At 41.8% G+C, this 70,367-nt stretch overlaps 2 protein-coding genes, 1 long non-coding RNA gene and 2 pseudogenes across 8 annotated transcripts; 1 reads left to right on the plus strand and 4 right to left on the minus strand.

The window, feature by feature from the left end:
* Positions 1-8,407: 8,407 nt before the first annotated feature.
* On the minus strand, positions 8,408-18,045 carry LOC144284497 (eukaryotic initiation factor 4A-I-like; annotated as a pseudogene).
* Positions 9,858-17,036, minus strand: LOC144295934 (uncharacterized). The gene is made up of 3 exons (XM_077868648.1): positions 16,983-17,036; positions 15,627-16,702; positions 9,858-14,642 (listed from the first exon to the last, which is right to left on the minus strand). Exons 1-2 carry the CDS (start codon positions 17,034-17,036, stop codon positions 15,785-15,787), a joined length of 972 nt encoding a protein of 323 aa, XP_077724774.1. The 3' UTR covers positions 9,858-14,642; positions 15,627-15,784.
* On the plus strand, positions 17,114-27,513 carry LOC144284498 (uncharacterized). The gene is made up of 3 exons (XR_013352923.1): positions 17,114-17,361; positions 20,591-20,690; positions 27,309-27,513. It is a non-coding gene; the product is annotated as an uncharacterized LOC144284498 (long non-coding RNA).
* A 5,475-nt stretch (positions 27,514-32,988) lies between these two features.
* Positions 32,989-34,759, minus strand: LOC144284597 (uncharacterized; annotated as a pseudogene).
* A 4,392-nt stretch (positions 34,760-39,151) lies between these two features.
* ZNF227 (zinc finger protein 227) lies at positions 39,152-52,904 on the minus strand. Of its 6 annotated transcripts, XM_077849122.1 has the most exons (8): positions 52,664-52,835; positions 51,897-52,014; positions 50,621-50,693; positions 50,117-50,178; positions 49,004-49,091; positions 48,106-48,232; positions 46,976-47,098; positions 39,152-41,716 (listed from the first exon to the last, which is right to left on the minus strand). In XM_077849122.1, exons 6-8 carry the CDS (start codon positions 48,137-48,139, stop codon positions 39,588-39,590), a joined length of 2,286 nt encoding a protein of 761 aa, XP_077705248.1. In that variant the 5' UTR covers positions 48,140-48,232; positions 49,004-49,091; positions 50,117-50,178; positions 50,621-50,693; positions 51,897-52,014; positions 52,664-52,835; the 3' UTR covers positions 39,152-39,587. The 6 variants fall into 6 exon arrangements, with proteins under 6 accessions (XP_077705248.1, XP_077705235.1, XP_077705228.1 ...); XM_077849109.1 differs by lacking the exons at positions 49,004-49,091; positions 52,664-52,835 and adding an exon at positions 52,844-52,904; XM_077849102.1 differs by lacking the exon at positions 49,004-49,091.
* Positions 52,905-70,367: the final 17,463 nt, after the last annotated feature.

The raw sequence follows: 70,367 nt of genomic DNA on the forward strand, positions 1-70,367 counted from the left end.
AAATAAATCTTTAAAAAAATATATTTTAAATGATGGCTGAAAAATTTTTAAACAGAAAGGAAATGATAAAAGAAGGAATCTTGGAATATAAGAATGAACAAGAGGAACAGAAATATGGCTACATACAATAGCCAGTATTCCTTGTGAGTTTTATAAAACATATTAGATGATTGAAACAGATACCATATCGCCACCTGATACTCAAGACAGTGATATTTAAAAGTAGGGATGATGGGCAGCCCCAGTGGCCCAGCGATTTGGCGCCGCCTTCGGCCGGGGAGTAATCCTGGACACCTGGGATCGAGTCCCACATCAGGCTCCCTGCGTGGAGCCTGCTTCTCTCCCTCTCCCTGTGTCTCTGCCTCTCTCTCTTTCTCTCTCTGTCATGAATAAATAAATAAAAGCTTTTTAAAAAAGTAGGGTTGGTAAATGAACCTAGATTGAAGTAGGCTTCAATACCTCAAAGTGGTAAAATGTTTATATTCATAGCCTATTAAGTCACATATGTATATTGTGATAGCCAGAGCAACCATTAAAAAAAAAAAAAAACAGACTCAAAAGCACTATAAGTAAACCAAGATGCAATCCTAAAGCCTCTAATATCTACTTGGGATTCTGCACATTAGATAGCTAAATGTATGTGAAAGTATAGTCATTTAGGGAAAAGTCCTGGACTGGGTGCCACCTCATTCCAGGTGGATCAATACCTGATTGTAACTGGGAATGTAGATCACCAGAACTTAATGGGCCTCAGTTTCCACATCTTTGAAATACAAGTGGCAGGAGAGTGGTCTGTAAGACCAACTGGGCCATTTTAATGCTAAAATTTGATTATTCTATAAATGATGAATCTCCCTTCTCATCCACCCTGTGTTATTCCTGCTGATTCAGAGTTCTCTGAAAGTGACCAAAGAAAACTATGAGAAAGTCTCTAAACAAAAAAGGTATTTGTATGACACATTCAAGGCTCTCACAGATTCCTGAAATAGGAGAAGTGAGAAGAGCCGGAGACTTCAAATGTCACATATTCTATTGGAACAACATGGACAGTTTCCACTTAGAAGAATTGTTCATTGTTTTCCCACCACTGGTAGGGAACAGAGGCCCGCAAGGCAGAGTCAATCATTTATTGCTGTTCATTTAGCATTCTTCTGGGATAGACCTATATCAAATTTCTGAAACTAAATAAATTATGTGAAAACTGGCCAATACCTATCACAGTACACCAACTCAACATACTTTCACTTCTTCCTCAGCTCATCATGCTACCCTATTCTATTTGCATAAAGGTAATTTACCTTTTGGAAGTTCTAAGTTATCTATGAATGGGTTTGGCATGTTAGACAAAGAAATGCATTTAAATAAAAAATATATCCTCACTGTGTTTTATTGGTAAGTATAAACATCTTAATTTTATCCTATGTGTAATATGTAAGAATTAAAAAGACTATAAATTTCCTTCAATCTCTTATGTTCTGTGACCAGAAATTTTTCCCCAAACAGAATCAGGCACAATCCTTAAACAAGACAATGTAAGCTTACTGGTTAAGAGTTTGGGCTTTGATGTTATATATACCTGGACTAAAATGCTTTGGTTTGTGTACTTGCTACCCGAGTGGTCTAGTTTAACACCCTGGGCCTCAGTATCTTCATTTGTAAAAAAAAAAAAAAAAAAAAAGGATATGGAAATACCTACTTTACAGGATTGCTAAAAGAACCAATGCCTCAAAAGACTGGCATATAAGCATTCTATAGTAGAAACTTTGTTGTCAGAAGTAAACATAATTATGGAAACAAGGTGAAGCATTTCAAGAAGTCACATTAGTTAGGGTTATGACATAAAAATACACCAAATTCTACAGTCAGTAGAGGTTACACAACCATAATTCTCCTGTGTTATTTGGGACTTTAAGATCACTTCTCACAGAACTACAATCATCCTCTGAGTCATCCTGTTTCCTACATTAGGATGTGGTAACCCCACCCACATTTGTTGCAATGTGTTCCATAAAATAGGGTTAAATCCTACTTCATTTGTATAGTATAAATGTTGTACTGATTATTTCTTTTTTAAGATTTTATGTATTTATTCATGAGAGACACAGAGAAAGAGGCAGAGACACAGGCAGAGGGAGAAGCAGGCACCCCGGAGGGAGCCCTATGCAGGTCTCCATCACAGGACCCCGGGATCACAACTTGAGCCACCCAGGTGCCACGCTGATGATTTCTTTAAAGCTTATTTCAAGCTAGGAGTTATTGTCTTTGAAGTAAAACTTTTAAATAAAGACAAGTAATCATTTTAAGAATATCATCTCCATGAGTTTGGCCTGTACTAGAAATGCAAGCTTAACTTTTCTGTTTTTAATACCAACCCAGTATATGCTAAAATGGTCACCTCAAAAAAATTATCTAATAAAATCACACATTCCAAAAAAATGAGATATTACCTTATACCTGTCAGAATAGCTATTATAAAAAGAAATAAGTATTGGCAAAGATATGGGGGGGAAAATGGTATCTTGTGCACGGTTCACGGGAATGTAAATTGGTGCAACCACTGTAGGAAGTGGTATGGAGGTTCCTCAAAAAATTAAAAAATAGGAATACCATATGATCCAGCAACTACTGGGTATTCCCCCAAACAAAATGAAAATACTAATTCAAAAAGATAGATGCACCCTTATGTTTATTGCAGCTTTACAACAGCCAAGAGATAGAAACAACCCAAGTGCTTATCAATAGATGGATTAGGAAGATGTGGTATGTATGTGTGTGTATATATATATATAATGGAATATTGCTGCACATAAAAATAATGAGATGGGGCATCTGGGTGGCTCAGCTGGTTGAGCATCTGCCTTCAGCTCAAGTCATGGTCTCAGGGTCCTGGGACTCAGCAGGGAGTCTGCTTCTCCCTCTCCCTCTGCTCTTCCCTCTCCCCACTCTTGCTCTCTTTCAAATAAATAAAATCTTTTTTAAAAAGAATGAGATATTGCCATTTGCAATAGCATGGATGGACCTAGGGGTATTATGCTAAGTGAAATAAACCAGAGAAAGACAAATGCCATAGGATTCCATGTATATGGGAGATTTAAAAAAAAGAAAAACAGAAACAGACTCAAATACAGAGAACAAACTGATAGCTGCTAGAGTGAGTGGGAGATGGGCAAAAAGGGGAAAGGGGATTGAGGAGGACAGGGTTCCAGATGGAATAAACAAGTCACAGGGAAGAACAGGTACTGCATGGGGTAGGAGAGAGAAAAGCAAACTATAGATGGATATATCATGAATATACATGAAAACTATATCAAAATATTAGGAAATCACGTCTAGCAACATTTACAAAGGATATATTCATAACCAAGGAGGGATCATTCAGGGAATGCAATGTTAGTTTGACATTTAAAATTATATCAATATAGGGATCCCTGGGTGGCGCAGTGGTTTAGCGCCTGCCTTTGGCCCAGGGCACAATCCTGAAGACCAGGGATGGAGTCCCGCATCGGGCTCCCTGCATGGAGCCTGCTTGTGTCTCTGCCTCTCAGTCTCTCTCTCTCTCTATCATGAATAAATAAATAAAATATTTTAAAAAATAAAAATAAAATAAAATTATATCAATATAGGGCAGCCCAGGTGGCTCAGCGGTTTAGTGCCACCTTCAGCCCAGGGTGTGATCCTGGAGACCGGGGATCGAGTCCCACATCAGGTTCCCTTCATGGAACCTGCTTCTCTCTTTGTGCCTCTGCCACCGCCCCCGCTGTGTGTCTCTCATGAATAAATAAATAAAATCTTTTTAAAAATAAAATTATATCAATTCACCATGTTCATAAGAAACTAAGAAGAATGGCCACATGGCCATTTTAATAGCTATAGAATTCAACACCCATTAATGATTAACACTCTCAATTAACTGTGAATAGAAAGAAATGTCCTCTGATAAAAGGTATCTATAAAAACTCTACAGCTGGTATACAATGGAATATTACTCAGCCATTAGAAACGACAAATACCCACCATTTGCTTCGAAGTGGATGGAACTGGAAGGTATTATGCTGAGTGAAATAAGTCAATCGGAGAAGGACAAACATTATATGGTCTCATTCATTTGGGGAATATAAATAATAGTGAAAGGGAATAGAGGGGAAGGGAGAAGAAATGTGTGGGAAATATCAGAAAGGGAGACAGAACATAAAGACTCCTAACTCTGGGAAACTAACTAGGGGTGGTGGAAGGGGAGGAGGATGGGGGGTGGGGGTGAATGGGTGACGGGCACTGAGGGGGGCACTTGACAGGATGAGCACTGGGTATTATTCTGTATGTTGGCAAATTGAACACCAATAAAAAATAAATTTATTAAAAAACAAAACAAAACAATACTCTACAGCTGGGGAGCCTGGCTCAGTCTGTTAAGTGGCTGTCTTCCACTCAGGTCATGATCCTGGAGTCCTGGGATTGAGACCCATGTTGGCCTCCCTGCTCAGTGGGGAGTCTCCTTCTCCCTCTGCTCCTCTCTGCCCCTCACGCTCATGCTCGCACTCTCTCTCTTATTCATGCTCTCTCAAATAAAATCTTTTTAAAAAGCTCTATACCTAATGTCATACCAAATATTGAAAGAATGCTTTCTTGCTAAGATTGAAAACAAGGCAAAGATGTCCAGTTTCACTACTTCTATTCAATATTGACTGGAGGTCCAAGTTAGTGTAAAAATTAATAGGTGTACAGACTAGAAAGAAATAAAACTATTTACAGATGACATAGACACCTATTTTAAAGTACAGTGTACTAATGATGGAGTAATTGAAGTATGTTAAAGTCAATGGATCAGGAAACAATTGCCATCAAAAAGACAACAGACCATAACATCTTTCTTGGGTCAAGGTGGCAGGTCTAGCTGCTATGTTCTGGGAGGGTATGAACAGTTTGATAAAGTATATGTAAAAATTAGCGGTATTTGTGTGCAACAAAGGAGCACAAGGAGCAAGGAAGGAGTCCTGCTGCATGCAAATATATTCTAAATCATATAACCTGATTTGAGTGTATGTTCCTCGCCAATTGAACTATCCATCATTAGCCCATAGGCAAGCCTTCTAATTTGGCCAATTACTCAGGGTTCTTTACCTCAACTGTTGGATTGGTTAGTTATAGGTAAGGTCTTTAGATTGTAGGGCTTGTATTAGACAAACTTGATGGCATGCAAGCTCCAGCATTTACTATGTCTGGTTAAAACTGGTTAACTTGGAGGATTTGAGTCTCCTGGTTACAAACCAATGGACACATCCAAATCAGTAGTAACCAGACCAACACTAAACAGAATGGTGTGCAGCTGCATCTGATAGGCTTTGTTGTAGGATGTTGAGATTCCTTGGCCTGTATTATGATTTATTGCCATGTCTGGTTTCATTGTTATGGGATATGGCATTGCTATGGGCTGAATTGTGTCCATCCACTCGTACAGCCATACAAACAAATTCATATTTTGAAGTCCTAACACCCAGTATTTCAGAATTTGACTATATTTTCAAATAAAGGAGGTGATGAAGCTAAAATGAAGTCTTTGGGGATGGATGTCCTTATAAGATGGGAAAACTTGGATACTCAAAGGGACACCAGGCATGCTCAGCACGAAGAGAAGACAATGTGAGGACAGAGTAAGAAGGCATCATCTCCAAGTCCAGGAGAGAAGCCTCAAAAGAAGCAAACTTGCCTACACCTTGCTCTTGGACTTCCAGCCTCTAGAGAAAATAAATCTGTTTTTTGAACCACTCAGTCTGTGATATTTTGCTAATGTTAGCCACAGCAAACTAATACAGTGTTGGTTTTATGATGTCCAAGAGTAATTATTTACTAAGTAAAGTTTTGTCTCCCTTTCTGGCAGTCCACACGGTCTGTGAGGATGGTCCTGGAACACTAATTTCCCAAAGAGGATCAGAGGGAGAACAGAGATTATCCATCCCTGAATATTCAGGAAAGGTTTTGGGGATGGTGAAAGTTTAGGCTCAAATGGGTCCCAGGAGAGGACTTTCCATCTGGTTTTTAGTCCTTATGGTATGAGGGCAAGATAAAAAATTTATAAAGACAGGAACAGGCCTTACTAAAGGACCTCACACATAAAAACGTTTTATATACATAGAAGACCTAACATTAGGGGTACCTGGGTGGCTCAGTGGTTGAACATCTGTCTTTGGCTCAGGTCATGATGCCAGGGTCCTGGGATTGAGTCACAGTTCAGGCTCCCCACAGGGTGCCTGCTTCTCCCTCTGCTTATGTCTCTGCATCTCTATCTTTCATAAATACATAAAATCTTTTTTAAAAAAATAGACAACCTAACATTAAATATAGGAAAAGCTGATGAAAATATTTTTAATGTTGGTGTAATAGTAATAGATAGTTGCCAAATTGCTGACAGTTACACATTTCACAAATCTGAAATTTCACATTTCACTTATCTGTGGTAGGAGATTTCCAAAGTCCTTCATCCTAGAAAGGATAATTTTTAAGCAATGGTCCAATAGTTGGTGATAAACATAAAGATGGGCCACTTGCTGGCCAGGGCATCAGTGCTAAGATGACCACCTCAGGTTCGGCCAATTTTGTTTATCAGGGATATTCTGGCTAAGGGATAGAAAGCAGCCACATTCTACTGAGCTCCAAACAGTTGCTCTTTTGAGAAAGAATGAGGTTAGAAAATTCATACGACCTAATTCCAGGACTTATTCTAATGCTACGACCATCAAGACAGGTTGCTATTAGCATGGAAATAGATATATAGCTCATTGCAACAGAGAGCCCATAACTAGTACCACACATAACTGTCAGTTAAGTTTTGATAAAGGTACCAAAGTAATTCAATGGAGAAAGGGCAGTCTTTGAGCAAATTGTACTTAAGTAATCAAACCCTATGTTAAAATATATGAACCTTCATCCTTCACACCATATTTATGAAATTACTAAGAAGCATCATAGACTTACATGTAAGACTGGAGGTATGAAACTTTTACAAGGAAACATAGAAACTTTATAAACAAGGATTATCCAAAGGTTTATACTGGACACACAAAGGATGAAACAGAAGAAAAACTTGATTAATTCAATTTCATTAAATTAAAAACTTCTCACAACACTGTTATAGAATTTAAATGTTAAGCTACCTAGTGAGAGAAGATGTATGATGAGCTGATAAAGAACTTACATCCAGAATTTACCAAGAGGTCTTAGAAGACAAAGGATTTATTTTTTAAATGGAAAAAAAATATGTTCAAACACTTTCAAAAGATGCAGAAATGGTCAGTAATCCCATGGACATGCTCAATATCTTTAGTCCTAGAAAAATGCAAATTAAAACTACAATGAGATACTACTACAGATCTATTAGAATGGATCAAATTAAAAACCAAATTTGAAAATAAGTTCTATTGAGAACTGCAACTGTTGCACAAAATATAATAGCACTTGGAAAATAATTTGATGGTTTGTAATAAAACTAACTAAAGCTTACCTTAAGATCTAGCAATCTCATTCCTAGGTAGTTACCCAAAACAGACACACATCCAAAAACTACATGCAAGCATTTATGGCAGCTTTATTCCTAAGTGACAAAGGCTGGAAATAAACTAAAAGGATGTGGAGAAACTGTAAATAGCATACACTCCTGGTGGCAGTGTGAGATAGTATGGCCACTTTGGAAAACAGTCCAGCAGTTCCTCAAATGGTTCAACACAGAGTTACCCTATGACCAGCAATTCCATCTCTACCCAAGAGAAATACCCCGGAGAAATGAAAACAGATGTCCATGTAAAAAAGCATGTGCACAGATGCTTACAACAGTATTATAAATAATATAGCCAGAAGGTTGAAACCATCCAAATGATGGACAAAATGTGCTACATCCATACCATGGAATATTGCTCGGTCATGAAAAGGAAGCAGTGATACATACCATTATACCAAATCAAAGAAGCCAGTCATAAAGGGCTACATACTAGAGGATTCTATTTTTATGAGGGGGTGAGGAGATAGCTGAATGGTACAGGGTTGCTTTTAGAGGTGATGACAAGGTTCTAAAATCGTGGGGATAGTTGCACATACCTGAATATACCAAGAACCACTGAATTTTACACTTTAAATGGGTGAATTACATGGTATGAATTACATGGAATTACGTTTCAAAGTGGATATAAGAGGGCAGCACCAGTGGCCCAGCAGTTTAGCACCGCCTTCAGCCCAGGGCGTGATCCTGGGGACCCAGGATTGAGTCCCACATCGGGCTCCCTGCTAGGAGCCTGCTTCTCCCTCTGCCTGTGTCTCTGCCTCTCTCTCTGTCTCTCTCATGAATAAATAAATAAAATCTTTTTTAAAAAATAACAAAGTGGATATAATAAATAGGCAAAGAAAGCACCAGTCAAAATCATACATTGTCTATAACTGCAACTGCAGTTATAAAGTTTTTTTTTTGCCTCAAAAAGTGACATTTATTCAAAGAAAAGGAAAAATGACAAAATGTCCATCCCTTGGCTCCCTTCCCTCCCCACTCCTGCTCCTCTTCTGCCCCCCAGACCAAGGCCCGTGTCAGGCTAGGTGGCAAGACCGTGCCTCAAATGAGGTCAGCAACATTGAAGGGCATCTCCTCAATGGAGGTGTTGTAGAAGGTCTCAAGGTCTCAAAGAGTCCTCTTGTCTTCTTTTGTCATCATGTTAATAGCCACACCCTTACGGCCCAATCATCCACCATGACAGATTCTGTGAATATAGTTTTCCCTGTTGGTGGAAAGGTCACAGTCAATGCTTCTGGCCAGCAGGTGATTGGTAATCAATACTCTGCTAGAGCCTGAGTGGAACTCCCTCATGATAACATCTTGTTCCTTCTGGTCCATGTCTCGGTGCATGGCGGACACAGTGAAGTCTCAGGTGTTCATCTTCTAGGTGAGCCAATCCACCTTGCTTCGGGTGTTGATGAGTATGACCACCTGCATGATGGTCAGGGTCTCATAGAAGTCGCAGTGTTCAGTTTCCACTCCTCTCACTCCACGTTGAAGTGGATACCTTCCAGGGTCAACTCCTCCTTCTTGACCAAAATCTGAATGGGGTCCCTCATGAACATCTTGGTCACCTCAAGCACGTCGGAAGGCATCATGGCAGACACCAAACCACCTGGATGTTGCTGTTGAGCATCTGGAATATGTCATAGATCTGGTCCTTGAATCCATGGCTTAACATTTCATCAGCTTTGTCCAGTACAAAAACTCTTGATGTATTTGGGAGACAGGTATCTGTGGTTCAGCATGTCAAACACATGACCTGGGGTGCCCATGACATGGGGAGCCTCCATCTGAAGCTTCTGCACCTCAGCACATACATTGGTCCCCCCGATGCAGGCATGGCAGGAGGCACCCATGTAATCTCCCAATGCCATAACTGCCTTCTTTATCCGCTGAGCCAACTTTCTAGTGGGTGCCAGGACCAAGGCCTGTGTAGCCTTTAGATCCAATTCAATTTGCTGCAGAATCAATATGGCAAGAGTGGCTGTTTTCCCAGTCCCAGATTGGGCTTGAGCGATCACATCATAACCCTTAATACAAGGAAGCATGGCTTGCTCCTGTGATGTGTCCAAGATTGCGAATCCGAGAAACCAAGGAGCCAACACCGATGTAAGCACACAAGAGTTTATTAGCAAGCTCGAGCTTGCGTCCAAGTATACCCGACACAGTGGAGCAGGGACTTGGACCCTGAGGTGGATTACAGCTGGGTTTTTATGAGCTGGTCTAGAGGTAAGGTGGGGTTTTTCAGTAAGGGTGAGGGTGGGAGAATATCCAGTAAAGAGGTCTTACAAGTTTTTGCTTCCTTATTCCAATAAGGGCGTGCTTTGTGTTTTTTTTTTTTTTTTTTTTCTGTAGCCGGGGTAAGGTAGAGGTCAGTACCTGGTCACAGTGGCCTGAGATGGCTGCCGAAGCTACAATGGCTGTACTTGCGCCAATGTTAAACTTGAATGGCCCCAGTGCTCTCAGCCTCCACATTTCCCCCTCTCAGGGGAACCTAAAGAAGGATCCAATCATGGGTCCAGGTTGGTCTCAGTAACAAGGTCTAGTGGTTGGTATTGTTATCTAAGTACCATAAGCTGGACTGTACTCATTGTCTTTGACAAAAGTAACTAATCTATTGATAATGCAGGGCCCAAAGGTGAGGAGGAGGATTATGAGGGGCCCGGCTATGGTGGACAACAAGGTAGTGAGCCAGGAGGAACGATTGAACCAGGATTTGAACCAGCCTTGTTGCTGTTCTCATTCTCGCTTAGCCAAACTTTCCCTGACATTTGCGATAGATTCACAGACTATCCCTGGGTGGTCAGTGTAGAAACAGCACTCTTCATTTAGGGCAGCACATAACCCTCCCTGTTGTAAGAAGACTAAGTCTAATCTTCTTCTGTTTTGAAGGACAACCTCGAACAAGGATGTTAGGGAATCTTGGAGGCGGGAGATAGAGGTTTCTATCCGTTCTATGTCTAGATCAATTGCTGCTTTAAGACTGTCGTAGTGGGAGTTCTGTGCGGCTAGTGAGGTGATACCTGTCCCTGCACCTGCTAACCCAAGTCCTAACAGTGCAGCAATGGTGACAGCTGAGATGGGCTCTCTTCTATCTCGTTTGTGGGTACCTGCATTGAACCATTGAAGCACCTGCTCATCTGAGTGATAAATAATTTTAGGAAGTAGTTGAACTAATACACAGAAGCCCTTTGTCTGATTGTCTAGCCATGAAAACAGGGGGTTAGGCCTGTAGAACATTCCCACCAACCATTTTGAGGAGGTAGGTGGTAGTCCTGGCTGGATATAGATTTGATATCATTACATAGGGACTGGTATTGGGGTGAGGGGGTCCTATACAGAGCCCCTGACCTGATATTGATTGTAAAGTGAGTCCTTGAGTCTTTTGCTGCCATCTAGTCATTGGGACTGAAGGTTGTTTTATATTGACCTGTTATTGCAATTCCTTCATAGAAGAGGGGGCAGATGTCATAGCACAGCCAGCAGGATTGGGTAAGAGTGGGCTTAGTTGCATTGAGGAATTTGTAAGCCCGGGACATTAGGGTCAAAAGAGGGTGCTGAGAGGGGTCGAAGGGAAGGCAAGTCAGAACTGGGGTATCCCAACTGGAGGGGTTACAGGAGGATTTTAAAGAGGGTACTGCAGTTTTGACCACTGGTGGCCTTGTTTTTGCCTGAGATTGGGTTGGCACTAGCACAGGGTTGGGGCCTACCCCTTGAGTTTGACTTAGAGGCTTTTCAAGTTGCCTGATCATGAATTGGGCTCCATAATTGTGCCTGTGTAGATAAAGCCGGAGTCCCCATAGGAGTCCTATTCCCCAGTTTGTATTGTTTCCCAACCTCCATAAAGGAAATGGTGACCGAGTTACAGAGGAGATGGGAGTTTGCTCCCGTGCTGCCCGAGCATGAGGGGCCCGTGGATTTCATTGGATTTTTATAAGGCCATCTGGATCCTGTGACAGCCAATAACATGTCCCAGTTTGTTCGCAACCCCATGTTTTACAGAAGTAATCCTCGGGGCCTCCACATTTGGAGACCTTATTATGGTCAGACAGAGAGGGGGCCGGGCATGCGTAAAAGCAGGTGGCAGAGAGGGAAATTAAGCTCCACACGCTGACACATCCGGGTACTTGGCCAAGTAGAGCCGAGGGGCCGTGGTGGGCCCTGAAACGTCTGGGTTGCATAAGTCAAAGGTTAGATTGGGCCACCAGGTTCCCCTATGGTGTATTCCTGACAGCTGGGTTATTATTTCCATAGAACTCGGTGTGAGGATTTACCAGGTTAGATTTAGTGGTTGATGAGAGTTGGTTTTAGCCATGAGGGGATACAGTGCAAGTAACATTAGCAGGGTACATGAGAACAATGCAGTCTTAGCTTTAGGGGATTGTCCTTGTCGGGTTGACTCTGCCATTCTGGAACAAAGTCTTTGAGGATGGCATGTGGATCAGCTGGCCAGATGTGAGTGTAGTGGGCCCAGGGAGTTATCCCGTCGACCTTGAGAGCCGTGGGTGTAGTCAGGATCACAATGTAGGGTCCTTTCCAGCGAGGTTGGAGTTTCTGTTGCTGATGTCCCTGCATGTACACCTAATCGCCTGGTCGATATCGATGGGGTCAGGGGTTGGCCCAGTTTCATAGAGGGCCTTCAGCTTAGGCCATACCTGTTCATGGGCTCTTTGTAACATTTGGAGCAAGAAAAGAAGTTGTTGATCATCAAATTCAACAAGCACCTCAGGTTTTAAATTGGGGATAATAGGTGGAGGAAAACAGAACATGATCTCGTAGGGGGTAAGTCCCATCTTATATGGGGAGTTTTGTACCTTATATAGGGCGAAGGGGAGGAGAGTCACCCAGTCCCCACCAGTCTCCAGGGCTAATTTAGTTAAGGTCTCTTTTAATGTTCTGTTCATCCTCTCTACCTGTCCTGAGCTTTGCGGCCTATATGCACAATGTAATTCCCAATCTGCCCCAAGTACTAGTGCCACTCCCTGTGTTACCTTAGAGACGAATCCTGGTCCGTTGTCTGATCCAATCTTAACAGGAAAACCATACCTCGGTAAGATGCCTTCCAGCAGTTTCTTGGTCACGGTCTGTGCTATTTCATGTTTGGTGGGAAATGCCTCTGGCCACCCTGAAAAAGTATCTACAAACACTAGTAAATACCTGTATCCGTATCTTCCAGGTTTTACCTCAGTGAAGTCCACTTCCCAGTAGGCTCCTGGGTGGTCCCCCCGGAGCCAGATGCCCGGGTTAGATCCATGGGCAGTGGCATTGATTAATTGGCATGTGTGGCAGCTTGCCACAATCTGCTCGATCTTTGCTCAAGAGTCCTTAATAGTGATCTTTGCACGTCGTATGAGGTCTTCCATCTTCCTTGTTCCCATGTGAGTGCTCCGATGCGTTTTGGATAGGACTCATCATCCTAGTTCCTCTGGCAGGATTGATGCTGGAGTCCGCGGCCCTCCACCAGCCACGCAAATACTGGGTCATAAGCAAGCGTTTGATCCAGTGTAAGTCAGCATCAGTATAGTTGGGGGTGTCGGGCAGGGTCGCTGCCCCCGGATTGGGTAGTGTGGTTGTTAAGACCTGGGTCACTGAAAGGGCCGCCTCCTTTGCTTTTGGGTCAGCTAGCCGGCTTCCCCTGGCTACTGGTGTGTCTGCCTTTTGGTGTCCCGGACAATGGATGATGGTTAGGGCCTTGGGCAGCCAGAGGGCCCCCAGGAGTTCAAGGATCTGTTTTGTTTTTAACAGTCTTTCCTTCTGCTGTCAGAAGCCCTCTCTATATATGAAGGGCTCCGTGGATGTGAGCGGTGGTGAAGACGTACCTGCTGTCGGTGTAGATGTTTATTCGTTTACCTTCTCCCATGGTCAGCGCCTTGGCCAGTGCGGCCAGTTCTGCCCGTTGAGCTGACGTTCCGGCTGCCAGTGGTTCTGCCCAGATGGTCTCTGTTTCCGTGGTTACGGCTGCCCCCGCATATCTGATTCCTTCTCGGACAAAACTGCTGCCGTCTGTATACCACGTGGATCCGTGTTCGGCAGTGGCTGGTCCTGGAGATCGGCCAGGTGACTCCGTGCACCTGTGCCAAAATTTCTTGACAATCATGCGGGGGGGAGGGGTCCCCAGTCTGGGTTAGGGAGTGGCATTGCTGGATTCAGGGTTGTCGGTGGCTTGAATAAAATCCTGGTGGGGTTTAGCAGTAGGCTCTGATAATGGGTCAGACGGGCATTGCTGATCCAGTGTCTGGGGGCTGTTTGAGTACCCCTTCAATAGCATGTGGGGTGGGAACATGCAGTTCTTGCCCCATGGCCAGCTTGTCTGTGTCTTTGACCATAGTGGCCACCACGGCAATAATTTTTAAGCATGGGGGCCATCCAGCAGCTACCGTGTCCAGCTTTTTGGAGAGATAAGCTATGGGTCTCTTCCAGGGACCTATGTACTGGACAAGGACCCCTTCTGCCACCTTGTCTTTCTCGCCCACGTACAGGTAGAAGGGCTTGGTTAGTCGGGCAACCCGAGAGCCGGGGCAGACAGCAAGGCCTGTTTAAGGTCATTAAGGGCTTTGTTCATGGCCTCTGTCCATTCAAAATTTTGCTGGTGCCTGGTGGCCTCATAGAGGGGTCTGGCCATCTTGGCAAAACCTGGAATCCACAATCGACAGAATCCTGCTGACCCCAGGAATTCACGTACCTGGCGGACTGTTTCGGCTGTGGGATCCTCAGGATGGTTTCCTTCTGTGCATCCGTCAACCATCTTTGTCCATCCTTTAATTTGTACCCAAGGTAGCTCACCTCTGTTCTGCAGATCTGGGCTTTTTTAGCGGAGGCCCGGTATCCTAGGGCCGCTACGGTCTGGAGCAAGTCCTTGGTGCCTCGCAGGCACGTGTCCCGGTCCTCTGCCGCCAACAGGATATCATCTACATGTTGCAATAAGGTCAAATGAGGGTGTTCGGAACACAACTCACCCAAGTCTTCGTGTAAGGCCTCATCGAAGATGGTCGGTGAATTTTTGAACCCTTGTGGTAGTCGAGTCCAGGTGAGCTGGCCATTGATGCCTTTCTCGGGGTGCGTCCATTAAAAGGCGAAAAGGTCTTGGCTCTTGGGTGCTAAAGGCAGGCTGAAAAAGGGATCTTTTAAACCTAATGCTGTATACCAAGTTTTGTCTGGAGGCAGGGTGGAGAGGAGGGTATATGGGTTTGGGACCGTGGGGTGCATATCCTTTACTCGCCGGTTGACTTCCCTTAAGTCCTGGACTGGCCTGTAATCGTTAGAGTGTGGTTTCTGCACCGGCAGCAGGGAGTGTTCCATGCCGACTGGCAAGGCCTCAATATGCCCGAGGCCAGTAGTCGCCGTATATGGGGTGTGATTCCCACATGGCTACGAGAGGCATGGGGTATTGGCGGACCCTGACAGGGTCGGCCCCCGGCTTTAGTTCTATGTATATGGCCGGTCGGTGCCAGGCCAACCCAGTTCCCCCAGTTTCTGCCCAAGCTTGGGGAATTCCTGTAGCCAATGATCAATGTCAGTCATTGGGGCTGAGGGCATTTGATGGAGACGGTATTTGTCCTCTAAACTCAGGACAAGCACCTGAATTGGGTGCCCCTCCTCGTTTAGGATTTTTGCCCCTTTGAGGTAGAAGGGGATTTGTGCCCCCATCTTGGTGAGCAAGTCCCAACCTGGCAATGGGTAGGGACACTCAGAAATGACTATGAAGGAGTGGGATACCCGGCCCATGCCGAGACCCACAGTTCTTTGGGTAGTTCATGAGTATTGTCTGGTGCCCATGGCCCCTTGCACCCATGAAGTCTTGCTTGCCAATTTCCCTTGGGGTTGTAATAAAACTGAGTGTTGTGCCCCAGTGTGCACTAGGAATTCCATGGGTTGCCCCTCCACTCTGAGGGTTACCCTAGGCTCGGGGAGGGGTGCCAAACTCCGACTCCCCTAGTCATCCAGGTCCTCCATCTCCAAGATCTTGGCGGGGGGCCTTAGGTCTCTTATTAGGGCAGTCTTTCAACCCTGTGGCCCGCTTCCTTACAATAAGCACATTGGTTTTTGTTCAGTTTAGGGCATTCCCGACGGGGACCAGGGCCATCCTCCTTACCTGTCCCTAAAGCCAGATTTTTGAGGTGCCTCTGTCTTTCCTGTGGGTCTTCCATGGCTGTGGCCAGCAGGATCTTGACCAGGTTTCGAGCCTGCCAGTCACTTAGTTTAATTTGTTGCTCTTCCAGACTTTATTATTATAAACTCTTTCTGCTACTATTAAGTCCTGCAAGCTCTTCTCTTCTCGTCTATTCTTTGCAATTTTCTTTTGATGTCTGGAGCGGCCTGATTAACAAAAGCCATGATAATTGCGGCCTTTGTTTCTGGGGCTTCTGGGTTCATAGGAGTGTACTGCCTAAAAGCCTCTATGACTTTCTCTAAGAAGGTGGCTGGACTCTCATCCTTACCCTGCCTCACATCATACACCTTGGCCAGATCGGCAGGCTTGTGTGCGGCAGCCTGGAGACCTGCCAGGAGAGTCTGGCGGTAGACCCGGAGTCTCTCCTTACCTTCAGCCAAGTTGTGGTCCCAGGTGGGGTGGGATAAGGGGAAGGCAGCGTTTATGAGGTCTGGGTTTTGAGTCGGCTGTCTGTCCTCTCCCAGGACAGACTTCTGGGCTTCCACCTGAATTTGTTCTCTCTCTTTGGTGAAGAGAACCTGCAAGAGCTGTCGGCAGTCATCCCAAGTAGGCAGGTGGGTAAAGAGAACAGGATCTAAAAGCCTGATTAGATCTTTTGGATTATCAGAGAATTTTGCATTCTGGGTTCTACCAATTATATAAATCAGTGGTGGAGAACAGCCAGGATAACATTGGCTGTCCGCCAGTCTCGTGGGGGCGGGGGGTTCCCATGGCGCAGAGGGGAAGGGTGGTGGAGTCAGCCGGCCCTGTATTAGGAGGGGGGGCCTCCCGGTGGGTCCGGCCGTGTGTCCCCGCTGCCGGCCTGTGCACAGGAACTCCCTCGTCAGGGAGGGGTGGCGCCCCTTCTGCAGCCCCCGGTGCCTCTGATGTGAGGGCAAGGGGGCATCGGGGAGGGTAGGGCAGTGGGAGAACCAGGTCCCCCGGGGAGGAATCCTGCAAGACCAGATGAAGGGGCTTTTTGGTCCTAGAGTCAGTGTCCTTCTCGGCCTTTCGCATGGCTAGAATCTTGGTAGGTCCTGCCTTGGGGGGTGAAAATGGTTTTAGCCAAGGAGGGGGATTCTTGATCATGTCCTGCCAGGCCAGGATGTAGGGCACCTGGTCAGGGTGGCCATCAGATTTATCCCTGAAGATCAGGGACTTAACCTGTAAGATAACAGGTAGGTGGAAAGTTCCTTGTAGGGGCCGCCCCACCTCAAAGGTTGGCCATTCTGACATGCAGTAAGCTTGAAAGTTTTCTCTCCGTATGTCTGTGCTCAGATTGTGAGCTCTTTCCCTAACATGCGAGAAGTGGGAGAGCATAAGGGACAGGGGGGTGGTTTGTGTCTGCCCCATTATGTCCTCAGTCCACACCAAGGCGCAGACAGTTATGACAGTTAACAAAGACACGGTAAGACAGACAAGCGCACACACAGTTAACCAGGACACAGTAACGAACGTTCCAGGGCGGCCGCGGAGACAGAAAGTAAACCGAAGGGCTGGCAGCCGGCCCTCCTCACAGATGGGGACTTCGTCCCCCTGGCGGGGGCAAGGGACGTCTCCCAAGACCCCCGGGCCACGGCCTGCCAGCGCGTCCGCCTAAGCTGATGTCAACCTCATACACATTGGAACTCCGACCCGTAGAAATAGTCTAGAGCTCGCAGAGAATATGCGCCAAAAGGTAGAAAGGTTGAGTGTGCTCACCACGCGTGGGACCCTCCGGATGGGGTCTTGGGGGTTTCTCAGATCCAGATGAGCCCCCAAATGTTGCACCCAAGATTGCGAATCCCAGAAATCACCAAGGGGCCGACACCGATGCAAGCACACGAAGGTTTATTAGCAAGCTCGAGCCTGGGTCCTAGTGTACCCGACACAGAGGAGCAGGGACTTGGGCCCCGAGGGGGGTTCCAGCTAGATTTTATGGGCTGGTCTAGGGGTAAGGTGGGGTTTTTCAGTAAGGGTGGGGATGTGAGAATCTCCAGTAAAGAGGTCACACAAGCTCTTGCTTCCTTATTCTGATAAGAGCGTGCTTTGTGTTTTTTCTGTAGCCGGGGTAAGGTAGAGGTCAGTACCTGGTCACAGTGGCCTGGTCACGGTGGCCTGAGATGGCTGCCGAAGCTACAATGGCTGTACCTGTGCCACTGTTAAACTTAAATGGCTCTAATTCTCTCGGCCTCCACACCTGGATGGCAGAAGGCTTCTGAAACCATAGGCGTAGATGCCATGGAGAAGAGACTCAAAGAGGTTCATGTCATCAAAGCTGTCAACAATCTCATTCCAGTTACTCTCAATGACACCTTCGGGCTCCATCCCATTGGGGCCATTGTCTTTGGATTGGGAATCCTGCCTCGCAGACATGATCCTTAGAAACGCAGTTATGAAGGTTTTTAAAAGAGCATTGAAAACAATTAATTTGTAAACCAAGTAACGTAGGAATTATTAATTTTACACTATTTGTGAATCAAAAGTGAGAATGAGAACCATGAATGAAATCAAAAGTAAATATCTGATATATTAAAGATACTAAATATCTGGCGTTATCCTTCACTCTTCAGGATATTGAGAAAAGAGGTGTCCACTCATTACAAAAGGTGATAAAAGAACTCACCTGAAATGTGGTCATTGTCTCCTCCTTTTCTAGGGGAAGGCCAGAGTCATGAGAAGACAGAACTACAGAAAGGAAAAGTCATGAGACAAAGGCCAGAAATTCTCTAGCCAACGTGGCATCTTTGTGAAAATTTTTTAAAAGCGCCCCTTATATGAAACAGACACAGCTCCATATGGATTGGTGAGGGGGGTGTGCATTCCAGCTACCGCTAATTTCACCTGGGAGGAGAACAGCAGAGTCTGATGGTGCCAACGACTGTTCTCAGAGCTCCCAGACTGGCCATGCTGGTCCTGGGCAGTGTGGGCAGGGGAGCCACTAACATGTACTTTGGCCCTGGTACCAAAATGTGCCAGTTCAAATCATAACCATTGCTGCTACCTGGTCAAATAACTTTGCGTTAACTCGGTCATCAGCAAGGGGAGGATAAACATGTGCCTACCTTGTAGGATAGTTGCAAAGATTAAACATGTGGGGAGAGGGGGCACCTGGGTGACTCAGTGGTTGAGCGTATGTCTTTAGCTCAGGTTGTGATCCTGGGGTCCTGGGGTCTAGCCTCCTACCGAGTTCCCTGCGGAGAGCCTGCTTCTCCCTCTGCCAAGTCTCTGCTTCTCTCTGTGTGTCTGTCATGAATAAATAAAATCTTTAGGGCAGCTCAGGTGGCTCAGTGGTTTAGCGCTGCCTTCAACTCAGGGTGTTATCCTGGAGATCCAGGATCAAGTCCCATGTCAGGCTCCCTGCATGGAGCCTGCTTCTCCCTCTGCCTGTGTCTCTGCCTGTCTCTCGTGAATAAATATTTTTAAAAAATAAAATCTTTAAAAATAAATGTGTGGGGAGAAGGAAAGCGGTTATAATTCTGCTTGCAAGAGGGTGCAGGGGAGCTGGGGAGTCCCCTCACCCCATCTCCTGGCAGGTGCAGAAAAGCAGAGGCTCTTCCCCTCATGAAGTTATCTTTGCCAATGGGCTTGTAAGACACCTGAACACCAGGGAACTTTGCCTTTGAAAGCTATGAAATCCTGATTGGTGGCTTTAATTGTTGCATGGTAGGTTTTTTTTTTTAATGTTTGTTTTATAAAAAGGAATAATTGCTGGTGGATTTTCTTCTGGAAGCCAGAAGAGGCTCCAAGGTACATTCCTCCTTGTTCATGGACTAATGAAAACTTTGACTTTCATTTGTCATGTCAAACAAAAACTCGAGTCCCTGTTTAACAATATTTGGGGGAAGCAGCCCAGGTGGCTCAGCGGTTCGGCACCGCCTTCAGCCCAGGGCGTGATCCTGGAAACCTGGGATCAAGTCCCATGTCGGGCTCCCTGCATGGAGCCTGCTTCCCCCTCTGCCTGTGTCTCTGCCTCTCTCTCTCTCTCTCTCTGTCTCTTATGAATAAAATCTTTTTTAAAAAAACAATATTTGGGTAGTGATAACAAAACCCAACCCAGAGAGTGGTTTGGGGGTTTTTGTGAGCTTATTTATGTAAAATCTGGCACAGTAGATCAGTTCTCCCTAAAGAATGAGGATTCTGATGACTGTCATTCCCATATAACAAACAAGAAGACTGAGAGTCAGTGAGACGAAGTTATCCAGGTCATAAAGCTTGGAAGTGGCATGGCTGGACTTGAATCTGGCTCTGAGTCTAGAACCTCTGCTATTTGTCACTGGGCTGCTCTAAAGACAAATACAGAGAAGAGGGGATGCTCACCAAATCCGTGAAAGGACAGGCCAGGAGGCAATTCATTTCTGATGGCAGTTGAAATTAACTTTGTGCTAACTGAAACCAACGGAAATGTATTTTCTTACAGTTCTAGAAATCCAAATCCCAAAAGGATTCTTACACAGTTAAAATCAAGTGTTGAGCAGATCAGATTCCTTTCTGAAGTTCCATGGGGAGAAGCGTTTCTTACCTTCCCCCAGCTTTTAGAAGCTACTGTCATCGCCCCCTTCCTCCATCTTCAAGGCCAGTTGCATAACACTTCTCCTTCCCTCCACCTGCCTTCCTCTTATAAGACCCTTTTGATTTCACTGGGTCCACCTGGATACCCATGCTACTCTCCTCAAGACCTTCAAGTTAATCACACCTGCAAAGTCCTTTTTGCCATTTAAAGGAACATACACACTCTGGGGATTAGGGTACAGACATCTGGGCAGCCCGGGTGGCTCAGTGGTTTAGCACTGGCTTCAGCCCAGGGCCTGATCCTGGAGACCCGAGATCGAGTCCCACGTTCGGGCTCCCTGCATGGAGCCTGCTTCTCCCTCTGCCTGTGTCTCTGCCTCTCTCTCTCTAATAAATAAAATCTTTTTTTAAAAAAGGACATGGACATCTTTGGGTCCACAGTGCAGCTCACCACAAGAAGTCGAGGACAAAGGCAGAAAAGAGGAAGCTTCTGCTGACAAATGCCCTGTTTGCCAGGTAATAAAACATAGGGAAGGGGGTGGTTTCTAGAGCCACATCTTTGAGGTTCTGCCACTGGCCTGCTCTCTCTCTCTGCTTTGGTGCCTTGTCCATGTAAAAGGAAGATAATCGTAATGTCCACATAGGGTTGTTGTGAAGCATAATGCAGGGCACATCAGAAGCACCTGAGATGTATCACCTGCATGGTTCAGTTCCCTTCCTACTTGGAGAGGCATTACCTCCCAACTAACTTCCCCTCTCTGGCTCCAGGACCATCAGATAGATGCCTTCTGCTCAGCAACTGGGAGTCACCCAGAAAAACCCACTGGATGGAATAAAGGTCTGGTGCCCCTAGACTCAGTTTTGCCCATGACATCCAGCAGGGTTTCCTTTTCTATACCCAACTTTCTAGAAAAGGTCTTTCTTGAGTCAGGTTCTCTCACTACTTTGCTCAGACCAGTGTCTACACCTGAGAGGCGCTGTCTCCCTTCATTTCTGAAGGGCAGGTATGAGAATTTTCACATGCCCCTCAAAACCCTACCCAGGTGTTGACTTTATGAAGTCTTCCATCACCCTCCAGGGATATTTTATTAATTAACCTCCTGCAATGCCTGAGAGGTGACCAGCTCTTCCTCAGCTTCCTATCAACAGTCCCTCAAACACATGAAGGGTGGACTGTAAAATGAATGGGGGGATGTGTGAGCCCAAAACTGGGCAGGGCTGGTGGTGTGGGCTAGGTGATTGTTGAGGTTCCCTGGTCAGGGGATTTGGAGAGCAGTGGAGTCATTTTCTGGGTGCTACTTCTGGATTTCTTACCTTGCCCACCATTCTCTAGCATCTCAAGGAGATCTTGAGATGTCTTTGAAGACATAAAATGTTTCTGTGAAGCCCTGCTTTGGCCACCTGCTCCTCCCCTACTTAGTGCCTGCTTACCCTGCCTTGGAAAATAAATACTGTTCTTCTGTCTCAATTTGAGACACTTTCAGATTTCTGAAATTGGAGGCTTCTCCCTACTGCAGGTCCCCTTGAATGAAGTCTCTCCTTTTTTTTTTTTTTTTTTAAGATTTTATTTATTCATGATAGTCACAGAGAGAGAGAGAGAGAGAGTCAGAGACACAGGCAGAGGGAGAAGCAGGCTCCATGCAGGGAGCCCGATGTGGGATTCGATCCCGGGTCTCCAGGATCGCGCCCTGGGCCAAAGGCAGGCGCCAAACCGCTGCGCCACCCAGGGATCCCCGAATGAAGTCTCTCCTTACAGAAGTCCAGATGTGTTTCTATTTGACACATGGGTCTCACGAGCTAGGAATGCAATCAGTCTCTGTATCATCATCTAGTGTGGATCAGCAGCTCAGTGTCAGATGACCCCATCAGGCAATAAGCCCTTTGCTGGAGGTGTTTCCATGCAATCCAGAGGGTCCAGCAGCGTCCACATTTTTTTGATTGAGACATACTTGACATATAACATTGTGTAAATTCAAGATGTACAACATATTGATTTGATACATTTATACAGCAATCGGATTGCCACTGCAGCATTAATTAACATGTTGTCACATAATTATCATTTCTTCTAGTGTTGAGAACATTTAACACCTAGTCTTTTAGCAAGCTCAATGTTTATAATACAGTTATGTTGTTTATAATCCCTGCACTGTGTAATAGGACTCCAGATGTAGCCTTCACCAACTCCCATTCCCCTACAGCTAGCCCCTGGGAACTGATATTTTACTCTGCTTTTATGACTTGTCTGTTTTTTTAGATTCTGCATACAAAAAATATATGGTGGGGCACCTGGGTGGCTCAGTCAGTTAAGTGGCTGACTCCTGGCTTCAGCTCAGGTCATGACCTCAGAGCCCTGGGATCCAGCCCTGTATCAGGCTCTGTGCTCAGCAGGGAGTCAGCTTGAGGATGAGGACTCATGCTCTCTCTATATTTCAAATAAATATTTAAATATATATTTTATATACATATATACATGTGTATACAAAAATATACATATATTTTATATGTATATATACATACACATACATACATATGGTATTTGTCTTTCTCTGACTTATCTCACTTAGTATAATGTCCCCAGGTTTATCCATGCTGTTCCAAATGACAGAACTTCCTTTTTTTTCTCATGGCTGAATTTCATTGCATTATATACACCATGTCTTTTTTATCCATTCATCGGCTGGTGGACACATAGGTTGTTTCCATAGCTTGACTATTGTGAATAATGCTGCGATAAACATGAGGGTGCAGCATCTCTTCGGTAGACAGCTTTCATTTCCTTTGGCTATACACCCAGAAGCAGGAGCATCCATAAGGTTTTGTCACAGCTTAGGGTTCCCCAGAGGAGTGCAAGCGTCACATGGTCTGAGCCAGTTTCCTGAGTGGAGCAATTCCATCCCACTTCAATTCAGCACAGTACATCCTGGGGCTGAAACAACTCAGGCAGACAGTATCAGGTTTCAGCCGAGAGACAGGTCCAGGCAGTGAGGATCTGTGATTTTCAGCATTCCAGAAAAGCCAGCTGCTTTTCTCTGGCAGCAGCAAGGCTAAGACTAAAGGGTCAGACAGCTGTGCCCAAGCCCAAGTAAAGCTGTCCTAAGCCCTTTCTGCCTTGTCATTCTTAGAGTCCAAACTGACCTCTTAAAACTATGCACATCAGGGATCCCTGGGTGGCGCAGCGGTTTGGCGCCTGCCTTTGGCCCAGGGCGCGATCCTGGAGATCCGGGATCGAATCCCACGTCGGGCTCCCGGTGCATGGAGCCTGCTTCTCCCTCTGCCTGTGTCTCTGCCTCTCTCTCTCACTGTGTGCCTATCATGAATAAATTAAAAAAAAATTAAAAAAAAAAAACTATGCACATCAGATTGGAGAAATATCTGCCTCTCAGGGTCAGACATCTGATTTTCTGAGAGCTCATTAGCAACTAAAATCTCCTTTTGAAAGCTCCAAAACTGTATCTCCACATGGAGATGGACATTCTTTTCATGTTGCTTCCCTTTCCCCAGAGGCTCCAATAGGCAAGACACATAGCAGAAATCATCAGTTACAGAGACTCCTTCTGTTACCAACATTCAGTTTAAATTTCAACCTGCTCACAGGCAGCAGGAAACAAGTGAGTGTGGTCCATGACACATTCTCTGCAGCTTTCCCAATTGGAATGATCCCTCTAGTGTTTAGGTTATAAGCATATAAACTTGCATCAATTTTTATCATACATCCAGGTACAATAGCCACAAAATACAAAGCTATGTCTTTCAAAGTCCCTCTTTGGTGGTCCCTGGGTGGTCAGTTGGTTAAGCTTCTGACTCTTGGCTCTGGCTCAGGTCATGATCTCTGCGTCATGAGATCAAGCCCCATATCAGGTTCCACACTCAGCACAGAGTCTGCTTGAGTTTCTCTCTCCCTCTCTCTGCTCTTCCCTCCTCCTACTCTTTCTTTCTCTCTCTCTCTCAAATAAATAAATATTTTTAAAAGCCCCCTGTTTACCCTTTTGTTGTAAGCTTACTCAAGCCCTGATCAGCAGGTCTAACATTTACAAGATCAACAACAGCTGGGGAGGGAGGTTGTGACAATGCTGCCAAGTGTTCTCTATCAAGGAAGCTCAGTGTTTCCCTCCTTCACCCTCTTTTTTTTGGTCTAGTTTATCTGAAACTTTATTTCATGGGGTGAAGTCTAGGAAAAAAACAATCCAAGCTTCCAAGAGTCCTCTCTATATGGAGTCATACAGAACACACTTAATTCCCCAGCAAGGGAAATTGTGACAACACATGTGAAGTGTGTCTATGAGGGAAGCCCATTAGACACACTCAATACCCAAGATTTCTATTACAGGCTGGTCACATCAGCACGCTCTGCCTAGCAATGAGCTCAAATTCCTGACCCAGAGGGAAAGCAAGTGTCTGGCATAAACCGCATTATTTGTACAGTCCTGGCATAGTGAATAGCCTTTACCACTGAGGGAATGGAGAAAACCTTACAGAAATCCAAGTTCCCAGAATGTCAGTGGTCATGAGTATCTTTTACAACATCTGTCCTCTCTTTGTTTCTTTATATTTGACACAGAGAAATTGACAATGTCAACTCTTTGGTAATAGGATAGGGAAGTACATTTCTCATGAACCTTTTGTGAGAGTATGTTCATAGAGACTTTCTGGAAGGCTCTCAGACAATGTGGATCAAAATGTAAAATGTGAAAACACTATGCTAGTGAGGATGTAAAGAAACTGAATTACTCATACGTTGCTGGTGGGAATACAAGGCATCATGGATACTCTAGAGGAGTATTTGGTAATTTCATTTAAAACAAGATATGCACTTATATTGCACACTTGAGCCCTTATGAATAAATGAAGTGAAATGAAAACTTATGTTGATGCAAAAACCTGTATGTGACTCTTTACAGCAGCTCTATTCGTAACATCAAAAACTGGAAACAGTGGAAGGGGGATGGGTAACTGAGAGATGGGCACTTAAGGAGGGCATTTGATGGGATGAGCACTGGGTGTTATACGTTGGCAAATTGAATTTAAATAAAAACTGGAAACAACCCAAGTGTCTTCTAACAGGTGCATGGTTTTTAAAAATATTTTATTTATTTACGCATGAAAGAGAGAGAGAGAGAGAGGCAGAGACACAGGCAGAGGGAGAAGCAGGCTCCATGCAGGGAGCCTGATGTGGGACTCGATCCCGGGTCTCCAGGATCACGCCCTGGGATGAAGGCGCGCTAAGCCGCTGAGCCACCCAGGCTGCCCTAACAGGTGCATGGTTAAACAAACTGTAGTACATCTATCCCATGGAATACGAATCTGCATTAATAAATTAATGTATTAATTAATTAATAAAAAGAAACTTCACTAAAATAGAGCCAGAAGGCCAGAAGGGGGCGCTCTCATACCATCCCACTCCTCATCAAGAAATGTACGGATTTGTATCTCCTCATCCGTAATTGTACGGATCCCAACAGGGAAAGATTGCTTTGCATCTTGTAGCATCCACTGCATCTCCTACAAGACACGGACCAGTTAAGGAAAGATTGTCCTCACCTCGGACTCTTCCATTTGTCCAATGGACTTTCCTTTGAAATAATCTCTTCCAACTTCCTCCTTCTCCATAAAATAACATTCCTCTCCTTTATTTGTTGGACTAGCCTATGGTTTTTGCTGCAACTTGCCTGCCCCAAATTGCAATTCTCTGCTATTCCTGAATAAACCCATTTTTGCTGGTAAAATAACAGTTTTACTTTTAAGGTCAACAGAAAAAAATATTGATACAAGCAACAATTGGGTTGGATTTCCAGGTCACTATACTGAATGATAAAAGCCAATCTCAAAAGCTTCCACACTGTATGATTCTATTTATGTAACATTTTTGAAATAAAATTGTAGTGACGGAGAACAGATTATTGATTGCCAGGGGTGAGGGATGGTGAGAGTGGGTGTGTCTATAAAGGCACCAGGGAGCCTGTGGTGATGGGACAGCTCTGTATCTTGATTGCAGTAATAGTTACATAAAACTACATAAAATTATATAAATATATACACACAAAAAAAGTACTTGTAAAACTGGTAAAATTGGGGATCCCTGGGTGGCTCAGTGGTTCAGCGCCTGCCTTTGACCCAGGGCGTGATCCTGGAGACCCAGGATCAAGTCCCACGTTGGCCCGGCAAGGAGCCTGCTTCTCCCTCTGCCTGTGTCTCTGCCTCTCTCTTTCTCTGCATCTATCATGAATAAATAAATAAAATCTTTAGAAAAAAACTGGTAAAATTGGTGGATTATACAGTGTCAATTTCTGCTTTTTTTTTTTTTTTTTTACATACTATGGAGTTAAGATCAGGGGCAGAGGGAGAGGAAAAGAGAATCTCAGGTCGACTCCCAGTGAAAAGCAAAGCCAGAACACAAAGCTTGATCTCACAACCCCGAGATCATGACCTGAGCTGAAATCAGGAGTCCACCACTTAAGCAACTGAGCCACGCAGGCATCCCATTAGTAACTGTATTTTTATCAAAGGTTTGGTATTTGTAACCATAACCCCTCTAGTTGTTCTAGATTGTCTTCACAGTTCTTGGCCCTTTAAATATCTATGCACATTTTAGAATCAATTTGTCATTTTAAACACACACATCCTGCTTGGTATTGAGATTGTACTGAATCTATAGATCAACTTGGAGAGATTTGATTATCTGTCTGTCATTTATTTGGGTCTGCAATTTCTTTCAGTAATGTTTTGTTTTCTGTGTTGGTCTCACTTTTTTTTTAAGATTTTATTTATTTATTAATGAGAGAGAGAGCGCGCACGAGAGGCAGAGACACAGACACAGGCAGAGGGAGAAGCAGGCTCCATGCAGGGAGCCAGACCTGGGACTCGATTCCGGGACTCCAGGATCACGTCCTGGGCTGAAGGCGGCGCTAGACCGCTGAGCCACCCAGGCTGCCTTGGTCTCCCATTTCTTGCATTAGATTTAGTTCTGCCTATTTGATACTTCCAACTTTTCACAAATTCTTTTACTTCTAACATTGTGATTGTTGCTAGTATATAAGAATATCATTGAATTTTTAATTTTATGGTATGTTGTGACTTAAATTTACCTAATAATTCTAATATTTAAAATCTTTTAAATTTATTTTTATTTTTTAGACAGAGCATGGAATGGTGGAGGAGCAAACAGAGAAGTAGAGGGAGAAACTTAAGCAGATGCCATGTTCAGTGTGGAGCCCCAGTTGGGTCGTGATCATGACTGAGCTAAAATCAAGACTCCATCTGAGTTGCCCATGTGCCCCTCTAATATTTTATTTATATTATATTTTATTATAATATCTGCAAATAATTAGTTTCCTTTCTACTCCTTGTTTAATTATTGTTTCCTTGCACTGGCTAAAATCCATAATTATAGATAATATGTGATAGTAGACATTCTTTTTTTAAAAAAGATTCTATTTATTTACTCATGAGAGGCAGAGACATAGGCAGAGGGAGAAGCAGACTCCTCATGGGGAGCCAGGTGTGGGACTCGATGCCAGGACCCTGGGACCACACCCTAAGCCGAAGGTGACCACTGAGCCACCCAAGCGTCCTGATTGTAGACATTCCTGTGTTATTCTTGATCTCAGGGGATTGATTTTGGTGTGTAACTATTAAGAATTATGTTTCTCACGGTTTTGTGAGTGTGTGTACCATCTATTAGACTAGTGAGACAAAGATCCATGAGTTGTTACTGTGAGCAGGGTACAGTTTCCACTGCTTGACATGTATTAAGTCTTTCATTCATAACATTCCAAATATTAGCCTCACTTAACAATGAAAAAATAGAGGCAGAGAGATTCATCTATGTGTATAAGGTCACACAATTTTTAAGTAGTCACACCAGTACCTAAACTTAACAGTCTGAGTCCACATTTGTACCCTTGGACACAACACCCAAGGCCAGATGGTTTCATTGGAGAATTCTACCAAACATGTAAAGATTAATCAGAACTAATTCTACACAATCTCTCCCAGAAAATAGGAGAGGGCAATAAAATCTCAATACTAAAATTAGACAAAAACAGTATGAAGGAAGATAAAATAAAAAATAAGAAATGAAAAAACATGTAGATTAAACTGTAAAATAAGCATTTGAAGCAATCACAGAAATTTGATTATTTTATTGGGTTTCATAATGGCTTTGTGGTTTTGTAAAAAACCAAAAAAGCCAATATTTAAGAAATGCCTATTGAAATAGGTATAAAATATCAGAGTTGCTTTAAATTATTTCAGCATTTAAAATAAAAAGTAAAAGGGAATAGATTAAGCAAATGTAGTAAAATCCTGGTAATTTGAATGTGAGAGATCAGTATGTGGGGAACCATTATATTTTCTCTTTATGAAATTTTTCATAATTAAGAATTAAAATCTTGTAATGCCTGTATAGCTCAGTGGTTGAGCGTCTGCCTTTGGCTCAGGTCACGATCTTGGGGTCCTGGGATCGAGTCCCACTTCAGGTTCCCTACAGGGAGCCTCCTTCTCCCTCTGCCTATGTCTTTGCCTCTCTCTCTGTGTCTCTCATGAATAAATAAATAAAATATTTTTTTTAAAGAATTAAAATCTTGAAAATTGACAACCTGTGGAAATCCTGCTACTTGTGTGACTAAGGCAATGTTTTTAATTTTCCCAAGCCTATTTTCTTATGTTGCAATGAGGATTACTATCACTCACTTTACTGAGGCTCCAATACATAAGAATGGTGACCCTGCAGTACTCCTCACCCCCACGGATGTTAAGCTTCCTTCATTGGACATACATATCCATCTCTGAGATTAGACAAGATATGTAAAGACATCTCACTTCCCTGGAATTTGCTGAACTGTCTTCCATTGGAACAGGAGAAGGCAAATGACAGAAAAGAATCCATAAAACCAGGTCTGCTTGGCCCTCCTAACTACTTAGCCTGGGCATTACCTGGTAGGAAGTTTAACATTTACCAGCTATGACAACTGGCTCCTCCTAGCCTGAAATATTTCCTCATCTACCCTTTTCCTTGAAGATATCTTCACTTGGCTTCTTACCTGCAAAGATTGCCCCCCTGCCCCCGCCAACCCTTGTCATTCTCACTTCTCTTCTTGTGCTTCTAAATCAAATCCTCCATGTTCTTTTTTCTTTTCTAAGTCTCCCAAATGCAGCCACACTACCTAGGCCTTAATTACCAAGGATGGGAAGTTCCAGAATTACTGATTTGGAAAGAAATCTCAGGAAAGATTTTTATTGACAAAGTTGTCTGATTTGGGCAACCTGGGTGGTTCAGCGGTTTAGTGCTGCCTTCAGCCCTGGGGCATGATCCTGGAGACCCGGGATGGAGTCCCATGTAGGACTCCCTACATGGAGCCTGCTTCTCCTTCTGCCTGTACCTCTCTCTGCCTTTCTTTCTTTCTCTCTCTCTCTCTCTGTGTGTCTCTCATGAATAAATAAATAAAACCTTAAAAAAAAACCACAGAGTTGTCTGATTTAACTTTCAAAAGCAAGACTTGTTCATGTGTGCCTGGGACGTGTTGCCCAAAGGGCTCCCAAAACTCATTCTCTCCAGCAAGGATCCTATCCTCTGAAGCCTCATCACTTCTACAAACATTCACTGCATAGATATTACACAATAAAACATGGTGTCTGCCCTGGAGTTGCTCAGTCTACTGAGCAAAATACTTGAGAATAAACAGCATTAGCCATATCTAATTTAAGTCCATCTTCTAAGTTCTTTTTTTTTAAGATTTTATTTTATTTATTCATAGAGACAGAGAGAGAGAGAGTGAGGCAGAGACACAGACAGAGGGAGAAGCAGGCACCCCACAGAGAGCCTGACGTGGGACTCGATCCCGGGTCTCCAGGATCACGCCCTGGGCTGAAGGCGGCGCCAAACCGCTGAGCCATCGGGGCTGCCCCCATCTACTAAATTCTTAATGAGTTACTGTATTTATCAAATCCAGAACTGTTTGATGGTATTTTAAAAATAGATTTCAGTTCTCTGGTGAAATTGTCCACATCTTCATGAACATAATAAAAGATATTTAAAAATCCATATTTGGTAAATCCAATTTCTAGATCACTATGGGTCAGTTACAACCATCTTTTTCTTTGGGTATTTAATCATTATTTTTCCTCATAAGAATTTATATTTTAATGCCAGACATTGCTCATAAAAATATGTGGAGGCTCTGTCTAGTGTCTTTTTCCACAGAGGATTTCTTTTCTTCTGGTAAGCAAGATGAATACCAGGAGGTCATATTTATCCCATCAAGATTGTGTGTCTTTACTCATAAGGGTTGAGAGAAATGAACAGTCTTGTGTATTTTGGGAATATAGCAGCCCAGTATACACCAAATCTAAAAGTTACTATTTTCGGATACAGCACTAGTTCTAGAAACTTCTTCCAAGGAAATAACAGTACAAGAACTTGAAGATAGATATCACTGTTCTAATTATTTGCTGAACCATTTAGAAGATACAAACTGAACGTTCATCAGTAGGAAATTGGTTAAAATATGATATGTCTGCATTACTGGAATATTACACAATTAAAATGTTATAAATCAATATTGATGGAAAATGTTCCCAATGTATTAATGAGTGAAGAAAATCTAGTTACAACATAGAATGCATATTATTCTAGTTTTGTAAACCTGAATAGATCTGTATTCATACACACAGATATCCTAAAAATGTTCAGTATTGTTTATGTATGTCCGCAGTATTGCATTAGTGCCTTTTCTGAATTATTTTGCTTTAAAAAAATTTCAGGCATTATTTTTTAGAAAAAAAAAACCCTAATTTACACAGGAGAAAAGAAAAAGATACTCCAGAACACAGATGCATGATAAAAATAGCAAATCATAATTCACAGTAACCTTACAGATATTATCATTTAGATATGGAATATTTAGGAAAATGCCAAACCTCTGGTAACTAACGAACAACAAGAGATTCAGAAAACAACTACTTTAGAAGTATACAGACAGGGGAGTATGCTAGAAGAGTTAATAGAGTGTCAATTCTTTAAATAAATTTCCTAAAAGTAGGTTGGGAAAAAAAATGAATGTGAGAACTAATTCAACCAGAAGGGCAGAGGTTAGAAAATGACAGAAGACTTGATCCAGAGCCAATTTCAACTGGGCCTATATCTGATCCTACCCATATTTTTTTTAATTATGCACACCAATAAATTCTCCTTTTGTCTCCGTTTGAACTGGGCTTTCTATGTCTTACAACTGAAAACATCCTGATAAACAGCCATGAGATCCAGTATCCCACCCTGGGATCTTGAAATGACAAAGCACAGCATTACTCACCTTGAACTTTTGATAGTAACATGGAACTTAACTATTCAGTGTCCTGGAAGGTAAGGGCCAAAAAAAAAAAAAAATTGTGAGAAACTGTTCTCTCTCTCCCTCTCTCCAGTAAATATACACCGAAGTAAACTGTTCAGCCAAGCACACTTGAAACTACTGAAGCAGCTGGGAAGTGTGGGGTGGTATCCAAAATGCTCTGTGCCTTAATAGCTTTCTTCATTGTCCAAAATGCATGCTATAATGTTCCCACTCTTTCCACACCCCTTTCTCATGATCTTATGGAGTTAAAAACAAACATCTTTTTTCATTCAGTCTGTTCCTGGTACAAAAGACACAAAAGATATAATGAGATTTACACTATACATAACTGATGATGTACAAAGTCTTAAATGGTAATATAAAAACTCAGCTTATTACTGCTGGAAAAGTGAAGACGTGCAGAGGATAGGAGCCAACTGCAAAAAAAATCTTACACTCAAATTGCAGATTGCATGATTTTATGTATTTTTTTATTATTATTCATAGAGATGCAGAGAGAGAGAGAAGCAGAGACACAGGCAGAGGGAGAAGCAGGCTCCATGCAGAGAGCCTGACGTGGGACTGGATCCAGGGTCTCCAGATCACGCCCCAGGCTGCAGGCGGCGCTAAACCGCTGTGCCACCGGGGCTGCCAGATTTTATGTATTTTTATTAAGTGGTCACTTCCTTGAATTGTTTTAAAGCTTCTTACAAGATTTTTTCCCTCAGGCATCTGGTAGCTCAGTCTGTTAAGCATCTGTCTTCAGCTCAGGTCATGATCTCAGGGCCCTGGGATCGAGCCCCTTGTCAGGCTCGCTGCTCTGTAGGCGGTCTGCTTCTCCTTCTGCCCCTGCTCCCACCTACCCCCCACTCATCCTCTCTCAAATAAAATAATTAATAATGAATCCATTTCCTGGTACAACTGATTATGACTAGGGTTGAGCTCCTTAAAATTTTTAAGTATTTGTCTTATTTATTGTAGGTTTTCCTAGCCACCAAATTAGGCATTTCCGGAGCATCTACTGTTTGTTAAGAACTGGTTTGAGGTCATGGTCATTCAGCAGTAAACAAACTTCCTGCCCCCATGGAGCTTCTCTTCTAGTGGACATGGGGTTTGTCATGTCCGCAAGTATACTTTTGCTAACATCTTGACATTAGTTATCACTTTTAAGGCCTCTCTCTTGTGTAAATTTGATTGGATGTGAAGGTTCTGACTGAAACTTACTGTACCATTTTCATGGGGCTTCTATGTCTTGAGGACTGTGAAATTTTGACTCCTGCTTGAAACACTGGCTACATTCACACAACAAATAGGTTTCCTCCAATGGAACTGAGATGACTGTAAAAAAGTTCAGCTCACTCTTGAACTATTAAGACATAATATTTTATAAATATTCTCTGCTGTGTGGATTTTTGGAAGAAAATGTGAAGTCTACAAATTGAAGAACACTTTTATTACACTCATCACATGAACTGGATTTATCACTATTATGGACTCTCTGATGAACTCGAAGACATGAACTTTTACTAAAGCCCTTAGTACAGTCAAAACATTTGTAGGGTTTATCTCCCATGTGGACTCTCCAATGGGCTTGAAGATGTGAGGTCTGATTGAAGCTCTTACCACACATGCCACATTTATGTGGTTTCTCTCCCGTGTGGATCCTTGATGAACATGAAGATAGGAGTTCCTGATGAAGCCTTTCCCACATTCTTCACATTTGTTGAGCTTCTCCCCTGTATGGACTCTCTGATGGGCTTGAAGATGTGAGCTCCAACTGAAGCCCTTCCCACACACATCACATTTGTAGGGTTTCTCTCCAGTATGGACTCTCTGATGGTCCTGAAGATTTGAACTCTGACAAAAGCCCTTACCACATGTCTCACATTTGTATGGCTTTTCTCCTGTGTGGACTCTCTGATGGGCCTGAAGATGTGAAATCTGAGTGAAGCCCTTACCACATATGTCACATTTGAATGGCTTTTCTCCTGTGTGGACTCTGATGGGCCTAAAGATGGGAATTCGGCTAAAGTTCTTATCACACACATCACATTTATATGGCTCCTCTCCAGTGTGGATTTTCTGATGGGCTTGAAGATTTGAGCCTTGCTGAAGTCCTTCCCACCTATTTCACATTTATGTGTTTTCTCTCCAGAGTGAACTCTCTGATGAGGACCAGGATTCTGATGAACTAGCCTGTTGCATGCCTCCCATCTGTTTGTTTTATCTCCAGGGTGGGATCTCTGATGGGCTTGAAGTGGTGGTGTCTAATTGAAGGCTTTATCATACATCTCATGTTTAGAGGATTTCTCTCCAGTGTTGTCTACACAGTGAATGTTAAGATCTAGGCTATGACTGGAGCCCTTCCCACACGTCACACCTGTACAGATTCCCTCTTGGGCGGAGGGGCTCGCGAGTGGGACTACAGAAGTCCTGGATGAAGCTCTTAGCACATACTTGACATTTGTAGGGCTTTTCTCCTGTGCTGACCCCTGATGATTTTGCAGGTGTGAGCTCTGACTGAAGCCCCCATCACACTTATCATTCTCACCACCTTTGTCCCCTTCATGAATGTTCTGGCAAATGCAAAACACTGAGCTGTCACCGATGTCCTCCCCACACTCACTACATACATAGTGCATCTCTTCTGAGTGGGTTATAGTATGTTGGCATGATTTCCTCATGAAGTCTTTTCCACAATTATTGTGGCTATAAGACTTCTTGCTTTTGTGAACTTCCTGATCATCATGACGATGAGAGATCTTTGTCATAACATAATGGTCACACTTATATGGTTTATTTTTTACATCAACTTGATGACACCTACTCTGATAGTTGTGTGGCTCTCTCAGATAGATTTTCTTGCAGAAATCCCAGGTGGTCTTATTTGGAAACTCTTGGCTTTTGATATTGGAACTCTCCCCGTGAAGCTTTATTACATAGTTTCGTCTTCAGAAACCTGAGCAGATTCTCCTGCCTGCATCTGACAGGAGGAATCACCTTGTTTTGGCAACTTGGACTTCTTTCTTTGCAGATTTGTTACTGAGTCTTGATTTCTGGTTAATTTACTTGTGAATTGTTCCCATATCTGTCAGCATCTAACATCTTCATGTAAAAGGTATCTTAATCCCAGTTTTTGAAAAGTCTGTATTCTGTTTTGATTCCTGAGTCCTGGAAGGATAAAGAAGATTCAGAGGTGAAAATGCACACAAGTGAATGTTTGTTCAGAGACAGAAATATTTCACAGGTCAATCACTCCAAGAGACCCTATTCGAACCAGTGAAGAGTTCAGCTTGACTTTATCACTGGTTTTTTCATGTCTATAGAAACAAAGAGGCAATGATTAGGCTCCTTCCCATTCAGGGCCAAGGAGACTCATTTACAGTTATACCAAAACTAATGTATGAGGTCAAAATAGAAATACAAGGCTACAGAGCAATAAAAAGATGTCCCAGAAAGATTTTGCAGAGGAAAACTTTACTTTCTTGTTCATAAAAATAATCACCTAAATAATGATTGCCTCTTTCTGCAGCAGGTGTATAAGAGCTACAAAGTCATAGTTAAAACATTATATCACCTGCATATTTGTAGAAGACAAACTAAAAATGGCTAGAAAAGGCTGAATCTGTCCTTTGTTGTTTACAGATGAATTATCCTGTGATGCCAAGAGTTTCCACAGAAAAAAAAGAGAGGACATCCTCAGAAAAGTGAAAAGAAAGGGACACCTGTGTGGCTCAGCAGTTGAGCATCTGCCTTCAGCTCAGGGCATGATCCCCAGGTCCCGGGATTGAGTCCCACATTGGGCTCCTTGCGTGGGGATTGCTTTTCCCTCTACCTGTGTCTCTTGCCTCTCTCTGTGTGTCTGTCATGGATAAATAAATAACATATTTTTTTTAAAAATGAAAAGAATGCATTTGCAAAAGGAAATACTTCCTCTGTCCTAATAATGAATCCATGAGATGGTACCTTTATATCCTTAGCTAGTAAACACACATTAAACAAGCTAAATTTGAGAGGATTCTCCTTTATTTCAGTGAAGTCCTAATGTATAATATTCAACTGATGAACATTATAACTAGAAGAAAAACCTAGAAAATGTATTCTCACAGTGGACACATCCCATGGGAGTAAAAACCCTATGACCATTGTGGTCACTTAATATGGCTGGATTTTCTGATAAACCTGAATGGTTAATGTCATCTTTTAGGTTTTGTGGGTTCATATCTGTACAAAAGCTACTGTGGTAGTCAACATACAAGATGGTGCCCAGTGATCCCTGCCCCCTGGCATCCTTACCCCTATAAAGGTCCCCTCCCACAATGTATCAGGATCGGTCTCTGAAACCAACAAAATATGGCAGAAATGATGCTACATCATTTCCAAGGTTAGGTCATAAAACATATGCTGGCTTCTGCTTTCCATTCTCTTAGACCACTAGCTCTTGGGGAAACCAGGTGCCATGTTTTGAGGTCACTCAGATAGGGCTGCAGAGAGGCCCACTTGGCAAGGAACTGAGACCCCCAAATAGCTAGCGAGGAACTGAGGTATTTTGCCGACAACAATGTGAATAAGCCTATCTTGGAAGCAGACCTTTCAGCCCCACTAAGACCTCAGAAGACTACAGCTATGGCGGCTCCTTGACAGGGATTTCATGAGATCCCGAGCCAGAGCCACCCAGAAACATGCTCCAAGATTCCTTGCGCATAGAAACTGTAAATAAATGTTTGTGATTTTAAGCCAGTAAGTTTAAGCATAACTTGTTATACAGCAATAAATAAATACAAGTGCCACAGAAACTCTAGATCAGACATTAACAATGTTCTAAAATCCACCCCCCCACACACACACAATGTTCTAAAGTAATCCTTTAATCATGCTAGTTTATTCTGCTTATGTGAGCTGTCTCCAGGAGGCGCGAAGGCAGTAGGATCCACTTGGCACTATTCTCTGTGAGTTTGTTTGTAAAGATTAAGAAACCCTTTAATTTGTGCTTCTGTGCAGTGAAAATAGACCTCAAGAATATTCCTCATAGATGGAGCATGGGACCTAGATGGATAGACAAAATGCAAAATCCTGGGGTATTCTGATGTTTGCCAAAAGAACTTTTATTTTTTTATTTTTATTTTTTAAAGATTTTATTTATTTATTCGTGAGACACACACACAGAGAGAGAGAGAGAGGCAGAGACACAGGCAGAGGGAGAAGCAGGCTCCATGCAGGGAACCCACTGTGGGACTCGATCCCCGGACTCCAGGATCATGCCCTGGGCAGAAGGCAGGCGCTAAATTTCTGAGCCACCCAGGGATCCCCCAAAAGAGCATTTAATAAGGGAGATAGAGGTAGAATGTGCTGTAAGATGTATTCAGCATTCTAAGGAATACAGGTTATAGAGAAGTATCCATTTGTCAAAACTCACCAAACTCCATACTTAAGATGTATAAATTTAAATTGTGCCTCAGTAAAAAGAACCATAAGACAAGTTATTTTACACCCTGAAAATTCATGGGGCTGTATATTTATAATTTGTACACTTTTCTGTATCTAACATATATTTCAATAAAAAGTCATCCCAAGGGATGCTTGGGTGGCTCAGCAGTTGAGCATCTGCCTTCAGCTCAGGGCGTGATCCCCAGGTCCCGGGATTGAGTCTCGCATTGGGCTCCTTGCATGGAGCCTGCTTCTCCCTCTGCCTGTGTCTCTGCCTCTCTCTGTCTCTCTCTGTGTGTCTGTCATGAATAAATAAATAAAATCTTCTAAAAAGAACAGGAAAACCCCCCAAATCTGGAAATTAAATAACCAGAAAGGAAGTCACAAGGGGACTTGTGGGCTCAGTCAGTTAAGCATCTGCTTTTGGCTTGGGTCTATTTTCCCAGGTCTTGATTTCTAAAAACCATTCCCCACTGTAAAGAACCAAGGCTTCTGGAGAAATAGGGGAGTACAAAATAAGTGTGAGACATCATATTGTGCCACAGTAAGGATGTGCTCAAATCTGTGAAAAGTAAATGAGTAAACAGGACAGATGTTTGCTAACAAATGTTGAGGGAATGATTATAGAAAACCACTTTTGCAAACATCAGTAACAGCTGACTTACGCCACATTTTCCAATGGCTGGTAAAACTAGTGGAGGAAAATTGATTGAGAAACAAGCTATGTACAGAACCTCCTCACAAATCACTAGTTACAAAGGTAAAAATGGTAACTTCACAGGGGAAAAACCCAACTCACAACTACCTTGAGTTAACCAAGTTAACCTCACCTATAATCAGACAAACATATCATGTTTCCTATGTGACACACCAAGGACATATCATTTAGGGAATCATATGTCAAAAAAATGCATAATTTAAATCCAATAATGAGAAAGCCTCAGACAAATCCAAGTTAAGAGACACTCAAAAATATCAGGGTCATTAAAAACAAGGAGATAGTGATCCTGATTAAAGAAACTGAAACGTGGGAATCCCTGGGTGGCTCAGCGTTTTTGCGCCTGCCTTTGGCCCAGGGCGCGATCCTAGAGTCCCGGGATCAAGTCCCACGTCGGCTCCCAGCATGGAGCCTGCTTCTCCCAATGCCTGGGCCTCTGCCTCTCTCTATCATGAATAAGTAAATCTTTAAAAAATAAATAAATAAATAAAAAAGGAACCAGATTTAAATATTAAAAAAAAAAAAAAAAAAAGCTGAAATGCAATGTATGATCCTTGACTGGATTCTGGACCAGAAGCAATCTGGTAAATATGAGGACAACTGATAAAGTTTGATGCTATTTAAGTTAGTGCTATGTATCAACATTAAATTTTCCTGAATGCGGGGATCCCTGGGTGGCTCAGCGGTTTAGCGCCAGCCTTTGGCCCAGGGCGCGATCCTGGAGTCCCGGAATCGAGTCCCGCCTCGGGCTCCAGTCCCGCGTCGGGCTGCCGGCATGGAGCCTGCTTCTACCTCCTCCTGTGTCTCTGCCTCTCTATGTCTATCATAAATAAATAAATCTTTAAAAAAAAATAAATTTTCCTGAATGCTATACTTTGTATTGTAGCTATGTAAGTAAATTAAATATCCTAGTTCTTAGTACATACATTTAACGTATTTGGGTGCAAGGGGCAAATGGTCTCTAACATATTCATGGTTAAAAATTCTGTGTACCCATAGAAATCAATGTGTGTATATATAGACATTCACATACATAGAGCAAATGATTCAAACATATTAACTGCTGGAGTAAAGTGTATATAGGAGATTTTATATAATTTTTACATTTTTGTAGCTTTAGATTGTTTCAAAACAGTAAGTTTAAAGAAATGCAAAATATAGAAAGCAAAATCTTATTTAGCGAGAACTACAAGTACCTATTCATGTGATTACACAAAAATCCCACGCTTGGTTTTTTCAGGTTAATATATTCTGGACATCTTCCAACATCCTTAACTACAAATTTACCTTCTCCTATTTGATGTCTAGCTAGCGTTCCACTGAATTAAATCATAAAATACTTTGGCAATCCAATTATTTGCTATTGTAAACAATGAGGCAATGACCATTCTTTTATATACATCTGCAGCAGATATAAATTTACTTCTGAAGATCAAAGATTCATCACTGGGGTTCTATTCCTTAATTGTAATCTAATATACCATATGAAATAAAGCAATCATGAGTTCTTGGTCAGGAAACTTTAGTCAGTAATTTTATTCATTTTTCACAGCTTGATAGCTCTAGTAAAAATAACAGTTACTATAAATAAGTATAAAATGTAAATTAAAGGGAAAATTATCCAAAAGCCTCCCTGACCGCCCCCCCCCCCAAAACTAGCTAGTATTTGGCAAATATCCTTTTCACACATTATCTTTAGGCATATGTTCAGTTTTAAAGACCATTTATATCACTTGGATCTCGGCAAGAGTTGCAAGCCATTCCTCCCGAATTATAGTTCTATTCCTGTTATTATGGTCCCATGTTATCATTTTAACGGATTTGTTAGAAAGAGCTGAGGAATCCCTTTCCACTCTCAATACTTGATGGTTTATTACCAGCATGGACTCTCCAAACACATGATGATGTGCATCCTGACCGAAGCATTAACATTCTTCACTTTTAACGATTCCTGCCAGTGTGGACTTTCTGATGGTATTTAAGACGTGAATGGTGATTGAAGTCCTTACCACATATATCACATTTGTATGGTTTTTCTCCAGTGTGGACTCTCTGATGGGCTTGAAGACGTAAACTGTGACTGAAGCCCTTACCACACTCTTCACACTTAAATAGTTTTTCCCTAATGTGAACACTCAAATGGACCCTAAGATTTGAGGGGAGACTGAAGGCCTTACCACATTCCTCACATCTATGGGGTTTCTCTCCTGTGTGGACCCTCTGATGATGGCGAAGGTTCAAGCTCCTTCCAAAGCCTTTCCCACACTCCTCACATTTGTAAGGTTTTTCTCCAGTGTGGCCTCTCTGATGGTATATAAATTGTGAACTATATCTGAAACCCTTTCCACAGACATCACATTTGTAGGGTTTCTCCCCAGTGTGGACTCTCTGATGGGACTGAAGACCAGAGGACTGACTAAAGCCCTTACCACATACATCACATTTGTATGGTTTCTCTCCAGTGTGGACTCTCTGATGTACCCGAAAATCTATAGCCTGACTGAAGCTCTTATCACATTCCTCACATTTATAGGGTTTCTCTCCAGAGTGGACTCTCTGATGAGCATGAAGATTTGATCGCCAGCTGAAACCCTTCCCGCACTCCTCACATTTATATGGTTTTTCTCCAGTGTGAATTACTTGGTGCAGCTTAAGATTTGAACTATAACTGAAGTCCTTACCACACACATCACATTTGTATGGCTTCTCTCCAGTGTGGACTCTCTGATGGGTTTGAAGTTTTGATGACTGACTGAAGCCCTTCCCACACGTTTCACATTTGAATCGCTTCTCCCCAGTGTGGACATTCTGATGGACCTGAAGATTAGACGCCTGACTGAAGCCCTTCCCACACTCCTTACACTTGTAGGGTTTCTCTCCTGTGTGAACTCGGAAGTGGATATGAAGATCTGTATTACGGGTAAACCCTTTCCCACATGCCTCACATTTGTACGGTTTCTCTCCAGTGTGGACTCTCCGATGGCATATTAATGGCGAATTGTGACTAAAGCCCTTACCACAGACATCACATTTGTAAGGTTTCTCCCCAGTGTGGACCCTCTGATGTATGTGATAATGTGCAGCCTGGGTGAAGCCCTTACCACACTCCTCACATTTATAGGGTTTCTCACCCCTGTGAACCCTCTGATGAACACGGAGATTAACACTCCAACCGAAGCCCTTACCACACTCTTCACATTTATACGGTTTTTCTTCAGTGTGGACTCTCTGATGGCACTGAAAATTTGAACTTTGACTGAAGCATTTACCACACTCCTCACATTTATAAGGTTTCTCTCCAGTGTGAGTCCTGTAATGAATGATAAGTCCTGTGCTGCTACTGAATCCCTTGCCACAACTGTCACATCTATAGGACTTCTCTCCTGTATGGTGAGATTGATGAGGATGAAAAGTGCTCTTCTTGAAGCAATCACCAGATTCATGGTACTTATTGAGTTTCTCTCTTGGGCGAATTCTCTGATGCGTCTGCAAATGTGAGCTCTGACTAGAGCATTTCTCTCTTGTGTGAACATTCTGATGAAGTAGAAGCACCGAGCTATAATTGACACCCTTTCCACACTCACGACATGGATGAAATTCTTGTCTCGGAGGTATACGCTGATTAAAGCTATCACTAATGCTTTTGCCACATTTGTTGAAAATGTAAGGTTTCTGTTCTGTGTCAATGTTAATATGATCATTAAGTGGTGATTTCTTCATGAAGGCTTCAGATATATGCTGGTTATTTTTCGTATTAACTTGCTGACCTTTACTCTGATTCTGTGACTCGTGAAAGTATGTATTCCCAGAAGAGTCCTGGGTTCTTGAAATGGACAACTCTTGATTTGCAGTGTAAGCGGAGCCATTTCCTTTATGATTCATTACACTATTTTCATTTTCAGAAACCTGAATAGAATTGCCTTGTTGTAACTGGGAGCGCTTTCTCTGAAGACACCTGGTTAAATTACTTGCCACTTGTTTCCAGATTTGCCAGCAGGATAGTTCTTCATTTGAAAGGAATTTTAATGCAACTTTTCGAAGTGTCTCCATCTCATTTTGATTCTTGCTGCCTATAAGAAAAAGCAATATTCAGAGATGAAGGCAAGTAAATGCTTAGGTACAGAAATATCAGGATTTCACATCTAAGCCATAGCATAAAGCCTCATGTCTGAGGGTCATGGGGGAGGGTTATGTCAGTACAATATTATTTATCCTTTTATGTTTTTCCATGCTAGTGGAAGCAAAGAACAGAGTGGGGTTTGGGGGATAGGGAGTCATGTCTGTATAGTATCATTTATCCTCTTATGTTTTTCTATGGAAGTAGAAGCAAAGAATGGGGTCAACAGACTCTTATCTACTAAGTATAAGTGTGACCCATTTAGAATCATAAATTTGATGGTTTGAGAGTTATAAGTTTAAAATCAAATGACTATAGGCCACAGAGACAATCCACACTCCATCTTACAATAACATCCATTAAAAGCCTACTAACCTGTTCCTTAGTAGGCTTATGACAAGAGGGATTCTACCCAGGTAGCCTATAAAAGCTGAGATTGTAGGCATTAAATGATATTTTAGGTCCTGGCAGGAATCATCTCCCAAGAGTAAATTTGGGAAGTGAGTGGAATACTAACACTCATTGTTCTAAACCTGCTAGTCATTCAGGGCTCTAAAAAAGAAATGGAAAAGGGAAAACAAATCTTGTATGACCAAGAAAGGACCTGGGAGAAGGAAAGAAACAGAACACAGTGGAGACTCTCAAGGGCACCCTGAAAAGGAAGAGGAGAGTTAAGCTGGTGTGGAAGGCTTTCTCCCAGAAAGTTGCACAGCTTGCTTTTTCGTTCATTCCCTCCAGGTCCCCACTAAAATGCCTTCGTTACCACCTGATATAAAATAATTCCTCCCTACTCCCATACACCTTTGAGTCTCTACATTTGGCTTACCTGCTTTACTTTTCCCTACAGCACATATTACTCGACTTACTGCATACTTCCTAACTAGTTCTTATCTTTTTAGACCCATTAGAATGAAATAGTCACAAAGAAAACATGTGTTTTGTTTTCTTCATTACATTATCTCTAATAGAATTTTTGAAATTGTTGGGATGCATTAATGAACTATGGAACCAATTTCACAAATTGGACAAGGGGAAGGGGAAGGGGAAGGGAAAAGAAAAGAAGAAAGAAAAGAAGAAAAGAAAAGAAAAGAAAGAAAAGAAAAGAAAAGAAAAGAAAAGAAAAGAAAAGAAAAGAAAAGAAGAAAAGAAAAGAGAAAAGAAAGGAAAAGAGAAAAGAAAGGAAAAGAAAGGAAAAAAAAAAGAAAAGAAAAAAGAAAAGAGAAGATAGAACTAGAATAAGAAGATGAGAAGTATATCACAAGCAGTAAGGACACCACTATATGAAATGCTTGTTTTAGCTATAGACACACACATACACACATAACATTATATTCATGCTGGGTCAAGATATAAAATATTTGATTGAGGATCATGGCTAAAAATAAATGGAAGCCACTGGCTTAAAATGTTAGGGAGGGAGGCAGTACCAAGTCCTTAATAATTAATTTCCTTAAATGTAAAGTTACATTCTAATAACATAAGCTGAAAAAGTCTCAATAGGTGTGTACACATTTCTAGGTATGGTAGGCTAGTCAAATGGCCCCCTAAAGATGTCCATGCCCTAATCCCTGGAACCTGTGAATACGTACATGGCAAAAGAGACTTTAGATTGCATTAAATTAAGGTTCCTGAGAGGGAGATGGGAGGCAACCAGGCCCACCCTATGCATCTTTCCCTTTTGTTGGTTCTGATTTGTATTCTTTTTGGGGCACCTGGCTGGCTCAGTCAGTAGAGCATGTGACTTTTGATCATGGGGTTGAGCTGGAGCCCCACATGGGTATAGAGACTACTTAAAACTAAAATCTTAAAAAAAAAAAAAAAAAAGTAAGTCAATCAGAGAAGAACAAACATTCTATGTTTCATTCATACAGGGAATATAAAAAATAGTGAAAAGGATTAAAAGGGAAAGGAGAGAAAATGAGTGGGAAATATCAGAGAGGGTGACAGAACATGAGAGACTCCTAACTCTGGAAAACGAACAAGGGGGCAGCCCTGGTGGCTCAGCGGTTTAGCGCCGCCTTCGGCCCAGGGTGTGATCCTGGAGACCCTGGATCGAGTCCCGCGTTGGGCTCCCTGCATGGAGCCTGCTTCTCCCTCTGCCTGCATCTCTGCCTCTCTCTCTCTCCTCTCTGTGTATTCTCATGAATAAATAAATAAAATCTTAAAAAAAAAAAAAAAAGAAAACGAACAAGGGGTAGTGGAAGGGGAGGTGGGACAGGGTGACTGGGTGATAGGCACTGAGTGGGGCACTTGATGGATGAGCACTGGGTATTATACATGTTGGCAAATCGCAGTCCAATAAAAAAAAAATATACAAAAAGAATAATGGCAGATATATATATATATAATTTTAAGATTTTATTTACTTATTCATGAGAGACACAGAGAGAGAGGCTGAGACATAGGTAAAGTTTCGAGAAGCAGGGAACCTGGTGCAGGACTTGATTCCAGGACCCTGGGATCACGACCTGAGCCAAAGGCAGACACTCAATCACTAAGCCACCCAGGTGCCCTAGCAAATTTGTTTTCTTTTTGCTATAATACAATTATAATTTTAAGTGTAGAGCTTTCCTGAATTGTCATTCTAATGAATGCCAATTAAGTTAGAAGTGACAGTGGCCCTGGAAAGCCCAGCTGGTGTCTGGCGTCTTGGTGGGCAGTCTTGTGGAGGACTATGCCCTTACCCTGGGAAGTCGGTGTTTGGTGAAGCCAACTTCAGGTTGTTTGGTATCAGAACTCACTACAGCATGTAAAAAGCTTCTTATCAGCTAGTTAATACCACCAGGATGCAACCTGCACCGGAAAACTTTAGAAAGTCTATAATTTTATTTCCTAACAAGGACCCTCCTCGTCTCCACAAGTACATCAGTGTCTTTTGATGTTTGGATATGTTCAATTTGAAACCACTAAACAACCACCATATATAGGTTTTATGATTATTTAGGCGTTAGAGAGAGGCGAGGGTGGTTAAGTGCAAAGCTGGCTGTATGAACGAGGCAGTTTCCACTTTAAATAGCCAACCTGAGCTTGTTTCAGGAGAGCTGATGAGCTGAAATGCCTGGCATACTGGCATCAGTAATTTCTCATAGTTTAGTTAGTTCACAGCATTCCACTGTGAACAGCTTTTATCTTCTAAGGTTAATCAGTATAAATATTTACATATTCAAAGATGTCTTAGAAATGAGACATTAGACATTCATCGGAATGTTCCAGAATGTTCCAGAACAATCCACTGGTCACACTAATGTGCTCTAAATCTATCAGCCATCTCTAGGAATAATAGAGATGTGATGTCTGCTGGTCTTTAGTATCTGTAAGCTTTTTGTTTTTAAGAATCTTTACAAAAGATAAGCCCTTTAATTTGGCCTCTTGTGACCTACAAAGAACATTTTAGGACAATTTTTGAATGTGTGGCATGATGCTGATGTTGAAGACATCAAAAACCTTTGAGAGAGGCACCTGGGTGACTAAGTGGTTGAGCATCTGCCTTTAGCCTAGGTCATGATCCTGTGGTCCTGGGATCAAGTCCTGCATTAGGCTCCCTGCAGGGAGCTTGCCTCTCCTCTGCCTATGTCTCTGCCTCTGTCTCTCATGAATAAATAAATAAAATCTTAAAAAAAAAAAAAAAGAAAAAAACTTTGAGAAAAGGTGGCAGAAAATGCTACAAGATTTATTAAAAGAGAGATCTTCCTCCTCTCCCTGACCTCTTACTGTAGGAAGGACCCAGGGCCCAGTGCTTGGTTCTCATTTCTTCTCCCTGTGAGCTCACCTAGGCTTGTGGCTTTTCTCCTACACTATTGTGCAAAACTGAGAAATGACAGTAATTACTAGGGTCATCATTCCTGGTTAAATCTGCACTTAGTGAAACTTAGTAAGAACCAGTGAAGTATCTAACATCTTGAACATATCAAAAATGAAGTGACATAAATAGGGAAAGGAGAAAAGAAGGGGCACATCCATCTATTACTCACAGAACTCATCACCTATTTTATCACATTTGCAGACAAGCTTCTCCACTTCATCTTTCTTTCTTTCTTTTTTTTTTATGATAGTCACACACACAGAGAGAGAGAGAGAGAGGCAGAGACATAGGCAGAGGGAGAAGCAGGCTCCATGCACCAGGAGCTCGACGTGGGATTCGATCCCGGGTCTCCAGGATCGCGCCCTGGGCCAAAGGCAGGCGCGAAACCGCTGAGCCATCCAGGGATCCCTCCACTTCATCTTTCAAGCAGAAAGGAGAGCACACAAATTTGCTTGCTCTGGGAATATTGAATTTTTAATTTCAAAATCGTAGAACTGAGAAATATATAAATTTCAAGAGAAAGGAAAGGACATGGAGAAGTGAGGTAAAAAAATGAAGACAGGGCGGACAGGAGAAAGGAGGGGGGCAGTGAAAGGCGAGGTGGGAAGGAAATCAGTAGGCTTGGGACATGGACCAGGCATTCCTCCCATTCGGAAAAGGCTGGTATCACAATTCACTTCTACAAGGACAGTAACTATTTAAATAACCTATTCATTTAACAAGTGCACAGGATCACCTCCTATGCAGAAGGACCATCCGAGGCTTTGAGTAGACACAACAAATGAAACTGCCAAGATTCCTACTTCATGGAAAGACAGATGGTGAACAAGTAAATAAAAATGTGTTAGTAGGTCAGGAGCTGATCAGTACTTAGACACAAAATAAGGCAAGGTGAGAGGATGGAGAACGGGGAGAGGATGATGTCTTAAATGGCAGACACAGAAGACCTAGCTGATGCAGACAGATGAAATCCGAGCAAAGACCTTATTTAATAAGAGAGTGGCTGCGGATTCTATGCCTAGGCAGAGGGGAAGCTAGTCAAAGGCCCTGAAACAGCAGGGAGAACACTCCAGGGGAGCCAGGATGCAAGGAATGATCTGAACCAGGATAAAACCAAGGTTGATCAAAGGTGAACCTGGTGAGGAATTCAGATTGGGTAGGGTCTTGCAGGCCACAGGGAGGACTCTGAGCGAAATGGGAAGTTTTTGGAGGGTTTTCAGCATGGGAATGGCATGACTTCACTTGCTTTCTAAAGAATCACTGGTACCATGTGGACAACAGACAACAGGAATGCAAGGGAGGAGGCAGGGAGACCAACATGGAGGCTGCTGTCACAGTCCAGGAAAGAGAGGATAGTACTTGGACAAGGGTGGTAACCATGGACGTGGTGAGAAGCAGATTAGCTGGTACCTGAAGGAACAGTCACGTGGTCCTCACTGGAATACCCATTTCTTTGGGTTTCTCTTTCCATCATCCAAAGCTTTTCTTCTGCCTCCAACTGGGATACCATATCTGGCTTGAAGGGAAGATGTCCTATGAAAAGGTATACATTTTTAAGGTAAACACACAGCTAAAGTGTATTTTTGTCCAAGTTCTACAATCCTCAGAATCTCTAGTGATATTTTAGGGACTTTTCTGATCATGAACTGTAATAAATAAATTTAGGTCATGACCTAGGTCATGGCTAGATAGAGATAAAATTAGATTTAGCCAATGTCTGTTCTCATCCTATTTCCCACACTCTCACAGCACTTACTGCAAATAGTCAGTTTTGCTACAATGTGAGTAGGTCTTGATAAGGAACTCTAATAGTTTCTATCCTTATTTCATTTTATCCTATTTCATTTAAAAAAAAATGCCAGCACAAGATACTAAATTAATTCCATGATGCACTAGTGGGTCATGACCAAAACTTTAAAAAGTATTTAAAAGACACAGTATAGAAGCCCGTTTATAATTTATGTTTCCCACTTATAATTAATTTAAACAGGGTTTCTCAACTGAGGCACTACTCATATTTTAGACCAACTAATTCTTTGTCATGGGGGTTGTACTGTGCATTGTAGGAAGTTTATTTTTTTTTAATTTTTTTATTTATTTATGATAGTCACACACACACACACACACACACAGAGAGAGAGGCAAAGACATAGGCAGAGGGAGAAGCAGGCTCCATACACCGGGAGCCCGACGTGGGACTTGATCCCGGGTCTCCAGGATCACGCCCTGGGCCAAAGGCAGGCGCCACCCAGGGATCCCTGTAGGAGGTTTAGCAGCATTGGTAGCCACAAGGTGCCCGTGGCAAACCACCCCCCCCAACTTGTAACAATCCAAACTGTCTCCAGACATTGCCAAATGTCACCTGGGGGAAAAATCACCCCTGAACAGAATTTTGCCTCAGCAGAAAGACCAAGATTGCAGTCCCAGGTTTTAGAAAAACTTGTGTCTTCAGGGTTAGGGAACCAATTCAAAAGGTCCAGAGCTTTCAACAACTAAGGACACCGACTCTCAAGGGGGTGTCATAGGGCTCCTGTTCTCACCCACTGAGACCAAGTTCTTGAAATTCTCCACCATCACATCTCGGTACAGCTTCCTCTGGGTGGAGTCTAGCAGCCCCAGCTCCTCTATGGTAAAGACCACAGCCACGTCCTTGAACGTCACTACCTCCTACAACATCAAACACACACAACCTCAATCCCATAATCTCCAAAGAGGATTACCAAAAAATTGTTTTCAACCTAGAAGGGAACCCAGGCAGATTTTAGCCCGGCAGTTGTCCCCCATCAATGTCCCCTCCCAACCACCCAACAAAGCTTGGATTCTGTCAGTTTTTAATGTTTGCAATATTCACAGGCCTTCAATAGCCCTCCAGGACAGACACACAGCTCTTCTGTTGTTTCAATGTATATGTTGTATCCACCTGCAGCATTCACAGCTGGTGAAGGCATTGAGGTCAAATTTCTTTTTTTTTTTTTTTTTTGCTCCCCCCCCTTTTTTTTTTTTTGCAAATTTCAAAGTTTTAATTCTAGGATCCTGGGGAAATTCCTTAACTTCCCACTATCTCAATTTTCTCTTCTCTTTAATGATGTCTAAACCACAAGGTGTTTGAAAACATTAGATAAGTATGTATAAAGCTCATAGAATGGTGCCCGGCATGTGAGCAAATTGCTCAATAAATCCAAACAATTATTATTGTTAGAGTGTTTCATTCCATTTTGCAACCACAGAATATAACATTCCTTAGAAATCATGATTTATCTTTAATCAATCCAAATCATGTATAATTAGTTATAGATTTTTAATTGTAATCAACACTGCAAAGATCCTTTTACAGAGACCTTGGCTAAAAGTAGCAACTATAAGGTCATAGAATAAACACTTCCAAAATTTTCTAAGCACAATGGCAGATTTCCCTCTCAAAAGGTTTTCCCAATTCACCTTTCATGCAAGACAGTACAAGTGTTCCTGAATCTCTAGACTCTGGCCAAACAGGACATAACTCCTTTTTAAAAAAATTTTCGGAAATCTAAGTGAAATAAATAAATAGAAAGCCTTTGTTAACATTTGCACACATTTATTTATTAATGATCATTATTTTCATCATAAGTTTGCTTTGATATTTCATTTTACTCATATTCCAACTTGGTTTTTCCTCATCTTACTATCTTTATAAGAGCTATTAAGCCTTTCTCTAATGTATATAAACACAGATGACCTTTGAACAACAAGGGTTCGAATGGCATGGGTCTATCTTATATGAAGACTTTTTTTTTAAAGATTTTATTTATTTATTTGAGAGAGAGAGTACACAGGCAGGGGGGAGGAGCAGAGGGAGGAGCAGACTCTCCACTGAGAAGGGAATCTAATGCAGGACTTGATCCCAGGACCCTGGGATCATGACCAATGCCAAAGACAGACACTTAACTGACTGAGCCACCAAGGTGCCCATTGGTTTTTTATAGTACTATAAATGTATCCTCTCTTATTATTTTCTTAATAATAGTTTCCCGTTTCTAGTTTACTTTATTATAAGACACAACATAGGATACGTAGAACATACAAAATTTATGTTAACCAACTGTTTATGTTCTTGATAAGGCTTCTGATCAATAGTAGGCTAAGGTCAAGTCTCTAAGGAGTCAAAGTTCTACATGGATTTTTAACTGTGGAGGAGGAGGTCAAATAACCCCTGCATTATTTGAGGTTCAACTATATATCCTGCCAGTTCCAATATTACAGAGTTAAGAATGCAAGTGAAAAAATCATATGGGAAAGTGAAAAGAGGCGGTTTGAAAGCCAAGTTGTAAGTGTAAATTTTTCTGGTCTATTTCAAATTTGTATTATTTTTCCAAAGATTGTTTTGTGGGGAAAAAAAAGATTGTTTTGTGACATAATAAACATAAAACAAAACACACGTGCACACACATAGCCTGGCATACAACATGTACTCAAAATCTGTTTTCCACTAACTTTTCCAAGGAAGAGGAAAAAGATGTGCCTAATTTTTTAGAAATTAAATCATATCTGAGGAGACAGAAAAGAATGCCTTACCTGAAACTTGCTCATTTTCTCCTGCTCCTTCTGGGGAAGGTCAGAGTCCTGAGGAGGCATAACTGGGAAAGGACAAAGAAGCCATGAGATGCAGGCCAGGGGTGCCACAAGCCCATGTCGATCTTTGCAGAAATTATACAATAGCTCTCCTACTTCCAGGCAGATGTAGCCACATATAGCACGGTAAGCAGAGCATGGAGCAGATTGCAACTACTAAGTCTGTCAGCCTGGGGCCATTGGACAGTGAACAACTGTACAGTTCACTGTACAACCAAATGCAGTATCCCTACTATAAGAATTTCTCATCCTGAGGATGATAGAAAATGAATAGCACTGTTAACATGTAGATTTTTTTTTAAGTGGGTTCTACAGCCAAAGACCTAGGTTTAAATCCTAGAAATGATACTTACCATCTATATAACATAGGGGGTGTTAAAGAAAAAACTCTCCGTGCCTCATTGAGGTCATCTGCACATGAATATAAGAATTGCAAATCATACCCACCTCATAAGGTTGTTCCTCGGATTAAATGAGTAGATGGAAAGTTCAAAGAACCAGGAGTCCCTTTTTCTTGCAGCTGCAAAAAAGCAGATGATAGTCTGCATCATAAAGTCTTATCTGCAGATGTCTTTTCCACCAACAGCAAAAAAGACCTGAAAGATATCTGGACTATATGTATTAATGCTCTCCTATGAAAATCATCTTTATTCTCTGAAAATCCTAATTCTGACTTAAAATTCCTTCTTATCTAAAAATAAATAAGTACATACATTAATAAATTTCTTAAGAATTTGTTGCTCACCTAATAACATTTTATCCACACTGTTATTAGCATCATTTCCAATTTACTTCATGAAGTAAAAAACGATTATTGGTAAAAAGCCTTTTATCCTATGAACATGAAGGTAAAAAATAAAGATACAAAGTATCAAGACAGAAGATAGATTGAAAGGCTCCAACATTTGTCCAATAGAAGGAATATGAGGAAAAGAGAACAGAAGAAATGTCAGAGAAGTCTTAATTCAAAAGATAATTGCTAAGTTCATATACACCAGTTCTGAACAGTGTAAATAAAAATAAATACACTCCTGGGATGCCTGGATGGCTCAGTCAGTTAAGCATTCCACTCTTGATTTTGGCTCAGGTCGTGATCTCAAGGTCATGAGATCCAGCCCCACCTTGGGCTCTGCACTGGGCATAGAGCATGCTTAACATTCTTTTTTTTTAATATTTTATTTATTTATTCATGAGCGACACACACAGAGAGAGAGAGAGAGAGAGAGGCAGAGACACAGGCAGAGGGAGAAGTAGGCTCCAAGCAGGGAGCCCGACGTGGGACTCGATCCCGGGTCTCCAGGATCACGCCCTGGGCTGCAGGTGGCGCCAAACCGCTGCGCCACCGGGGCTGCCCCCATGCTTAACATTCTTTCTTTCCCTCTCCCCTGCCTCACTTCACTTCTAAAATATTTTAAAAATAAATACATCCTAGAGGATCCCTGGGTGGCTCAGCTGTTTAGCACCCTGAGGGCAAGGTGCCCTCTTGCCCTCCAGTTTAAAAAAGGTGGTGGTTGTGAGGGGCCATCATCAGATATCAAGTATGTGTTAAAACTCTACGTTTCTCAGAATGAGAACACACGCTGATTAAATTCAGTATCTGGGACAGACAACCGTTTTTTATTCCAAACCAGTTGAGAGCAAACAAAAAGAAACAAAACTGAAGAAAGGAGAGCAAAAGAAATATACAATGCGATCAATTTAAAAACAAATACATATAGGGCACCTGGGTGGCTCAGCAGTTGAGTGTCTGCCTTTGGCTCAGGGTGTGATCCCGGGGTCCCGGGATGGAGTCTCGCTCGCATCAGGTTCCCCGGAGGGGGCCCGCTTCTCCCTCTGTGTCTCTGATTAATAAATTAATATTTTTTTTTAGGAAAGTATATTTAGAATACACACATTGACACATGTTAACAAGATCAAACATGCCGCAGATTGGTGCAACAAACACTTGCAACATTTTCCCAGCAGTAATTTACTCAGGGAAGGAAACCCAATGAACTGAAAACGGAAGAGGACAGACCAAGAAAGTACTCTGGCTGGGAGGCACCCGGGGCGGCGGGTGGAGGAGCCAGGGGGTCCGTCCTTCCTCTCCTTTCCCGAGTCGGGGACTGTGAGGAAAGGGGCCCCGCGGCCATGGCCAGGGCGAGCGCGGGGTCCTCGGGCCCTCCCGACGGAGAGGTGGGTAAAGCTCGGGAAGAGCTCAGCGTCCGGGAGGACGACCGCAGGGCCGAGTCATCGCTCCCAGAGCCCCGGCCTCCCTGCCTCCCTCCCTCCCTCCCTCCGCTGGGGCTTCCAGGCCAACGGGCGCGGGCGGCAGAACTCGCGTTCCCAATAGCAAGAGCCACCCCGCTACCCGTGCCGCCACCGTTCTAAGCTTTGAACACGTATCGTCCCGTTTCCTGCGAATCACAACCCTCCCGTGTTTTCCCGCTCGCTCGCTCCTTTGCGGAGGAAGACCGTAGGGCGCAAAGAACAAGTCGCCAGGTAGTGTACCGATGCGAGCAGCAGCGCCGCTTGGTAAGAGGGGGAGGAGAGCGTCTGCCCTCCGTGTCTCAGCCCTCGCCGGCGGCCGCGACTTCTCCATTCTAAGACGGCCGGCGAAGTAGCGACTAGTCCCACGCTCAGGCCGGGAGGGCTCCGAGGCGTCGGGGGTGGGGTGCAAGCCTGACTCACCTCCGGACTTCCGAAAACATGGCGGCCGCCTTGTTTTTCCGGGGCGGAAGTGCCTCCGACTCCGCGGCGCCCCGGAACTACATGTCCCAAGACGCCCCCAAGGGGAACAAGCGCTGGAGCGGATCCTTGGTTCCCGACAGAGTTGAGGACTACAGTTCCCAGAGCCCCCAAGAGGAGGGAGAACTATGTCAGCCCCCGTAAGCCACCTCCTTCCCCACCCTCTAGCAAATCTCCCCTTTGGTAGTTCGAGGACTGCAACTTGCAGAATCCGCGTTATGGTTTCTTATTTTGCAGGCATAAAGCAGTTCTCTGGCGCCAGTGAAGTTGAGTTTTTTTTTTCCAATTGACAAAACATACTTAGCTGATACTCGAATAGTCAGTCTTAGAATAAAATAAGTTTGTAACAAGCAGATCACGTGAATCTTTACAAAATAAAATTGTATCCACTACTACTAGACAAAGAAGGGATAAAATGATAGTCTTTATTTTGCAGTTTCAGTCACTTTTTAGATCTTAAAAAAAAAGGATGAGAGATTTTTAAAAAGATGCAATGAAGACAGAATATATTGTAGATGTCAACTTTTGTGAATAGCACAAATAATTCAGAACTTGACTTTTAAGTTAACTAAGGCATACTCAGAGTAAAAAGACAAGCTTCAGAACACATGTATGATCAATTTCCCAACTGGGGGGTTTGCAATCATTCCTCAGATTTCTGAGTTTGAAGGATGAATACATTATTGTTAATTACATTTTTATGCAATGGTCGCTGTAAAGAACTATTGTTATTTGCTCAAATCTATGATAGAACTGATGTTTCAAAGAAATAAAGATGGGGAGCAGAGAGGAATACCTAGAAATATCCATATATTCAATACAATATATGTTTTCAGATCTTATTTACTGAACGTTAGGCAGGAAGTCAGGCATGACTGACTACAGGAGAATGGGCCTTAGATGTCCTGATGGAGAGCCCCAAACAAGGATTGCCCAGGGACCACCTTATCCCATCCTGTTGATTTGTGTTTACAACATCCTGGCAGAGGAAGAGTTAAGTTTGTTGTGCTTGTTGCACTTGGGCAGAAAGCAGCCTCTTGTCCTTATTTGACCTATTTCCAGAATAGAAATAGTGTCGCAGTTTCCTACCCTGCCCAGGCATTTCCAATATATTTTGGGAAAGGACATGTGTAGTTGGCTAGTTATTATATAATCCAGGTCTGTCACTCAAATGTCAGGACCCTAAGACCAGCCCAAAAGAAAAAGTTGAGATAAGCCCACACCCTGGAGTATGTCCTGGGCAGGGGAGGTGCATTGTCTCTGTTGATTGGCTTACTCCTCCCTTGGAGTGTACTTACACAACTTCACTTTCATTTCACTGTCCTGCAATTCCTTTCTGTGCCAGTGAAAAGGACTGAGGCTTCTTTTCCTTTTCCATCTACCTCTCAATAAAAAACATGTATTCCTTCCATTACACACAACACTCTCTTATGAAGTACTTAGTGTATGCTAGGGACTATCCCAAACACTTTCAACTCTGGGATTCTCTTGTCACAACTTTTTTTAGGTAAATATTATTATTTCCTTCATTTTACAGTTTAGGAGCCAAAGACAGAGGAAGGTTTAAGTAATTTGTCCATGTTGCTCAATTATCAAGCACTAAAGCCAAGTTTCAACATTTGGCATTTGACAATCAGAGCCTGAGTGCTAAACTACTCACTAGCCACATCTTGTATTATCTACATGAACAGATATTTCATTTCAATCAATTGATGATGCCAGAGAGATACAGCATGTCATGGAAATTCAGTTATTTTCATCTGTATTTCTATCTGGTGCCCTCAAGAGAAGTTCCAAATACTTTAGCATGTCACACAAACAGGAAACTTCCATGTTTTTTCCTCTTCAAATCCACTTTCTATTCATGTCCAGCCATAGAGAATAACTTGGACTTCTAAAAAAAAAAGCTTCTTTGTATCTGCTGTTCATTATATCATATCTAGTTGCTCCATTCACTTCCAGGGCATAGTCTTCATCTACAGCTTAAATATTCCTCGCTCCAGTAAGACTTCTTGTGGGTTTTTGTCTTGTACACTAATAAAAAGCAATATGTAGTAACAAAGACTACAGACTCGGAATCAGGCTGCTTAGGTTAAAATACTACTCCTGCCAATTATTCTGTGAACTCAGTCCCTTTTTTCTTCACTTGTAAAATGGAGGTAACAATCAGATTGATATGAGGAACGTATTGATAAATACCTGTAAGGGCACTGGAAACTCTGACTCTGTAAAAAGTAAATATTTTCCTCAGATGATGAAAAACATCAGTGAGGGATGGTTGGTTTAGTAACCTTGCTTTAAGATCATTAAAATACTACCAACAATTGTACATCAATTTTTAAATGCTGTGGGGAAAAAAAAAAACTGGCAGATTCTACAACCCGCTGAAAGTGAGATAAAGGATAACTAAAGTCTCTGTTATTCCCTTTTATCATTTTCTAAATCCATTTAAGGAAAAAAAAATCCATTTAAGGAATTCTGAGTAAAATCCAACTGACCTCCAGGCCCATGTTGCAGGATGTTGGGCAGCTACACTAACCACAAACATTGAGGAACTTCTGCCAAGTCTCTGGCTGGGTGCAGAGCACACTGTAAAGAATGGGACACACCTGCAGCAAAGTAGCATGCACCGAAGGGAGAAACAAATCAAAAATTAAGATTTAGGGGCACCTGGGTGATTCAGTGATTGAGCGTCTGCCTTCAACTCAGGTTGTGATCCTGGGGTCCCAGGATAGGGTCCTGCATTGGGCTCCCCGCAGGGAGCCTGCTTCTCTCTGTGTCTCTCATGAATAATTAAATAAAATTGTTTTAAAAACACTAAGATCTAGATGACTATACCAAGTCAAACTCCAAGAAACCAAATGCATAACTATTCCTCTTCAAAGCTCACTATTTCTATATCTCCTAGCTTATGTAACTACCATCCTCCTAGTTGCCAGGAATGAAAACCCTGAATTAACATTTATTCTCCTTTGCTCTCTATATATAATCAATTTGTTAATGGATTTTGAACTCTAGTGACTCCATGACTGGGACTTGGTTTAAAATACAGCAGCTCGGAGGCGGGGCAAGATGGCGGAAGCGTAGGGGCCCCAAGTCACCTGTCCCCACCAAATTACCTAGATAACTTTCAAATCATCCTGAAAACCTACGAATTCGGCTTGAGATTTAAAGATAGAACAGCTGGAATGCTACAGTGAGGAGAGTTCGCGCTTCTATCAAGGTAGGAAGACGGGGGAAATACAGCAGCTCAGGGGCGCCAAGGTGGCTCAGTCAGTTAAGCATCCAACTCTTGATCTCAGCTCAGGTCTCCATCTCAAGGTTGTGAGTTCAATCCCTGCACTGGGCTCCACGCTGGGCATGGAGCCTACCTAAAAGAAGTATGTCAGCTCTCCTTCCCCCAACTCCCCAAAAAAGTATTTTGTGTGAGAATGAGAATGGATGAAATAAGATAAGAAAAATGTTGACAAGGGTTGCAGATGACTGATGTGTGTTTGTGTGTGGAGTGGGGTGCATTACGGTGTTTTCCCTGATTGTGTACATTTGAGATTTTACATAATAAAAATTTAAGGAAGAACTACCATGCACACTACACCACCAATGCATAAATGCATTACAAATGTTAACAGAGGTTATCTCTAAACCCTGAGATTATGGGTATTCCTTTTTTTTTTTTTTTTTTTGATTATGGGTATTCCTATTCTCTCCTTTTTACATAAATTTTTGTATGTCCTAATCTCTCTATAACGGGAATGCATTCGTTCTGTAATTAGAATATATAAAGTATAAAGCCCTAAACCATCTTTCAAATTTGATAGAAAAAGACGTCCTCAAACTATATACAGAATTATTTCCTGTACTATTAAAAAAAATACAACATTGATATTAAAAGCAAAGATTTAAGTGTCTAACACCACGGGTTCAAATGGCAGTTCTTCCTCTTACTAGCTCTAAGTTTTGGGCAAACAAGGTAAACTTACCAAGAGTAATCAAAAAGGAAAAAAAAAATTCCTTATCCAAAAGATGCATTCTTCCTGCCCTTTTTCTTAGAGCATAGGAAACCATGGAGCTTTCCCACAGGAAGCCAAGTGCTTTTTTGGATCTTTTCTCTGACCTTTAGACACACATGTTAGAGATCAAATAACCTTCTTACCAAGTTTAAAATCCAGAAGCGTTTTTCAAAAGTCTGGCTTTAAATTCAAAAATTTAAAAATAAAAGGTTGAGGCTTTGTCCCCTTTAAACGTAAAGATCCGAGAAAATAATGTGGCGTCCCTATCACTGTGGGAGTTGAACCAAGGTGTTTTTCCCTGAACTGTGTATCTAACAGGGGAGATAAGATATATTATTCCCTCAGATAAAGTCCATTAAGTAAAACATGATTCCCTACCCCCACAAGGCTGTTGAGGTCTTTTCATGAATTAATTCGTATAAAATGATAATGGACCACTACCAATGAATGACACTTGAGAGATGAGGATAGCAAGACTAAGAGAAATTATGTAAATCGCACAACGCTGTTCTGCTTGGAAGTGGCAGAGCTGACCGGCAGGTGAGGAAAGCGGCCTGGAGCGCCAGGAGACGGGCCGGCCCAACTCCCAGGAGCACCAGGCGCTCCTCACGAGAGGTTTAGCGGAGAGGAACGCAACTCTACCAACTCCACCCCCGCCCGCCGGCCGCGGTTCTCGCACCTTCCCCGAGAACTAGGGCCCCGCTGACTCCTCGCCCAGGCCATGGGGAGTTCCCGGCTTGAAAGAGTCCCCGTGGAAAAAAAAAAAAAAAGAGAGAGAGAGAGAGAGAGAAAAGAGAGAGAAAAGAAAGAAAGAAAGAGAAAAGAAGAAAAGAAAAGAAAAGAAAAGAAAAGAAAAGAAAAGAAAAGAAAAGAAAAGAAGAAAAGAAAAAAGAGAGTCCCGGGGATGGAAAACACATCTACCTGACAGGAAGATGGGAAGCTGCGCAGCCCTACTTCTATCGAGAGAGTCTCCTCCCTACTAGAGGGAGCTCCTGCACCACTTCCCACAATTCCCTCGTCAGGCCGTCCAGAAGCGGAAGTGCTCCAGGCTACAAAAGCCCCGGACTACACCTCCCAGAATGCAGAAGAAAAATGACGCTCTCAGTTCCGCCTCCTAAAGCACAATTACTTCCGGGTACCCTGAGGCTCTGGGTATTAACTCCTAGAAAGCCAGAGTGAATTTGTACGGAATTGTGCCACCTTAGGCTGCGAGTGTCTTCTTCGGTGGCTCCTAGATTCTGTTATTGAAAACTGAGCAGCCCTGCATGGAGCCTGCTTCTTCCTCTGCCTGTGTCTCTGCCTCTCTCTCTCTGTGTCTCTCACGAATAAATAAATAAGATCAAGAAAGCAAGCAAAGAAAGCAAAGAAAAGAAAAAAGAAAACTGAGCATGACTTTAGCCACTCGGTAGGAGGGGGTCGGGAGGAAGTTGGGGTAGGGAGGTGAGCAATCCGAAAGAGCTGCGCTGTAGGAGTAAAAGTTGAGGGGAAATGGATTGTCTTTGGTAGAGACTGAAGACAAACTCCAAATCACCTCACTAATTGAAATTGAATTAGAGCAAACCTTTTTTGTTACGCTCTTCAAGCACCTAGCAGAAACTAAGGAAAATCTTTTCTAGAGAAAGAGCATCGTCCCGGGCTTCAAATATTTCTATAACTTTAAAATGTATTAATACTAGACTAAATAGTCCATGAAGATAAAAGCATTATGAGATGTGTATAAAGAAACAGTTTGAAGTTTCAAGAATAACAGCTTCAACCTAATAAAAAGCAAACTTTAAAAAGCAAAATTAAGAGGTACCTGGGTAGCTCCGTCGGTTAAGCTACCGACTCTTGATTTTTGGCTCAGGTCAGGATCCATGTGGGATCCAGCCCCAAGCAGGACTCCCTGCTGAATGTGGAGTCTGCTTGAGATTCTCTCTCACCCTCTCCCTCTGCCCAAGGAAAAAAAGACAGAAAGGATACATTACCAATTTCAGTGATAAAAATTGAAACATCAGTAAAGATATTAAGAAAACATTATGGAAAACATTACAATGGCAAATTTGAAAATATATGAATATATATGAAATATATGTGAAATGATTATAAACTTAGAAAAATCCACCTTAAAACTAAAATAAATTTACACAATATACACAATAATTACACATAATACTTAGTGATAAAATATTGAAAATTTTATCTTTCAGGACAGGAATCAGAAGAAAATGCTGAATTACCACCCCTTTCATGAAATTGTACTAGGCCCAGTATCCAATAAACTGGTCAAGCTTATTTGTCAATTCCAATAACTTAGTTGTAAGTTAGATTTCCTAAATACATAATCATATCATTGGTAAATAATAAGTTGTATTTCTTCTTTTTCTTTTTTAAGATGTTATCTATTCATTCATGAGAGACACAGAGAGAAAGAGAGAGAGAGAGAGAGGGGCAGAGATATAGGCAGAGGGAAAAGCAGGCTCCCTGCAGGGAGCCCGATATGGGAATCAGTCCAGGGACTCCAGGATCACGCCCCGGGTAGGAAGGCAGGCACTAAATCACTGAGCCACCAGGAATCCCCATATTTCTTCTTTTTCAATATTTATATTTTTTATGTATTTTTCTTTCTTCTGTGCATTGACAAGAACTCTTGTTCCTTTTAGCCCCTTCACACTTTTCAAAACGATTCCTGCTGGAATATTTTAAGCAAATTGCAGAATTTGTTTTCAGTATGATTAAATTTAAATCCTAGAAAATGTGGTAAAATATGATAAAATAATTTTGTATTTATTCCTCCCCCCCCCCGCCCCCATGGAACACTTTCATTCACTCCTTTACCCATAGAATATTATTTCATTTGATGTACAATTGACTCTTGGACAACACAGGTTTGAATTGTCAGATCCACTTATACTTGGATTCCTTTTTAGTAAATATCATACAGCTCTATAAGTGCATTTTCTCTTCCTTATGATTTTCTTTTTTTTTTTCTTCCTTATGATTTTCTTTTTTGTTTTTTTGTTTTGTTTTGTTTTGGAAGGAAGGAAAGATTTTATTGTAACTAGAATACAACTTTAAAAAAAATCCAAGTTACTATCATCGAAGGAAAAACTGTTACAAAAACCAACAAAGACCCAATACAAAGGGTCAAACAAATCCAGAATCTAGTTCTCGTAAATACTAACAAAATAGATTAAACTCTAAAGGTCTGACCAAAAGAAACAGACATGGCAAAACAAATTTAAATACACACAAATATACACACACTTTGAAAAAAAGAACAGGTCCATCTCATAAAAGCCAGCAAATGAAGGGGTGCCTGGGTAGTGAAGTCAGTTAAGAATGTGACTCCTAGGGATCCCTGAGTGGCGCAGCGGTTTGGCGCCTGCCTTTGGCCCAGGGCATGATCCTGGAGACCCGGGATCGAATCCCACGTCGGACTCCCGGTGCATGGAGCCTGCTTCTCCCCTCTGCCTGTGTCTCTGCCTCTCTCTCTCTCTCTCTCTGTGACTATCATAAATAAATTAAAATTAAAATTAAAAAAAAAAAGAATGTGACTCCTAGTTTCAGCTCAGGTGATGGTCTCAGGATCTTGAGACTGAATCCTGTACCATTAAAACTCTCTCTCCCACATTTCCCTGCACTCACTCATGCTCTCTCCCTTCTCTCTCTCTCAAATAAATAAATAAACATGAAAAAAAAAACCCTAGCAAATCAGAGGAATGAGGAAATGTAAGGGTGTTAATATTTTCGTCTGACATAGTAGGAAGCCAAGTGATAATACTGAAAGTAAATGAAACACAGAGTACAGGTTTAATTATATAAGACCTCAGACAAACTGTACAAATGAGGAATAGGAGGGAGCAAACTGAAGGTGAGACATAATATAAGTTAAATTATTACCTTATGTAGCAAGAGATTTTTTTTGTGTGTGTTTCTACATTTTATTTTTTTTAATCTTTTATTTTTTATTGGTGTTCAATTTACCAACATACAGAATAACCCCCAGTGCCCGTCACCCATTCACTCCCACCTCCCCTTCTACCACTCCTAGTTCGTTTCCCAGAGTTAGCAGTCTTTACGTTCTGTCTCCCTTTCTGATATTTCCCACACATTTCTTCTCCCTTCCCTTATATTCCCTTTCACTATTATTTATATTCCCCAAATGAATGAGAACATATAATGTTTGCCCTTCTCCGACTGACTTACTTCACTCAGCTGATTTTCTTTTTTGTAAAGATTTTATTTATTCATGAGAGACACACAGAGAGAGAGAGGCAGAGACACAGGCAGAGGGAGAAGCAGGCTCCATGCAGGGAGCCCGATATCGGACTTGATCCTGGGACCCTGAGATCATGCTCTGAGAAGAAGGCAAACACTCTACCTCTGAGCCACCCAGGCATCCTGATTTTTCTAATAACATTTTTTCTAGCTTACCTTATTGTAAAAATAGAAATATATAATACTTGTAACATCCAAAATATGTGCTAATTGTTTCAATAATGCTTTGGTCCATAGTATGCTATTAAGTTTTGGGAGTTAAAAGTTATACACACATCTTCAATTGGGTAGGTCCAATTAGTGTTCCTAATCCGGTGTTGTTCTAGGGCCAGCTGTATTTCTTTTTGTGTGTATTCTTGTGCAAAATATGTGTGATGCAGTTTTTTTTAATTTTTTAAAATTATTTATTTATGATAGTCATACAGAGAGAGAGAGAGAGAGAGAGAGAGGCAGAGACATAGGCAGAGGGAGAATCAGGCTCCATGCACCGGGAGCCTGACGTGGGACTCGATACCGGGTCTCCAGGATCGCGCCCTGGGCCAAAGGCAAGCGCCAAACCGCTGCGCCACCCAGAGATCCCCGTGTGATGCAGTTTTGCATGAATTTTTACACTCTGCATCCAGTAGTATGTCTTTAAAGTTCATGTTTTTCAGCATACATCTAATCTATATTATAGAACTCATCCACAACATCTTATCTATTTACTCTTCCATGACAGACACCCAGTTTTCCATTGACAATTATAAGGTGATAGTTCTCTATACTCCTATACAAATGAATGAGAATTTATTTAGGACATATATCTGAGGAGTGCATTTGTTGGTTTACAGCATATTCATATACTTACAAATAATAGCTACTTTAACCTTTTGGGAAAATGCTGGACTATTTTCAAAAGGCTTTGCATCATTGTACATTCCCATTCACAGTGTATGATGGTTCTGACTTCTCCACTTCCAATTCTTTTATTATCTAGTTGTTTTGTTTTGGGTATAGCCAATCTGGTGAATGTGAAGTGCTATCTCATTGTGGTTCTGATTTACATTTTCCTAACATCTAATAACACTGACCATCTTTTTATGTGTTTATTGGCCATCTGTATATCTTCTTGAAAAAATGTCTATTCAAATCCTTTGGACCATTGTTTAATTGTCTTTTTATTACTGAATTTTAAGTACTTTATATATTCTACTTACAACTTGCTTATCAGATATACAATTTCATATATGATATGAAAACAAATATGTTTTTCCATTCTGTGGATGTCTTTCCACTTTATTGATGGCATTTTTTGATACACAAAAGTTTATAATTTTGGTGAAGTCCAATAAACCTATTTTTTATTGTTGTGCCTTATGCTTTCATGTCACGTTCAAGAAACTATTGCCTGGGGTGCCTGGGTGGTACAGTCAGTTGAGAATCTGACTCTTGGTCTCAGCTCAGGTTGTAATCTTGAGGTTGTGAGATTGAGCCCCATATGGAGCCCCATGCTAGGCATGGAGTCTGCTTAAGACTCTCTTTCCTTCTGCCCCTTCCCTTGTGCTCTCTCACTCTCTAAAATAAACAAATATATTTTTATTTTAAAGAAAGAGAAAAACCATTGCCTAATCCAAGGTCATGAAGATTTTGCCTGTTTTCATCTAAAAGTTTTATAATTTTTAGTTCTTACATTCAGATCCTTGATCCATCTTGGGTTAGTTTTTGTATATTGTGTGTGGTAGGACATGCAATTTCTTTTGCACGTGCATATCCAGTTGTCTCAGCACCATTTGTTGAAGAGACTGTTCTTTGGCCACTGAATTATCTTGGCACCTGAACTGGATTTTTTAATTCATTTATTGTGTCCTACATTGAATAAACATCCTTAATTATGAAGAAATTAATTTAACAGAATTTGTCTTAATTTCTGTGCTTTTGAAATTCCCAAGTTTCAATAATATTAACTTGCATTTTTAATTTTTTAATTTTTTGAGCTAAGACCAGCTTTATTTTTTTAATTTAAATTCAATTAGCCAACATATAGTACATACTTAGCTTCAGAAGCACTGTTCAATAATTTATCAGTTGTGTATAACACTCAGTGCTCATCACATCATATGCCCTTCTTAATGCCCATCACCAGATTACCTCATCTTCCCACCCACCTCCCCTTATCTTGCATTTTAAAAATTAACTTTCTTGGGGTACCTTGTTGGCTCAGTCAGTTAAGCATCTGACTCTTGATTTTGGCTCATATAAAAAACTCGGGGTTGTGAGATAGAGCTCTGCATTGGGCTCCCTGCTGAGTATAGAGCCTGCCTAAGATTCTCTCTTGGGGCAGCTGGATGGCTCAGTCAGTTAAGCAGCTGACTGGATTTTGGCTCAGGTTGTGATCTCAGGGTCCTGGGATGAGCCCCACTTCTGGCTCTGCACTCAATGAGGAGTCTGCTTATCCCCCTCCCTCTGCTCCTCCTCACTCTCTCTCTCTCTCCAACTCTCTCAAATAAATAAAATCTTTAAAAAAAGATTCTCTCTCCCTTTCTCTCTGTCCCCCCCCAATTTTTAAAAGAAATTTTTAAAAATAAAAATTAACTTTCTAATTTATTCTTTATATTTAGATACTTTATTTTTTTTTTAAAGATTTTATTTATTTATTCATGATAGTCACAGAGAGAGAGAGAGGCAGAGACACAGGCAGAGGGAGAAGCGGGCTCCATGCACCGGGAGCCCGACGTGGGATTCGATCCTGAGTCTCCAGGATCGCGCCCTGGGCCAAAGGCAGGCGCCAAACCACTGCGCCACCCAGGGATCCCTATATTTAGATACTTTAATCCTTTTAGAGTCTACCTATGTATATGATATTAGAGGAGCATCCACTTTATTTTTCTACATATACAAAAGAAACAGAATAGAGGTATTTATGGGTAGAAAATTCCATAATTTAAATGTCAACTACCATAGTGATCTACAAAAGCGGTGCAAACTCAATTAGATACTAGCTTTTTTCCCAGAAGTTTTCTGGATGCAATGGTTATGAAAACTTTGTAAAGAAGTAGAGGGCTAAGAATAGTAAAGATAATGTGAAGAGAGCAAAATAGAGGACTTACTTTATTACATATTAAATCATTGTAAAGCAACGATATTTAAGAAAGTGTGATATTTGCTTAAAGATAGGTAAATAAGGAAGAATAGAGTCCAGATCAAAGCAGACAGTCTTATTTGGTTTGTGAAAAGGAAACACTGCAATAGAAAGAGAGAAAGAGAGAGAGAGAGAGAGAGAGAGAGAGGTATTTTAGATATATTTCTCCATCATTTTGATATCCATATAGGGGAAAAATATATTTACATCTACTTCATAGAATCTACAAACATAACTTCCATAAGGACTGCAGATCTAATTTTGAGAAGTAAAACAATGAAGCTTTTAAGAATAAAACCTAAGAGAGCATGAATAGAGGAACAAAAGAGAACCCAAAGAGCACCCACTGCTAAAATAAATAAATAAATAACTACATTGGACTATTTTAAAATTAAGAACCTCTCTGCACTAAGGCACCATTAAGATAATGAAAAAGGTAATCCCTAAATTGGCAGAATCTGTACGTCATATATAAAAGACTTAGATACAAAATATCTAAGATTTACAAAAGACTTAGATACAGAATATATACAGAATATACACATTCTTGAATCATTCAGAAAACACCAAATAGAAAAAATGTATTAAAAAAAAACTGAGGGATCCCTGGGTGGCGCAGCGGTTTGGCGCCTGCCTTTGGCCCAGGGCACGATCCTGGAGAGGCAGGATCGAATCCCACGTTGGGCTCCCGGTGCATGGAGCCTGCTTCTCCCTCTGCCTGTGTCTCTGCCTCTCTCTCTCTCTCTCTCTCTCTCTCTCTCTGTGACTATCATAAATTTAAAAAAACCCACAAAACAAATCTGTGCTATTATAAATTATAGTGGCTACTTTGTGAAGGTGGAGGGCAATGATTTGAGTGAGGCATGAGGTGATAGGCTAGTGCAGGTCTACAAATGTGCAAGAATTTTATTAGGGGAAATGACTGTGAGAGAAAATGGAAAGTGAGCAGAAGAGGCTGGAATAACTGCCAGACTAGGATATAAGTCTAACATTGAGTAAAGGACAGGGAAGGAAGATTGGGTGGAATGACTGTAGATGTCTACCTAGCTAATCTTAGAAAAGTTAGTCAAGTTCATTGGAAGTCCTAGAGACAATGTTATCTGCCTGACAGAGGAGTCCCACATTCTAGGAATGGGCCTATATTAGAATCCTTGCTGCACTTAGTTACTGACCAGCAGTGGTACTTGGGACATTTGGCTTCAGTGCAAATACAGCAATGATCTTAAAACACAGCAACTGGAACCCTTTGGTCACTTGCATTAGGATATTTGTGAAGTGCATACTCATGGCTATCACAGGTGTTAGTTTGGTTTCTTTATTTAGGTTCTGGTTATTTGACTGTTGAAAATTAACCTATGATGTGCATTTTTTACATGCATTTATACTTCCATGATAAATTTAAAAATATGTAGTCCCATTCATATATTAGAAAACTCAATACTGTAAAGCTGCTCCCATGAATGAGCTATATATTTAGCAAAAATCTAAAGAGATTGTGTGTGTGTGTGTGTGTGTAAAGTAAAAAGCTGATTTTAATATATATTTTTAACTTTAAAGCAATCTCTAGGGATGCCTGGGTGGCTCAGTGGTTGAGTGTTTGCCTTTGTCTCAGAGTGTGACCCTGGGGTTGCAGGATTTAGTCCCACCTCCGGCTCCCTGCATGGAGCCTGCTTCTCCCTCTGCCTGTGTCTCTGCCTCTCTCTCTCTCTCTCTCATAAATAAGTAAAATCTTTCTTTAAAAAGTCTCTACACCCAACATGGGACTCGAATTCACAACCCCAAGGTCAAGAGTCACATGCTCTATCAACTGAGCCAGCCAGATGCACATGATTCTATAATTTATAAGGAAAAGTAACAGTTAATAATAACCAAGACCATCTAAAAGAAAATAGAAAGGGGTGGATTTATACTACAAGATATCAAGACCTTTTATGAGTTTACAATAATAAAACGGTGTATTACATATGCAACAATATATGAATAGATGAGAAGTAGACAATACAAGGTTCAGAAGCAGATTCAAACATGTCCAGTCCCTTGATATATGACAAAGATGACAAGAATAATGAGGAAAGTACACTCTTTTCAAGAAGTGAGGCTAGGTCCTTGTATAGTCATATGGAAAAATAATCTTGATCTGTATACAAACACCAATATGAAATGAAATGTGGATCTTAAAAGATTTTTAAAAGAGCTACTAAAATATCTTCATAAAAAAATAAGGGGTGCCTGGGTAGCTTAGTCGGTTAAGTGTCTGCCTTCGGTGCAGGTCATGATCTCAATGTCCTGAGACCGAGCCCCACATTGGGCTCCCCACTCAGTGTGTGTGGGGGGAGTCTGCTTATTCCTTTCCCTCTGCCCCTCCCCTCCCCTCTACTCATGCTCTTTCTCACTCTCTCCTCTCTCTCAAGTAAATAAAAAAATTTTAATTTTTTAAAATAATAAACACATTAAATATCTTCATGACTTTGTGATAGGCAAACATTTCTAAAAATCACTAAAAAAAACTATTGTAAAACTTAAAGCATGATTGTTCATTGAAAGGTACCATAAGGAAAGATTTTCAGGACAATATTAAGAAATCCTGTAAATCCAAGAATAAGACTGACAGCCCAAGAGAAAAGTCCACAAATCACTTGAACACATAGTGCATAAAGGAGGATATACAGATGTACAATAAGCCTTTAAATAGGTCCTCAATTTGCTCAACTGCATTCGTTATCAGTAATAATGGGAAACCTCAGTGAGATACCACTCTCCACATACCAACATGACCAAAACAACTTTTTAATTTAAAAATTAAAACAAAAAAAAAAAAACCCAAAAAACAAAAAAAAACAAAAAAAAATTAAAACATATGACACTACAAAGCATTAGCAAGGATATGGAGCAACTATAACTTTTATCACTTTGCTTGTGAGAGTATAAGTTAGTTCAATCACTTGGAGAGTGTTTGGCAGTTTCTGCTAGAATTAAGTATTTGTATCCTCCATGACTTAAGAATTCCATTTCCGGGAAGCAGAAAAATAAGCACACTATATATACACATCCCAAAATACATATATTTGGCCCTTAGGATGTAGTTTGCCTACCTCTGCTCTGCAGTAACAAAATAAGTTAGTGATTGCTTATAAACAGCAATATGGTTCAATCTTAAAAACAGAATACTGAGCAAAATTAGTGGGTCACAAAAGAATATATACAATAGGGACCCCTGGGTGGCTCAGTGATAGAGCGTCTGCCTTCAGCTCAGGGCGTGATCTTGTATTCCCAGGATAAAAATCCACATCTGGCTCCTCACAGGGAGCCTGCATCTCCCTCTACGTATGTCTATACCTTTCTCTGTGTGTCTCTGATGAATAAATAATTTTTTTAAAAAAAGAATATATACAATATAATTCCATTTATGTAAAGACAAAAGGAAAAGCAGTCAATGGTGATAGAAGTTAGGAAAGTGCATTTGAGACAGGGGTAGTCACTGAAAAGCAGGAGCAGAAATGATTTGTTGGGGTACCTGTGTGGCTCAGTGGTTGAGCATCTGCCTTTGGCTCAGGTTGTGATCCCAGGGTCTTGGGATCGAGTCCCGCATGGGGCTCCCCACAGGAAGCCTGTTTCTCCCTCTGTGTCTCTGTGTGTGTGTGTGTGTGTGTGTGTGTGTGTGTGTCATGAATAAGTAAATAAAATCTTTATTTTTAAATATTTTATTTATTTATTCATGAGACACACACACATACACACAGAGGCAGAGACACAAGCAGAGGGAGATAAAATCTTTATTTTAAAAAATGGTTTGGGGGATCCCTGGGTGGTTCAGCGGTTTGGTGCCTGCCTTTGGCCCAGGGTGCGATCCTGGGGTCCTGAGATCAAGTCCTGTATCAGGCTCCCTGCATGGAGCCTGCTTCTCCCTCTGCCTGTGTCTCTGCCTCTCTCTCTCTCTCTCTCTCTCTCATGAATAAATAAATCTTTAAAAAAATAAATAAATAATTAAAAAAATGGTTTGTTGTGTCCGTCCAAGCCTACTGATGGTAATACTCTTGCCTATGGATGCCTGAGGCACTGGCCCAGGCTCTGTATTACTTGTGTAGAGCCCCACAGACATTTCCCCCACTGGGGCCAATGGATCAGCCCTTGTTGGTTCTTATTATCATCACAGAACACACTTCAGCAAAACAAAACAAAACAAAAAACCAAACAAACAAACAAAAAAAACAGGAATAAAATGTGCAACTCACATGTTCTGGAGGGAACATGGCATAGCCAAGGGCCACACGGTGAGGTCAAAGAGACAGAAAGAACAAGCTCACACCTGAGGCTCTACCTTCAAGGGTGGGATGTCTGGGATTTTACATGGGTCCACTCATTGTTGGCTAATTTCAAACCTACAAGTGCAATTAGAGGCTGGGAAAGTGGAGACCAGGTCACCTAAGTAGTCAGCTATTTAGGTCACCAATGGTTTCTGAAAAGGTAAATTCATGGAAATAGATGGCCTAGTTCCTTACCCGGTTGTTTTGCTAGAAACTGTGTCATATTGCTGGAAATCTGTCTATTCAAAATGAATCTTTTTAAATGAATGCCTCAGTAATCAATAGCTTAATGTCAGGCACTTACACTACAGGGTTCAATATTAGTCAGTGTCCCATCAGGAAATCTGTGTCACAAGGACTTTAGAGATGAGGTAATTTTAAAATAGGACCTTACACCAATGTGGAAGGAGATATCAGAGTTTGTAGTAATTCTGAGAATCCAGGCACATCCAGCTACTGAAACAGAATGGTTAACAGGGAGCATGGTATAAGACCAGTCAACCCTGCAAACATGAACCCAATTGCTACAATTCTTTTTTTTTTTTTTTTTTTTTTTAAATAAGAGCACAAGCAATGGTGGATGGATGCCATGAGGGAGAATAAAACATTTTATAAGGTCCACATACAGTGCTTTTGGCAGAAGCACTGCTGCAGGAAAGGCAACCCCTTATCTAGAGCAACTTTTCTCCCATGAAAGCAATGTGTTGTCCCTTCTATGGTGGAAATAGTCTTGTGTAACCAAATTCCTAGCAGGGAGCTGTGTAGTTCTCTATGGAGAAGAGTACCAAATTTTTCCCTTCTCATTCAACTGATCACAGAGAACTCCTCATGAGGCCACAGGCATGGCTTGAGATGGGAGTCATGGTAGCAGGAACCAGAGTATGGCAATGAGTCACTTATTCATCCAACTTTTTGTGACTTCTGTCCAAACCCAGTCTCATCAGTCACTTCCACTTGATGTTTAAGTGCTACTGGTATACTCAAATTTATGATATCATTGCATGGTAATTTTCTGGCTCGTGGTCAAATATTTAGTTTTAACTAGGGATCAAAAAAGCCAGAGGTTGTTTTTCAGGAGTAACATCATCTACAGAGAATGGCATAACTTTGCTCCCAAACCCCAAATATGTTACGTATGCTGTGATATCCAAGCAGTGTCCATACCTGTCATAGACACTTCATACATAATCAGATATATCTGGGGTCATAAAATCATTTCTATAAAGAGCCAGGTAGTAAATATTTTAGGCTTTGCACAGATCTATCACAACTACTCAACTCTGCCATAGTAGCCTGAAAGCACCATAGACAGTATGTAACGAGTGGTCATGCCTATGTTTCAGCAAAATTTTACAAACACAAGTGGTGGGATGCATAGGTGGCTCAGCGGTTGGGCGTCTGCCTTTGGCTGGGCGTGTGATCCTGAAGTGCCAGTATCGAGTCCCACATTGGCCTCCCTGCCTGCTTCTCCCTCTGCCCGTGTCTCTGTCTCTCTCTCATGAAAAAATAAATAAAATTAAAAACAAAGCAAAACAAAAACAAGAGGCAGACACATTTGGCCGTTGGACCATAGTTTGCCAATTCCTAGACTAAAGTGTGAGTGAAGATTGGGAAGCTGGAGTAGCTCTGACCTGGGGACATAAAAGTTTATCAATAATCCTACCAGATGAAACCAAACCAAACTTCCTTGGAAGATTTTTATGAACAGGTAGAGAAAAAAAAAAAAGGCACGTTAGCCCCATGGTTGCCTATCAGGTGCCAGCAGATGTGTTAAT

Source organism: Canis aureus, chromosome 1, assembly GCF_053574225.1.
Source record: "Canis aureus isolate CA01 chromosome 1, VMU_Caureus_v.1.0, whole genome shotgun sequence".
Classification (NCBI taxonomy): Eukaryota; Metazoa; Chordata; class Mammalia; order Carnivora; family Canidae; genus Canis; species Canis aureus.

Excerpts from the sequence above, each read along its gene's own strand:
- LOC144295934 (XM_077868648.1), bottom strand. The coding sequence starts at position 17,036 with ATGGGGCAGACACAAACCACCCCCCTGTCCCTTATGCTCTCCCACTTC. Across the intron at positions 16,703-16,982 it reads TGCTCTCCCACTTCTCGCAT|CCATGCGAAAGGCCGAGAAG; the intron begins GTTAGGGAAAGA and ends CCAAGATTCTAG.
- ZNF227 (XM_077849109.1), bottom strand. The coding sequence starts at position 50,176 with ATGCCTCCTCAGGACTCTGACCTTCCCCAGAAGGAGCAGGAGAAAATG. Across the intron at positions 48,233-50,116 it reads AGAAAATGAGCAAGTTTCAG|GAGGTAGTGACGTTCAAGGA; the intron begins GTAAGGCATTCT and ends TTGATGTTGTAG. Across the intron at positions 41,717-46,975 it reads CCACGTGACTGTTCCTTCAG|GCAGCAAGAATCAAAATGAG; the intron begins GTACCAGCTAAT and ends TTTTTCTTATAG.